General features: G+C 44.5%; 3 protein-coding genes across 8 annotated transcripts in view; all 3 read left to right on the forward strand.

The window, feature by feature from the left end:
* Positions 1 to 1,409: 1,409 nt before the first annotated feature.
* On the forward strand, positions 1,410 to 29,921 carry COPS3 (COP9 signalosome subunit 3). Its single transcript, XM_032431884.1, has 12 exons — positions 1,410 to 1,575; positions 4,996 to 5,125; positions 7,184 to 7,296; positions 7,390 to 7,439; positions 9,866 to 9,958; positions 11,292 to 11,471; positions 14,227 to 14,367; positions 16,291 to 16,464; positions 18,258 to 18,344; positions 27,391 to 27,504; positions 28,477 to 28,557; positions 28,858 to 29,921. The coding sequence occupies exons 1-12, from the start codon at positions 1,521 to 1,523 to the stop codon at positions 28,909 to 28,911; spliced, it is 1,272 nt and encodes a 423-aa protein (XP_032287775.1). The 5' UTR covers positions 1,410 to 1,520; the 3' UTR covers positions 28,912 to 29,921.
* Positions 29,922 to 36,186: 6,265 nt separating this feature from the next.
* Positions 36,187 to 56,396, forward strand: FLCN (folliculin). 6 transcript variants are annotated; one of them, XM_032431920.1, is made up of 13 exons: positions 36,201 to 36,221; positions 38,576 to 38,696; positions 40,824 to 41,096; positions 42,347 to 42,493; positions 43,955 to 44,176; positions 45,444 to 45,604; positions 47,139 to 47,230; positions 48,834 to 49,024; positions 51,127 to 51,240; positions 52,050 to 52,173; positions 53,209 to 53,340; positions 53,444 to 53,549; positions 54,436 to 56,396. In XM_032431920.1, the coding sequence occupies exons 3-13, from the start codon at positions 40,848 to 40,850 to the stop codon at positions 54,635 to 54,637; spliced, it is 1,740 nt and encodes a 579-aa protein (XP_032287811.1). In that variant the 5' UTR covers positions 36,201 to 36,221; positions 38,576 to 38,696; positions 40,824 to 40,847; the 3' UTR covers positions 54,638 to 56,396. The 6 variants fall into 6 exon arrangements, with proteins under 6 accessions (XP_032287813.1, XP_032287812.1, XP_032287811.1 ...); XM_032431917.1 differs by having other exon boundaries at positions 36,220 to 36,381; XM_032431919.1 differs by lacking the exon at positions 36,201 to 36,221 and adding an exon at positions 36,240 to 36,271.
* Positions 56,397 to 69,798: 13,402 nt separating this feature from the next.
* Positions 69,799 to 70,599, forward strand: part of PLD6 (phospholipase D family member 6) — a 3,175-nt gene continuing 2,374 nt past the window's right edge. The window contains exon 1 of the mRNA XM_032431720.1: positions 69,799 to 70,240. Coding sequence (XP_032287611.1) covers positions 69,799 to 70,240 — 442 coding nt within the window. The remainder of the gene's footprint in view (positions 70,241 to 70,599) is intronic.

Here is a 70,599-nt window from a genome sequence, read left to right on the forward strand (position 1 = left end):
TTTCGATCCATACTTCCAAGATACTATTATTATTAGTAGTATTAGTATTAGTATTAGTATTATATTTCATGTCAACTACTATGATTATCTTCCTAAGTGGCTCTCTAAAGTCATCCATGTGGAGCCAGACAAGCTTTTCTAAATACAAATCCAATGATGCTACTTGCTTATAGAAAACTCTCACTAGTTTCCCAATCTTCTCAAGGAAAAGTCCACCATCTTCAAGACAGCTGACTTGATGTGGTCACTGTCTACCTTGTAGCCTCATCTCATACCACTCCCCCTCAACCATCATCAGCTCCTTTCTGTTCCTCAATGTCAGAGAGCAAACTCCCTCCCACCACAAGGTCTGACCACATGTGGTTCTCTCAGGAAAATTCCATCTCCCTTACCTTACTAACTCCTACTCTTTCTTCAGAACTCAGCTTGTATCATTTCTTCAAGAAAGCCTTTCCTATTGTTCTCAGGCTAGGTCGGTTTCTTCTGTTGCATGATCGTACAGAACTTTGTTCCATTCCTTCAGAGCACTACCCCTTTTTTCAGGGTCTTTATATGTTATCTTCAGGGAAAAAGGATCATGACTGTTTTTACTCACCAGTGTATCCCTAGCGCCTAACACAGCATGTTACTAATGCTCAATAAATATTGGATGAAATTTAAAATGTATGCTTATTTGCTCGGTCCCTACTATGCACCAGATCCTATGGTAGGCCCTTAGAGGATACAGAGATGAGTAAGACAGATGCTTGAATTTAAGGAACTCCATGCCAGTTAAGAGCAATGGATATGGTATGGACTTTGGAGACAATTTTCTGCAACAGAGTGGAAGTGTCTATATGAGAGGAACAAAGTGCTTTGGGAGTCAATCAGATCAATTCCATATGGGGAAATCAATTCATTCAACATATACCTTGAATGAAAATGCAGTTCTCACTATGTGCTATGCACTGTTCTAAGTGTTTTACGTGGCTGAGGTCACTGTAAGAATCTTACAGATGGGGAAAACAGGCGGAGGACGGCCAAGTAACCTGTCCAAAGTTACACAGCTAGTAAGTAGTAGGAAAGGGGTTTTGAATCCAGGCTACCTGCTTGGCTCCAGTCTTCAAGACAGAGAAAGCCCCATGGAAGAAGTGGCAATTAAGCCAGGCTTGAAGGATTCGGCCAGGTGGAAAACGGGACGGCCATTCCAAGCAAAAACCGGGCAATATGCGCCTAATTACAAATTTAATTTCTTCCTTTGCCCACAGCCCCATTAGATAACAGGAGGAATTTCACAAGTGCACCGGATAAAGAGAAAAGGAAAAGAGAGCGAACTTCCGGCTATGGTGAGTAAAGGAACTGTTTCCATGGGAACAGTAACCGGTTCCCAGGTAGGTGAGATCTCGCGGTGCTTGAGCCGGCGGAAGTGACGTCAGGCCGCGGTTGAGGCCCTGTGGAGGATCGCCGCGGCCCCTCCTCCCAGAGCAGCCGCCTTTTCCCGCGTGAGCCGCCTCTGCTGCTCAGGCCGCCTGGGGGGAAACATGGCGTCTGCCCTGGAGCAATTCGTGAACAGTGTCCGACAGCTCTCGGCTCAAGGTGAGGCCCTGGGCCGCCAGGCTGGGCCTGGGCGGGCCCTCCGGGCCGCGGGGACGGGCATGCAACCCCAGCCGCCAGCGCGGACGGCTGGGACATCCCTGTTAGTCCCGAGCCTCGTCTCCGGGGCCGGACTCGGGATTGCGGCGCTCAGACCACGGAGGGGTCGGGCGCGGCTGAGTTCGAGCAGCCCCCTCGCCTTCTCGGTCTCCGTTGCTCTCGTCTGCGCCCGTGCGCTCGGCGACCTGGCCACCTTCCATCGCTGGGGCCGGCTGGACCCTTCTCCCCCCCCGGCCCGGGCCCCTTCCACCCGGGCGCTTCGCTTGACAGTTTTGGGGGCGGTGACTTCCGCTGGACGCCTTCCCGAGCGTCCGTTGGTCCCTTCGGCCTCCCCTCCTGCGGTGATTGGTGCACAGCCTCGTCTGTCACGGTGGCGCCTGGCCGCCTCTGGACTAGGCCGCGGGCAGCGGGCGCGAGACGAATCCTTTCTGGGTGCCCTGGCTCGGAGGCTTGCCTTGGCCGGCCTCTCAGATGCCGGCCGGCGCGCCCTCGGGAAGCCTCCGGGCCTATTTTAGTCCGGCAGAGTGCCGAGGGAACTCTCGCTCGTAAGGCTCCATTTCCAGGGGTGGGATGGTGACCATTATTACTTAAATTTTCATGCTCTTTGGTTCATTCATCTCATCACCTGAATATAGAGTGCTGGACTCAGAATTAAAGTAATCAGTTGCAGGCTGTGAAGGTCCCTTTAACCACCCTGTTTCTTCATCTCTAAAATAAAAATTAGTCCCTACTTCAGAGAGGTGTTGGGATTGAATGAGAGGAAGCATGTAAAAGCACTTGAAACGGTACCTATTGTATGAGGTGCAATAGATGCAGTTACAAATTACTGCTAGCAGCTATTAATTGTAAAGTTCTAGGAGCTGCATGACCTTGGACAAGCCACCTTTAATCTCTTGAGTCTCTATTTCCATTTGTAAAAATGGAGGAGTGCTATTTACCTCACTGTTACTGTGAGTTAACTGATCAGGTATGAAGCCTCAATTGAAATACTTCTGCTTTCCCTTATTATTCATAGAAACGGGGTTCACAGGGAAGGCATAGACTTGCAGTCTCTATAAATGAAGAAACCATTCATTCATTCATTTATGCCACAAACTATTTGGTTTCTACTTCCTGGGATGTAGTATGGGTATTTAGATTCGGATTGGAATCTTGTCAGTCACTTCATGTGTGAGCCACTTAATTTCTCTGGGCCAGTTTTCCCACTTACAAAATGGAACAGGGACTATTTAGCATCAAGTGAGATTTATCTGAAAGCTTTGGATGCTTGCTGTGCACGTCACTGCTTTAGGAACAGTCTGCCAGGCAGAGATAAACATGATACTTTCACTGCCGGTGGCTTCTGTGCCTCATGCTCACTGCGTAGTAAATGTTTATGAGGTTTCTGTTTTTTCTGCTCTTACTCAGAATTTTATAACGTGAACCTTAAGTGAAGGGAATTTCATAATTTCCATCTTTCTTTGGAGGAAATTTCATTGGCCACATCTCTGATTGGGCTCATGTCAGATGCACCCTGTGGCACTGCACTTACTGTTTACTCTCCCCTTGGCCCACACTAGTTAAACTATCTTATGATTTCATAGTGACCCAGCTTTTATTTTATATCTCAACTCTGCATTGGTTACTTAACTGGGGGAAAATTATGGACTGAAATGCTTATTTCTTTGTGTTTCATACCATTTTAAATGTATTTAGAGTAGTGAGTAAAAAAAGGGAGGCAAATTATTTAACTAGAAGAGGGTGTCTTTTCACATTTACCAGTGAGATTTGTAATAAAGTGATGATATTTCCCCATTCAACTTGTATTGTCTTGAAAGATGATACCTAATAAGATCACAGATTTTTTTAATTCTTATTTTGCAGTACACGTGATAATAGTATATTTCTTTATTTTTGGAAAAATTTAAAAGCATAGTATAGAAGCTCCAGAAACGAAATTACCAAAGTTCCTAGCTACAGTCACTTGGATTTTAAGTATTATATTATTTAAGTGGGTTTGTTTGTTTGTTTGTTTTGATAAGGAAAAAAATCCCTCGCCTACTAAATAAGAATAGTTGATATGTATAGCTTGAAGTTCAAAATGCAAAAGAGAACAATAAAGGAGGAGACAAGAGGTTGTTGCCCATGGACTTACATAAACCCCATACACACCACCACCACCCCCACAAGAAATACAGCTAGTAGCATTTGGAAGTATAGAGTGTGGCCATGGTGTCTGTTATCAGTATAATGCATCAAAATCAGTGAGTCTACTGCAGAGTACCAACTCAGGCCTAATTAGATTCTATACCTTAGTTGTTAAAACTAACACTGTGGTATGTGAGAAAAATCAGTGGATCAATTCGGAGATTAATTAACAGGCTGTTGATTGATTGGCTGGTAAGTAAGCACTGTGTTCTGAAACTGGAGCAATGACACGGCCTGTCCACCTGAGTTTATGCTGAATTACCTAACCACCACAACCCCAGGTGATGCAGAGAGGGCACAGAGAGAACACATTTTCAAGTTAGCCGGGGGAAGGGAGGTGAGAAGGGGGTCTGAAGAACACCCAGGCTGATTGTTGAATGAAGTGTATGAGTTGGTAGAGGAAGACCCAGAGGAACAGAGTGAAGGAGGGAAGACCAAGCATGGAGAACAGGATGTGTAGAGGCATAAAGGTGAGAGAACATGACATGTTGCGTGAATTTTCTGAGCTTGGTGTGACCAGAGTAGGTGTGTGTGTTGGAGGGGGGAGGGCAGCAGGAGGTAAGGCTGGGGAGGCTCAGGGCCCTGTTACCTGGCTGAGGCATTAGGCTTCTTAAAGCCATTGGAGTAATATGATTGAATTTTACATTTTGGAAAGATGCCACAGGTACCAATATGGAGAATGGGTTGGAGGAGAGAAAGAGTGAAGTAGGGGGACTGTTTCAAAGATTTATGATGCAGTCCAGGTAAGAAATGATAAGTGTCCGAATTAAGGCAGGGGAGAGAGAAAGGAATGGGAATTTCATAATTTCCATCTTTCCATTTGAGAGACTTAGGAAGTAAAATTAAAAGTAAAATTGTGTTTGGTGACGTTTTGGATACAGAGAAGGAGATGAGAGTAATGGTGATAGTAATGTGTGCATTTCTGACTTGGGGGATGGAAGAGAGAATGGAGGAAACGTACAAACTTTCAGGGGCCAGAGGGAAATGGGAAGTCTAGTTTTGAGGTCATAGTCAAGGCCATTTCACTTCTGGGCCTTCTGAGTCCTCATCTGAAATGAAGGAGATACAAGAAATCATCTTTAAGTCATTTCTTGATGAGGTATGAAGTCTGTGGTTAGAGTTTCTTTAGTTTGGTTAGTGCCGTAACTGAATGATAGTGTTATTCCTGTTTTCCAGGGCAAATGACTCAGCTTTGTGAACTGATCAACAAGAGTGGGGAACTCCTTGCAAAGAACTTATCCCATCTGGACACTGTGCTTGGGGCTCTGGATGTACAAGAGCACTCCTTAGGCGTCCTTGCTGTTTTGTAAGGGGCATCTTCTTTTATAGTTCTGTGCTTGCTAAACCTGAACGTTCTGCATTTTCTGGCTGTAGTTTTTTTGGTGTAGAAAAGTAAACCGTGTAAACAACATTGAGCTCTTTAGCACAATTATAAATTTAAGTCACAGTAGTTACATTTTCCTCATCCCAGCTAATCATGGCATGTTGTATTTTCAGCTTTATCGTTTTTTAACTGTTGTTTATGTTTATACACATTTTGAAATTTATTTTAAAAAATCAAATGGCTATCTCAGTTGTGGGTCCTATGGTTTGCATGTATCTGAATACTTCACGTAATCCATCAGATTGTCCACATTTTCTGCCTCGGAAAGCAAATAGGGGAGTAATGGCCCAGGGCATGGTGGGATGTGTTGAGTGAAATTACCAATGATCCAAAGCAACATTGCTTCCAGTTCCCTTCAAACAAGTTTAAGCTGTTCAAGACCAAATTAAATAGATGTCATTTCAGTTGGGGTTCCTTGGAGCTCTGTGTACTTGACAGAATTCTTTTTCTCTTGATGTTTTAGTATTGCAAATTGGGATGTTATGCTTGTCATGAAAATTGAAACAATGTAAATAAACCCAGAGGAAATGGACCTCCAGCAAGGGTCTGGCTTCACTGGCCCAGCCATTCCTGAGACAGAGATGTGCCAGGAATAGAGTAGAGAGAAGAAGCTTTGTCAGAATGAGGGTCTGGAGCTGCGCTAGGTAGGGGGTAGCCATTAACCGCATGTGGCTATTGAAATGTAAATTCAGGACCGGGTCTCTTCAGTTCCTCAGGTGCATTAGCCACTTGTCAAGTACCCAGTAGCCACATGTGGCTGCTGTGGACAGCATTGATAAAGAACCGTTCTACCATTGCAGAAGGTCTTTTGGGATGGTGCTGGCAGGTAAAGATCTCTACTGTGTGTGTTTGCTGGTTAAAAAAACCGGATAGCATGCATGTTTTATGCACACACAAACTTACATATAGATGTGTATCAAGTGAGGTAAAGTACATGAAAGCATTTGGAAGCTCGAAGGTATATCTGTAAAAGAAAACCTGGAGCGAACCCTGAACTTGTTTCTGAGTACCCTGGATTTGAATTATGTTCTTCCAGTTACAAGGCATGGGACCCTGAGCTCCATATTTGTACTTACAAAATGGAAATCACAGGGCCGTACTGACCTATTGTGAAGCCCAAATGAGATTGTTCAAGATACATTTTGATGAGATGTTCAATTACAGATGTGCGGTGACACTGTTAAGTTGAATAATGTATATATAGACGGAGGGACAGATGCAAAGATGTAGAAGCAGTTGTGTTCAGGCAGTAATATCCATTTTGTTTTTCTTGAAGTTAGTTTCAGCAGGTCATTTCCTTAGGAAAAAGAAGAGCTTGTAGTTTACTTGTAAGCTGTGCCTGAGCGGCAGTAGCGTATCTGATTTCCTCCACAAACCCATCCTTAGCCCCCTCTCAGAGTGTTTGTTGAAGGGCCGCATCTGCCTAGTGACTCAGGGTGGATCATCCGTGTCCCCCCCGCCCCCCTCCGCGGCCTGCCCGTCAGCTGGTTCTTTCTCCCAGATGGACCGCAGCACCCGTGACCCATGGCCGCAGCCTCCAGCCAGTCTGGAGCTCTCTCAGTCCTTGTCCCCCTTCAGTCTGCTGTCCCCAGAGCATGAAAAACAACAACTGCTTTTCAGATGACTAAATAGCCCTAAGCACACTGGAGCTCAAAAGAAAAATGGTTTTGAAAACTTTTGGTTAGAAGTTTATATTCAGTTCCTTCAGGAATATTAGTGTGATATTTGGCCTCATTTAAGGGAGTTTTCTTTTTTCAAAGGTCTTTTTTAAGCATATTTTTCTCAACCTTTATTTGTGTCTGTGTTCTGTGTCTTGATTGTGCCAAGAACCAGGTCAGTCCATTTCTTAGTTTTTAAAAATACCATGCCTCATTTACTTTCATAGAGCTCTGGAGATAGGATGGCCTTCTGGCCTCAGTTACTTCTTCATTTTCCCCCGTGAAATATCAGGGTGAATTGATTCTTTTCTCTTTATTCCAGATTTGTGAAGTTTTCCATGCCTAGTGTTCCTGACTTCGAAACGTTATTCTCCCAGGTTCAGCTTTTCATCAGCACTTGTAACGGGGAGCACATCCGATACGCAACAGACACTTGTAAGCTAAATACCACTTTGTTTATTTCCTACCAAATGCATTTCGCCTGTGTAGTCATTGACGTTGTCCACGTTTTGTCATTGCTGTCTCTAGTTGCTGGGCTTTGCCATCAGCTGACAAACGCACTTGTGGAAAGGAAACAGGTAAGCAATGTTATTCAAGTATTTATGGTTACATTTCAAGAAATAGCTAACGAACACAATGACCTGATTGCTTAAGGTTCCAGGTTAGTACTGAGCATCCTGACAGATGCATGTGGTAGCCAGGCGTCGGCTGTAGGGGCAGCTAGCTCCTACATCGATGAGGCCTCTGAGACACGGGGAGAAGCAGGGCCTCAGGGCAGTCAGCTACTGCTGGTGGATGTTTCTGGAACTACCATCCCAGCGCCCGTTATGTTGTAATATACTGGGTTTTTCTTTGTTTGCTAGAACTTTTAACTTTTGCTTATGACATTTTAGCTTTACAAACAGTGGCAAGAACAATATGAAGAATCCCCATGTACCTTTCACCCAGATTCTCCAGATGTTAACATTATTTTACCACACTTATTTACCTTTTCTCTTTTTCTTTTTTTTCTGAGCCATTGGAAAGAAAATTGTAGATACGTTGCCACTTACCCTAAATACTTCAATTAGTGTTTCCTAAAAATTAGGACATTCTCTTACATAACCACAATACAATGATCAATATCAGAATCCTTTAAACAAATCTACTGACCTTATTCAGATTTTACCACTGGTTTCCCTAATGTCCTTTGCAACAAAAGAAAATCTCAGATCATGAATTGCATTGGGTTGTCATGTCTCTTTCATTTCCTTTAATCTGAAACAGTTCTTTGGTCTTTTTTAACTTTTGCGATACTGGCACAAGTTATAATTTGGGGGTTTTTTAAATTATTATTTGAAATTGAACTTTAAGATAGTGCTTGGAAAGAGACAAGACAGAACCATTTGGTGTTTTGTTGGAATATTAAACAAATTGTGGTTTGAAAGAAATGGTTAAAAAAAAAAATCTTTATTGAAAAACCCATGTAAGTTATTTAGTGATTTTAGAGTCACATCTCCTGTCTAGCAACTGACTACCTCACTTGAAACTTGGTCTTGTTATTTATAATCAAGGCAGGAAACGGTCTGTTTATAAGTTATGGTATCAGTTTCAGTAGGAATTTATTATCAGGTAAGAGATGGTGGTGTTCAGTCAGAATGGCTAAAATTAACAAGTCAGGAAATGACAGATGTTGGCAGGGATGTGGAGAAAGGGGAACCCTCCTACACTGTTGGTGGGAATGCAAGCTGGTGCAGCCACTCTGGAAAACCTTATGGAGGTTCCTCAAAAAGTTGAAAATAGAGCTACCATATGATCCAGCAATTGCACTACTGGGTATTTACCCCAAAGATACAAAAGTAGGGACCCGAAAGGCTACGTGCACCCCGATGTTTATAGCAGCAATGTCCACAATAGCCAAACTGTGGAAAGAGCCAAGATGTCCATCAACAGATGAATGGATAAAGAAGATGTGGTATATATATACAATGGAATATTATGCAGCCATCAAAAGGAATAAGATGTTGCCATTTGCAACGACGTGGATGGAACTGGAGGGTATTATGCTGAGCGAAATAAGTCAAACAGAGAAAGACATGTATCATATGACCTCACTGATATGAGGAATTCTTAATCTCAGGAAACAAACTGAGGGTTGCTGGAGTGGGGGGGGGGGGGGGGGGGTCGGGGTGACTGGGTGATGGACACTGGGGAGGGTATGTGTTCTGGTAAGCGCTGTGAATTGTGCAAGACTGTTGAATCTCAGATCTGTACCTCTGAAACAAATAATGCAATATATGTTAAGAAAGAAAAAAAGAAGAAGAATGTAGCAGGAGGGGAAGAATGAAGGGGGGGAAATCGGAGGGGGAGAAGAACCATGAGAGACAATGGCTCTGAAAAACAAACTGAGGGTTCTAGAGGGGAGGGGGTTGGGAGGATGGGTTAGCCTGGTGATGGGTATTGAGGAGGGCACGTTCTGCATGGAGCACTGGGTGTTATGCACAAACAATGAATCATGGAACACTATATCTAAAACTAATGATGTAATGTATGGGGATTAACATAACAATAAAAAAAAAAAAGAGAGATGGTGGTGTTGGGGAGAATTTATGACTGATCCCTAGACTGCTCTGTGGGAAGATGCCAACATCTTTCTCCACAGCTAAGTTTACTAAGCATGGGCTCTTTATTGTAAATAATTTGGAAATTTTTTGTCTTGATAAAAATATAATGAACTGTTGAGAAGGTAATACTGCTTTTTTGATTATTGACCATCATTGAAAAAAAAAAGCTTTATGATTTAAAAATTGGTGCTTAATTACTCTAAAATAGCATAAGAAACAGCTTAAGAAAACACTTTCTGACTGAATAGGGACAGAAATTTCCTGAAAGAGTATGGAAACCTCATATTGTTATTTAAAGGAACCTATCAATTAGTGTTATTTTTTATTTGTAAGTGACAACATAAGATCCAATGTGCTGCCATCTTTGAGAACTTATCTGAAAGAGATGTCATTTCTGACAGCCCCTGCGAGGAATTGGCATCCTAAAGCAAGCCATAGACAAGATGCAGATGAATACAAACCAGCTGACCTCAATACACGCCGATCTCTGCCAGGTAAGCCACCGAGGAGTACTAGTCACGCTGAGTCAGAGGTGGAGGGTTGGTCATGGGTTTGCTCAATAAAGGAACGCAATTTGGTGGAGACTGTGATAGGCTCTAGAAGTTGAAAAATATACTAACTTTGTTAGTAAGGGAATTTTCAGCTGGCTGCTACTGAACGCAAACTGTAGAATGGGACTCAGCCAGTAGGTTTGTGATGTGAGTAAACTGAGTAAGTAATGCTTGTGGTGTTAAAAATGTCCCAAGTCATTTTCTTTTTAAGGAATTAGGGAGCCTGAGAATAAATACAGGTAACTTCTTACACTTTGAAGTGTTACTCGTTTATTTTATTTTACATGGTTACAAACCCAGGAGGCAAAAGGGAAGACGTGTAATGAAGTCTCCCTACCACCCTGCTCACTAGCCACCCATCTCTTCTCTCCAGAGGAAATCTGTGTTAGTTTTTTGTGTATCCTTCCAAAGATATTTTGTGCGCATATAAGCAAATGCGTGCATTTTTTTCTCTCTCTTTTTTTTAATACAAATAGCAGTGATCTGTATGAACTCTTGTGTACCTTGCTTTTTTCTACTTAGTGTATCTTGGAGAGGACTGCACATCAGTGCTTTGCAGCTAGAGTATTCCATAAGACTGGGGAGGGGGTTCAACCAGCCCCATGGGGTGTAGATTGTGTCTTTAATTAATAATATGGTACCTGGACTATTCCAAACAGATGTCCCTAGTATCACATCAAGGTGTTTCTTTTTTCTTTACTTTTTATCTTTTAAAAACCTTTGGTGATTGAGGTATAACACACATACAGTAAAGTGCATGGTCTTAAACGCCCAGCTCTGAGTTTGTACGTGGATCTACCCCTGTGCCAGCATCATCATGCAGTTACAGAACATTGCCATGTGCTTGCCTTCTTGAGTTTGAGTTGAGCAATTCCCTATACTGACATACAAGATTCAGCAATTGAAAAGAAATAATTGAAGAGAAACTTAGTTTTTATCATACTATACCGGTCCATTTCTGTTCTCTTCAAAGAGAAAAAGGACTCACTTGTCTGGGTATCTGTAAACGGAATGGGTGCTGGGTGGGCTAATTATAGCTGAGCTCTCATTCATCTGTGGAGTACTTTATCTCATGGCTGCTTAGTCTTTTTATAAAGAAATGCTGTTTTATTCTGAATGCTTAGGAAAACGGGGTACTGTGTCAACATTTAGAACATTTTTAATCAGTAAATGGTTTAAAATATTTTCTTGACCTTTCTGGAATCTATGAATTTGCTCCTTCTGCTAAAGCCTGCCAAGTACAATTAAAATGATGATGTAACAAAATTTTTCACAGCTTTGTTTGCTGGCAAAATGCTTTAAGCCTGCCCTTCCATACCTTGATGTGGACATGATGGATATCTGTAAAGAGAATGGAGCCTATGATGCAAAGCACTTTTTATGTTACTATTATTATGGAGGGATGATCTATACCGGGCTGAAGAACTTCGAAAGAGCACTGTACTTTTATGAACAGGTAATCATCTCTCTAGATGCCCCTGAGGTTGCGTTGAACTTGTGTGATCAAAGACGTGCACAGCTAGGGTGGACTGATCTTGGGCCTCTGAGTTTCAGGTGGAGGTCCTTTCAAACACTGTTTCTCTGTCATCACGTAAATGGTGGTAAACTGTTCCTTAAGTTGAAGAGAGTGGTAGTGGAGGGAGGAGCTCTACTGCGTGGGGTCCGATCGAGGCTTTGCCGCTCAAACCCGGTCTGATTCAGGTTAAGTTGTGTACATCCCTTGGCCTTTATAGCTTCCTTTGCAGAAAGGGAAGAGATTGAACTGAATGATCTTTGAAGTGTCTTTTTGTTCTAAAACCACGTGTTTTAGGTTTTATTTATTTTAATAAGTAAAACATTCTTACGTGGAAAACCCCTTCCTGCTTTGTGTCTGTGTAATGGCCACTGGTCTGTGTAATGAGATATATTACACAATTTGGTAGAATTTTTTAGAGTCTGAGAAAGAGATACAATATTGGCTAATACTAGTATTTTAAGAAATTTGTCAGATGTTTATATTTCTTATTACATCCATAGCACATATTAAGGTAATAAAGGATATTCTAAGCCTTGAAGGAGCTCACAATTTAGTTGAAGTGTTAACACATAGATAGACATGCATGGCACGCCTTTCTGACGGAGCATTGCCTCAGTGAGTGGGGGGTTGATAAACACTGTAAGGGGACTGAGGGAAGAATCACTAGAAGGTGCTGTTGGGCAGAGATGGTGTCATTAAAGGTATGTTTAGTCAGGGGCACCTGGCTGGCTTAGTCAGTAGAACATGCAATTCTTAATCTCGGGGTCTTGAATTCAAGCTCCATGTTCGGTGTAGAGCTTACTCAAAAAAATGATGTGTCTGGTCAAGTAAAATCTTCAAGGTGACTTCTCTTTAAGAATTTCAGAGAACATAGTTAAAAGTTTGAGTTCTTCACAAAATGATAAAGACACTTCACAGCCACTGAGCGAATGATCATTTTATAGCCCAATATGATAGCTGATAACATACTAATGAGCCAGAAATATCAAGATGACGAGGGCATTAAAAAGGCAGGAAAGTATGCAATGCACTTAGAAAAAATATTTCTATCACAAGTAGTTAAAATGTTAAAAACAAAACATCTTTGATACAGATAGGAGCCTTTTCACTGAAAGTGCGTTTATCCCCAGATTTTGCCCTAACGACAAACATTGTCTCATGTTCGTCTGTGTCCTGCAGCTGTGTTTGCATAGTACACAGGCCACTATAGATGGCATTAGTACCTTGATTTCAGAAGGTGATAGATTTTTTTTTACTGCTTAAAAAAATTCCAAGAGGAAGATGTACTTACTGGAAAAAAATCAGATCATACAGCATTATATGAGCAAAAAGTGAAAGCAGCTCTATCTCACATCACGCCACATGTCGGCCTACTTGATTTACTAGTCCTTGATTGGTGGGAATGTTCATTGATTGTGCTGTTTCACGATTAGAGCAGCGTTGTGGTAGGAATCATTGTACGTGTATCCACATGCACTGATGTGAGTGTTTCTGTAGATTCCAAGTACCTCACAGGCTCAGTGGTTTGGGTTTTGATTTGGAATATTTGAGCTGACTTGGGTATGATAGTTTTTACTTTTCCCTGACCTTCATAAATCCCAGTGAAAAAAAGTAGAAAGGCAGCCACAGAGTGGGAGAAGATATTTTCAGATCCTATTTCTGGTAAGAGGCTTGCAGCCAGAATGTACAAAGACCTTTTACAACCCAACAATAAAAAAACTAAAATTTAAGAAGGGTCAATGGATCTGAATAGACATTTCTCCAAAGAAGATACACGAATGGCCAATAAATGCATGAAAAGATACTCATCATCGTTAGTGGTCAAGGAAATGCAAATCATATCCACGATGTGATACCAACTCACACCCAGTAGGATGGCTAGAACTAAAAAGAGACAGCCAACAATAACCAGCATTGATGAGCAGGTGGAGAATTTGGGATCCTCATAACTGCCCATGGGAGTGTCAAATGGTGTAGCCACTGTGGAAGACAGTCTGGGGTTCCTCAAAATGTTAAACCTAGAGTTACCACCATGACCCAGCAATTCCACTCTTAGGAATATACCTGAGGGAAATGAAGACAAATGTCTCCCCCAGAATATGTACACTGATGTTCACAGCCACTTTATTCATGGTGGCCAGGAGGTGAGACAACCCAAATGCCCATCAACTGAGGATGAGTAAACAAAATGTGGTCTAGCCCTACTGTGGAATATTATTCAGCCATAAAGTGTAATGAGACACCAGTAACTGCTACAACATGCATGAGCCTTGAAAACAAGAAAGAAGCCAGTCCAGTCACAAAAGCCCACATGTTTATTATGATGCCATTTCTATGCAATGTCCAGAATAGGCAAGTCCGCAGAGACAAAGTAGCACGATGGGTTACCTGGGGCCTGAGGGAGGAGAGAGTGGGAGATGACTGCTAAGGGGTGGGGGGTTTCTTTTTGGAGGGATGGAAGTGTTCTGAAATTAGGTAATGGTCATCAATCGTTGGACAGTACGGTGAATATACCGAGAGCCACTGAGTAGTATACCTGGAAAGGGTCATTTTATAGCATGAGAATCGTGTCTCAATGAAGATGCTATTAAAAATACTAACAGGACATGTAATGTAAGAATTGTTATTTAATTAAAGTGATACGTGTAGCTGATTGCCCTTTCTGTTATGGTGAGCTCTCTCTCCTCTTGCTCAGGCTATAACTACTCCTGCCATGGCGGTCAGCCACATCATGTTGGAATCCTATAAAAAGTATATTCTAGTTTCTTTGATATTACTTGGAAAAGTACAACAGCTACCGAAATACACGTCTCAAATTGTGGGTAGATTCATTAAGGTGAGTTTTTTTAAATGGATGTCTTAGGTGACATGTTAAGTCCATAAGGAAATTGTAATGATGACTAATTCTGTAATTTTCTTTTCTAACGACTTAGCTCTCCCAGCAGCTTCAAGTTAGCAGACATTTAATAAATTTAATAACACACATTATGGTCTGGGAGCCATATACCCTCTGATCACCTGATTGGGGTGGAATGTTTCTTAGAAATTTGTTTACAAACTTTTGCTTTGAGTAATAATTGCCATAGATGTTTAGGCTCCTATAAAGGTTGTTTTGTTGTTGTCGTTGTCGTTGTTATTCTTCATTACAGTTTCGCAGAGATACTGAAAAGGCAGTGCTGATTTTATTGAACTCAATCTGCCCGAGCTTTGGGAAATCTTACCAGAGCCCCCATATGAAAACCACAAGTTCTGCTCACTGAACTTTTGTTTTCACTGAGGATCCAGCTTTGGGATTACATTTAAAAATAAATAATTTTTTTTTTTTAACATGTTACCCACAATTGAATTTATTCTATTTATTTATTTATTTATTTTAAGATTTTATTTATTTATTTGACAGAGAGAGACAGCGAAAGAGGGAACACAAGCAGGGGGAGTGGGAGAGGGAGAAGCAGGCTTCCTGCGGAGCAGGGAGCCCGATGTGGGGCTCGATCCCAGGACCCTGGGATCATGACCTGAGCCGAAGGCAGATGCTTAACGACTGAGCCACCCAGGTGCCCCAAAAATAAATAATTAAAAAAAAATTTTTTTTAAATACATGTTCATGGTTTAGAATAAAATTGGGCGGTTCAAAAGGTCATGAGGTCACAGTCATTTGGATAACAATTTTTTTTTAAAAGACTTTTATTTATTTATTTGACAGAGAGAGATCACAAGTAGGCAGGCAGGCAGAGGGATAGGGAAAAGCAGGCTCCCTGCTGAGCATGGAGCCTGATGCAGGCCTCAATCCCAGGATGCTGGGATCATGACCTGAGCCAAAGGCAGACGCTTAACCGACTGAGCCACCCAGGCGCCCCTGGATAACAATTTTAACCCTGTTCTTCGTTGTATAGAACTCAAAATTTCAGGATATCAATTTGAAAATCTTCCCTATGAGAAGATTTTTATGCTGTCTTATTGAAGATGGCCAAGTGTTCTTTGCCAAAGACCCTTATTGTGGTTCTTAGGGCTCTAGGCTGCCCAGTCACAGATTGGGGGGGGGGATGGTTAAGAGAGATTCCCTCTAATTGCGTGGAAGAGTGATGGGCAGGGTAGGTTTAGGGTAGCCACTCTCAGATCATTTTGGAGAACGGCATGGTCCCTTCAGGTGGCCCTTGAGCTGCCCTGTTTTAGTAAGGATGTTTTTATAAAGTGATATCTTCATGACTGCAGGGTGTCATTTACAAGCATTAGTAGTTTATTTATGAAGATATCATCCATGGTAAAGAACACAGACTTCAGAGTAGAGATAGAGGCTTGAACCCAATTTCTACCTGTGCCCCTGATGACCACCCCACATTCTTTCAGACCTCTGCCCCAATTTCTTAACATTTAACATAGAGGATAATGTATATAAAATCCCTAAAGCAGCTCAGGCTCTTAGTAGGCCCTCTCAACCACTGTTAGTTCTCTTGTTCTGTCTTCTTTTTTCTTATCAAAAAAGAGCAGATGATCCGGTTGCATCTGATGAGGTATGTGTATGTGTGTGAGAAAGTGCAAGAGAGTTGAGAATGATGGGAGATTTTGCCTTCTTTTTTCCCAGTGTAATTACCTGTAAAAACTAGGCATTCGCTTTGGGTAAATTATAAGTTGTTAGGTAACAGTAAAGGATATTGAATGTACTTGTTCAAAACATAGTAGCATGTCTTCTTTTGCTTCCTATACGAAGTGTATATCTCTACTGCTTTAATCTGATTTTTTCCCACCTTTAAACCTGTAGCCTCTTAGCAATGCGTACCACGAGTTAGCACAAGTCTATTCAACCAATAATCCCTCAGAACTCCGCAACCTGGTGAACAAGCACAGCGAGACTTTTACTCGTGATAACAACATGGGGCTGGTGAAGCAATGCCTGTCTTCTCTTTATAAGAAGAATATTCAAAGGCTAACCAAGGTGAGGCAAGTGACGCTCTCAGATAGCATCTCCTGATTCCCCTGGGGCCTCCCCCTCCCCTCTCCCCTTCTCAGTGCCGAGGAAGCAGAGACAGGGATAAAGTGTGGCAGGATGTCTCTACTACTTTCACAACTGATGACTTAGAAAGAGTTTGATTTATACCTTTTGGTCTTTTCAGGGCTAGAGCAGGGTATTTGAGAAGAGGAACAGGTGAAGAGGAAGACAGGTAGGAGACACGGCTCCATGGGGAGGCAGAGAAAGGTAGCCTGAGAGAGGTCAACAGAGCCACGGGCAGACGGGGTAGAACTAACGATGCACACATGAGTCCCCTGTGGCCAGCGCGGAACCTCCTGGGCTGTGCTGATCTCTGCTCGAACTTCTTACTTGAACACGGCACTACCCTGACATTGCCACTTAGGCCAGAGTTGAGTGAGCTATGTGCAGGAGGTAGGAGGTAAGCCAGTTACACGAATTTTATTTTCCAAAATGAAAGGAAGCTGATGGTTTTGGATGACAAGAAACATGCTGATTACCAAGTGTTCAAACAGTACAAAAAAGTATAGAAGAGACATGAAATCTCAGGTGACCTCCAAAGGCACGTGCTGCAGGTAACAGGAAGCGGAGAGCCGCTTAAACCTACAGGATTGCTTTTACTGGGTGGAGGATCTGACAGTGGGCGGACTTGGAGAAGCCAGAGAGTGGTGAGAAGCCAGAGTCGTGGAGGCAAGTAGGCCGAGCAAGCGTATAGGAAATGTAAGTCTTCACTTGTCTTAAACTGCTTATGGACTTCTTTAAAAGTTAACAATAATTTCATTTTCTTGGAAGCTACTCTCTGAACTAAAGTATATGTAGATTTTTTGGTCATTGGCTCATTACAGATTCTCAGCCTCAGGGTTTTAACACGCCCTGCTCTGAGAAGGCCCTCTGAGAAGGCCGTTGCTGTAAATATTACCAGCGTTCCTTAAGAAAAGAGCTCTTTTGGTGTGTTCCCGAAAGGGGGTGTTTTCCGGTCCCCTGCAGAGCAGTGCTAAACACTCAACTTCCTTCGAAGCCCCCATGTGGTTTACATACTTTCGCTTGAAATTTTGAAGAATGAATGCGATGTCGTCAACTATATTTAATTTATTTATTTACAATACAACATTCAAAAGATAGAGAAATCTCCATCCGGTTCCTGTACCCTAGCCACCTTTCTTTCTTCAGAGGCAACCCGGCGTTACCAGTTTTTCGGGTGGCCTTCTAGAGCGTGTCTGTGCACATACGCGTGCACGCACATCCTCTCTCTCACAGATACACACACGCTCTCTGTCCCATGCACACTATTCATTCTCCTTTTTTATATTTAATGGTACACGTTATCATTCTCGGATTCTCTTTCAGTCCATGAGAAGTATCCTTACGTCTTAATTTTTTTTTTTTTTTACAACTGCATGGGAGTCTGTTGATGCAATTGTACCAGACTGCACTAACCTGCCCTTTGCTGGCGGACGTTTAAGTGGTTCTAGTCCTTTGCTCTCACAGACAGTGCTGCAGTAAATAACCTAGTACATGTGTTTCTCAGACACATAGGAAAGTATGTGCAGGATACATTTCTAGAAGTCATTACTCCTCTAGGAGACTGATGGCTAAAGCCACAGGTTTCATCAACTTCAAGTCATCTTCACAACAAAAAATTATTTTGCACAGTAATAGAAAGCAGATTTTCAGTGATTCGTTAGAGCTCTGTACACAGTTAATAAAATGTATGTCCTCAGTTGTTTCTACCTGTGATTAATTCTACTTCTGGATTTCAGACCTTTTTAACATTATCATTACAAGATATGGCAAGTCGTGTGCAGTTATCTGGACCTCAGGAGGCAGAGAAATATGTCTTACACATGGTAAGTGAGTTTTCACTTTTAAAAAGTTAATTAGTGGATTTTTGTCCCTCTAAAAGTCATAGGTGTTCATTGTAGAAAATATTAAAAAAGAGAAAGAGAGAGGGATGCCTGGGTGGCTCAGTTGGTTAAGCGGCTGCCTGCAGCTTAGGTCATGATCCCTCAGCAGGGAGCCTGCTTCTCCCTCTGCCTGCTGCTCCCCTTGCTTGTGCTCTCTCTCTCTCTCTCTGGCAAATAAGGAAATAAAATCTTTAAAAAAAGAGCGAGAGAAAGAGAGGGACATCCAAAGTCAACCTCTGGACATTTTGGTTTACTTCTTTAAAATCTATGGGGTTGGGCGCCTGGGTGGCTCAGTTGGTTAAGCGACTGCCTTCGGCTCAGGTCATGATCCTGGAGTCCCTGGATCAAGTCCCTCATCGGGCTCCCTGCTCGGCGGGGAGCCTGCTTCTCCCTCTGACCCTCCCCCCTCTCATGTGCTCTCTCTCTCTCTCTCATTCTCTGTCTCAAATAAATAAATAAAATCTTAAAATAAAATAAAATAAAATCTATGGGGTTTTCCACTTTTATGTACTCATATGATATGCATGGTGTGTTCTGTTACATTTTTAAAATGCTTGTGAAATAGTTCAGATGTACCAGGAGTCATAAAGCACTGCTACTCAATGTGCTGGTCCATGATGATGTCATGAACTTGTGTCCATATGTAGGTCATGGCATTGCTGCCCACACCAAGGATGTCCTGTTCACCTAGAGCGTGAACAGTCGTTGACTGGGATCTGATTTGAGCCCCTTACCTCCTTGTGGGCCATCGTCAGTTCTTGACTGCACTTAGAGCAATGTCTATAATAAAGGGGGCTAAAGCAGGCACCATCTGAGTACCTGCCTTCAGAAATCAGATATTACCAATACCCCTGCTGGTAACGTCCCAGTTGCATCTCTCCACTCCCCAAATTTGGATAAGTGTCATTTAAATGAGTACATGGTAGGGGTGCCTGGGTGGTTCAGTTGGTTAAGCGTCTGCCTTCAGTTCAGGTCATGATCTTGGGGTCCTGGGATCGAGCCCCTGGTCAGGCTCCCTGTTCCATGGGGAGTCTGCTTTCTCTCTCCTTCTGCCCCCCCCCTCCCCCCTGCCCCTGCTCATGCTCCCTCTCTCTGTGTCTCTCAGATAAATAAATAAATAAGAATCTTTAAAAATAAATGAGTACATGGTGACCCACCAAGTTGATACATTGTAATCTACCTACCTATTCAGTTTTGTAAATACATGGTTCTGATCTGATCCATCAAACCAAACTTACATCCTCAGCCCAGGTCAGGCAAATCTTGAGTGTAACAAGTCAGCATTTTACATTTTTCTGCTAATGATCTCCCCCTCTGATTTCAGGAGCACTGCCATATCAGGATTAGGAGTAATAAAACTATTTTCCATTGTGATAATGGAGTACTTCCTTTCCATAAGGCAATTTACAAATGTTTTGAAGTTTTTTTCCTTTAGCCTAATTCTCAACACACACACACCTCCCAAACAAACAAAATCTGTCTGACTTGACCAACCATGGAGTGCCTGTCAAGAGCACCTTGCTAAGCCCCACAGGGGTTACACAGACTGAGTAAGTTACACAGTACTCCCAGGAAACTCACTATTTGGTGGGTGAGAAGAAATGCATGAGTGTTTATGACACCTGTGAGGACACACGAGCTGGGGAAGTGCTTTGAGGGATCAAAGGAGGGGGATGTGTTTTGAACCCTGTGTGACCAACCCGGACAGACCCTGACAGGCTCTGGATCAACCAGGGGTGTTTTGTCTACTAGGGACATCCAAAGTCAACCTCTGGACATTTTGGTTTACTTCTTTAAAATCTATGGGGTTGGGCGCCTGGGTGGCTCAGTTGGTTAAGCGACTGCCTTCGGCTCAGGTCATGATCCTGGAGTCCCTGACGCGAGTCCCTCATCGGGCTCCCTGCTCGGCGGGGAGCCTGCTTCTCCCTCTGACCCTCCCCCCTCTCATGTGCTCTCTCTCTCTCTCATTCTCTGTCTCAAATAAATAAATAAAATCTTAAAATAAAATAAAATAAAATCTATGGGGTTTTCCACTTTTATGTACTCATATGATATGCATGGTGTGTTCTGTTACATTTTTAAAATGTATGTCTGGAGACATTTGGCAATGTCTGGAGATACTTTTGGTTGTCACAGCTAGGGGTCCTCACATCTAGTGGATAGAGGCCAGAGATGCTGCTATCCATCCTGCAGTGCGGAGGCCTGCTCCCCCAGCAGACATGATCCGGCCCAGGATAAGCACACTGCCAAGCTTGGCTGTGAGCTCAGGACTCGCCCTAGATATAAGGTCTATGAGGGTGGGGATTGTTGTGGGGTGTTTTTTGTTTTTGTTTTTGTTTTTTTTAAATAAGACATCATTTTTTTTTAGAGCAGTTTGAGGTTCACAGCAAAATGGAGGGGAAGGTACAGAGATACCCCATATGCCCCCTGCCCCCGCCCATCACAGCTTTCTCTGTTAGCAGCAGCCCTCACCGGAGTGGCGTGAGTGTGACAGTTGCTGAACCTCTCCAGACACATGGTCATTCAGGGTCTCTAGTTTACGTGAGGGTTACTCTTGGTGGTGTACATCCTGTAGATTTGGACGAATGTGTAATGACATGTAGCCATCATTACGGTATCATACAGAGTTCTTTTTACTGCCCTAACAATCCTCTGTGCTCTGCCTTTTCCTCCCACCCCTGGCAACCACTGATCTTTTTTATTGTTGCCATAGTTTTGCTTTTTCCAGAATGTCATATAGTTCGAATCCTACAGTATGTAGTGTAGCTTTTCCACATTGGCTTAGTTCATTTAGTAATCAAAATTTAAGGTTCCTCAATGTTTTTTCATGGCTTGACAGCTCATTTCCCTTTAGTGCAGAGTAATATTCCATTGCCTGGATGTGGCACAGTTTATCCATTCACCTCCTGAAGGACATCTTGGTTGCTCTCAAAGTTTGGCAATTATGAGTAAAGCAGCTATAAACATCCATGTCAGGTTTTTGTGTGGATATGTTTTCAGCTCCTTTGGGTAAATGCCAAGGAGTGTGATTGCTGGATCATATGGTAAGACTATGTTTAGTTTTGTGAGAAGCTGCCAAACTGTCTTCCGGAGTGGCAGCACCATTTTGCATTCCCACCAGCAATGAAAGAGAGGTCCGATTGGCCCACATCCTCACCAGCATGTGATGTCAGCGTTCCAGATTTTAGCCACTGTAATAGGCGTATAGTGGTATCACAGTTTAATTTGCACTTCCCTGGTGATATATGATGTGAAGCATCTTTTCATATGTTTATTTGCCATCTGTATGTGGAGGTATCTGTTCAGGTCTTTGGCCCATTTTTTAATCTGTTTGTTTTCTTGTTGAGTTTTAAGAGTTCTGTGTGTGTGTGTGTGTGTGTGTGTGTATTTTTTTAGCTAATCTCTATGCTCAATGTGAGGCTTGAACTCACGGCCCTGAGATCAGGAGTCACATGCTCCACTGACTAAGCCAACTAGGCCAATTCTTTGTATATTTGTGTATAACAATTCTTTGTCAGATGTGTCTTTTGCAAATATTTTCTCCCAGTCTGTGGCCTGTCTTATCTTGACATTGTGTTTTGCAGAGAGAAGCTTTTAATTTTAATGGAGCCCAGCTTATCAATTAATTTTTTTCATGGATTGTGTCATTAGTGTTATATCTAAAAAGTTACCATCACACCCAAGATCATCTAGGTTTTCTCCTACATTATCTTCTGGGAGTTTTGTGTTTTTGTGTTTTACCTTTAGATCTGTGACCCATTTGAATTGATTTTTGTTAAGGATGTAAGGTCTGTGTCTAGATTCATTTTTTTGCATGTGGATGTCCAGTTGTTCAAGTACCATTTGTTGGAAAGACTGTCTGCTCCATTTTGTTGCCTTTGTGCTTTTGTCAAAGATCTGTTGACTATTTCTGTAGGCCTATTTCTGGGCTCTGTTCTGTTCCACTGATAATTTGTCTGTTTTTTCACCCAAAGCACATTGCCTTGATTACTGTAGCTTCATAGGAAGTGTTAAGGTCAGGTAGTACCAGTCCTCCAACTTTGTTCTTCTCCTTTAATATTCTGGGTCTTTTGTCCCTTCACATAAGCTTGAGAATCAGTTTGTTGATACCCATAAAATAATTTGCTGGGATTTTGACTGGGCTTGTGTTGAATCTATAAATCAAATTGAGAGGAACTGACATCTTGATAATAGGGAGTCTTCCTATTTGTGCACCTGGAATATCTCTCCATTTATTTAGTCCTTTTTGATTTCCTTTCTTATCCTTTGATTTTCCTTATAGATCTTGTACATATTTTGTTAGATTTATTCCTAAGTCCTTCATTTGGGGTTGGGGGTATGCTAATGTAAATTGTATTGTTCTGATTTATTTTTATTTTTTTTTTCAAAGTTTGAGTATTTATTAGAATTTTTAAATAAAGAGAACTATGACTTTAATTTCACATCTTGGTTTTGACAAAGGAGATGCCACCAAGAGCAGAGCAACAAACTCCTGTCCTAACCAGGATTGACCAGTGTCCCCCCTCCTAGACCCACCCCTCGATCTCAAGACCCTTTTCTGCTTACTTCCCAACTAAACAACATGACCGGCAAATGAAGCCTGTATTAAGAACCAGCGCGTCAGTGTGCAGGGAGCCGCTGCATGATGTTGCCATTTCTAGTCAAGGACTGAGCATTCTCCCATACCACTTCTCAGCAGAAGATGGACCTTTTGCATCCCAGCAGGAGACAAATTTACTATTTCTGAGCAGGCTCCATGGTGCAATTCCAAGTGCTGTCACGTTGCAAAGATAAGCAGACACCTGAATTTTCCTCCTGGGTACTTTTCGGGAGCTTAACATGGTTACCCGGGATGGGGACGGGACCGTACACCTGCACTTGGCCTAGTCCAGCCGATGCTTCCACACAAGGACACTGTCCAGTTCAGCGCGGTGTAAGGCACGGATGCACACGGAGAGAGGCCATTGTCAGTGATAAGTAGCATTATGGAAAAAATTCCAACCTGCAGGATAGAAACAGTGCTTGATGCTCCGGTTTTTTGTTTTTTTAAAGATTTTATTTATTTATTTGACAGAGAGAGACAGCTAGAGAGGGGACACAAGCAGGGGAGTGGGAGGGGAGAAGTAGGTTCCTGGCCGAGCAGGGAGCCCGATGCGGGGCTCGATCTCAGGACTCTGGGATCGTGATCTGAGCCGAAGGCAGACGCTTAACAACTGAGCCACCCAGGCGCCCCGATGATGCTCCAGTTTTTAAATTGTATTGTTTTTGATTTGAATTTCCACTCATTTGTTGCTGGTATACAGGAAAGTGACTTTTTTTTTTTTTATTAACATATAATGTATTATTTGTTTCAGGGCTACAGGTCTGTGATTCAGCAGTCTTACACAATTCACAGCGCTCACCATAGCACATACCCTCCCCAGTGTCCATCACCCAGCCACCCCATTCCTCCCCCTCCACTCCAGCAACCCTCAGTTTTCTTTCCTGAGATTAAGAGTCTCTTATTGTACGTCTCCCTCTCTGGTTTCATCTTGTTTCATTTTTCTCTCCCTTCCCCTATGATCCTCTGTCTTTTCCTCAAATTCCTCATATCAATGAGATCATATGATAATTGTCTTTCTCTGATTGACTTATTTCGCTTAGCATAATACCCTCTAGTTCCATCCACGTCGTAGCAAATGACAAGATTTCAATTTTTTGATGGCTGTGTAATATTCCATTGTGTGTATGTACCACATCTTTATCCATTCACCTGTTGATGGACATCTGGGCTCTTTCCATAGTTTGGCTATTGTGGACATTGCTGCTATAAACATTGGGGTGCAGGTGCCCCTTCAGATCACTACATTTGTATCTTTGGGGTAAATACCCAGTAGTGCAATTGCTGGGTCGTATAGTAGCTCTATTTTCAACTTTTTGAGGAACCTCCATACTGTTTTCCAGAGTGGCTGCACCAGCTTGCATTCCCACCAACAGTGTAGGAGGGTTCCCCTTTCTCTGCATCCTCGCCAACATCTGTCGTTTCCTGACTTGTTGATTTTAGCCATTCTGACTGGTGTGAGGTGGTGTCTCATTGAGGTTTTGATTTGTATTTCCCTAATGCCGACTGATGTTGAGCAGTTTTTCATGTGTCTTTTCTATATTAACCTTGTATCCTGCAACGTTGCTATAATTGCCTATTAGTTCCAGGAGGTTTTTTTGTTGATACTTTCAGATTTTCTACATAGGCAGCCTTATCGTCTGTAAACAAAGACAGTTTTATTTCTTCTTTCCCAGCTTTTTTATTTTCTTTTCTTACTAAACTTCCAGTATGATGCTGAGAAGGAGTGATATGAGGGGACATACTTGCCTGGTTCCTGTTCTTTGTGGGGAAGCTTTGAGTTTCTCTCCATTAAGTATGATGTTAGTTGTAGGGTTTTTGTAGATATTCTTTATGAAGTTGAAGAAGTTCCCCCTCTATTCTTAGTTTACTGAGTTTTTGTCATGAATGGTTATTGGATTTTGTGAAATATTTGTTCTGTGTCTGTTGATATGAACATGATCTCTTTAGTTTGCTCATGTGGTGAATTACATTAATTGATTCTGAATGTTCATCCAGCCTTGCATACCTGGGGGAGTATAATTTTTTAAGATTTATTTATTTTAGAGAGTGAGAGAGAGCGCGTGAGAGTGGGAGTAGGGGCAGAGGGAGAGGGAAAGAGAGAATCTCAAGCAGACTGCTGAGTGCCGAGCCCGATGCAGGGCTCAGTCTCACGACCTTGAGATCATGATTGAGCCAAAACCAAGAGTCAGATGCTCAACCAACTAAGCCATCCAGGTGCCCCCATGGTGTATAATTCTTTCTGATGCATTGTTGGATTTGCTTATATTTTGTTGAGGATTTTTGCATGTATGTTCTTGAGAGATATTGGTTTGTAGTTCTCTTTTCTTGTAATGTCTTTGTCTGGTTTTATATTAGGGTAATGCTGGCCTCATAGAATGAGTTGGGAAGTATTCCCTCCGCTTCTATCCTCTGAAAGAGATTGTAGAGATTGATATAATTTCTTCCTTAATTGTTTGGTAGAATTCACCAGTGAATCCTTCTGGACCTCGTGCTTTTTGTTTTAGAAGGTTATTAATTATTGATTCAATTTCTTTTTTTTTTTTTTAAGTTTTTATTTATTTGACACAGAGAGAGAGAGCGCGCGAGCGAGCACAAGCAGGGGAAGTGGCAGGCAGAGGGAGAGGGAGAAGCAGACTCCCTGCTGAGCAGGGAGCCCGACGCAGGACTCAGTCCCAGGACCCTGGGATCATGACCTGAGCCAAAGGCAGACGCTTAACTGACTGAGCCACCCAGGCACCCCAGATTCAATTTCTTTAATAGATATTGGCCTATTCAGATTGTATGTTAGGGATTTTTTAAGGAAACATTTTTTTGAAATATAACCTGCACAGAGAAAAGTGTACTTAAGTGTATAGCCAAATACATTTTCACAAAGAGAAGACACCTGTGAAAGGAACACCTAGATCAAAAATCAGAGTATTAGCAGCACCCCAGAGCCATCTCTCATGCCTGCTTCTAGCCCTACTCCTGGCTAGAAAGGTATTACCCTGACTTCTCACATTCTATTTTGTATTTTTTTTGAGCTTTTACAAAAGGACATGTACAGTATATACTTGTTTGGGTCTGGCTTTTTTTGCTCGAATATGAGCAAAATGTTGTATGTAGTTCCCTTCATTTTCAGGGCTACAGTATTTCACTGTGTGAGTATACCTTCCCATTAATTAGGTGGACACTTGGGTTGTTTCTAGTTCTGGTTACTACAAAAAGAGCTGTTGTGGTAAACCTAGGTTTGCATTTCATTTGGGTATATTCCACCCACGTTAAAGAGGCAGCTGTCTGTGAGCACATAAAGGATGACATACTCTATTTAATATGTGTTGGACCGATTGCTGTTTCAGTAGGTAGCATCGATCCCTTCCAAAGCTAGAATGTGGAGCAATGTGTTAAGAATAATAATACCTTCATGAGACTTATGGTTTCTCACTTTCTAACTTCCTGGACAGGATTTAGCTGTAAAAGCCAGTCAAATAAATCCCTAGTCATTGAAGCAAATAAAGAACATAGACCTTGAAACTACCTTAGAATCAGCAGTGGCAGGAAAGTTTTTCTGAAGGATCAGAAGAGAATTTGTAGTGGGGTGAAACAAAAATGTGTTAAGGTTTCACAGTTTAAGATGCAAGGCCCTTCAACAGCATTATGCTGGGTGATGCAGGAGACAAAAGAAGCATATACAATTCAAATGATAGGAAATGTCCAGAATAGGCAAATCCATAGAGCAGGAAGTAGATTGGTGGTTGCCAGGAGCTGAGAGGATGGGAAAAGGAGTCACTGCTCCAACGGGTATAGGGTTTCCTTTTGGGTGATGAAGATGTTTTGGAACTAGATAGAAGTGGTAGTTACACATTACAAATTACACTGAATTGTTCATTTTATTTTTTTAAAAGATTTTATGTATTTATTATTTTTAAAAGATTTTATTTATTAATTTATTTAACAGAGACACAGAGAGAGAGGGAACACAAGCAGGGGCAGAGGGAGAGGGAGAAGCAGGCCCCCTGCTGATCAGGGAGCCCGACACGGGGCTCTATCCCAGGACCCTGGGATCATGACATGAGCTGAAGGCAGACATTTAACCGACTGAGCCACCAGGTGCCCCTGAATTATTCACTTTAAAATGGTTAATTTACATTATGTGAAACTTACCTCAGTAAAAAATGGTAAGGGCAGGTGTGTATGTATGTGTGTGTGTTTTGCACTCCTTAGCATCTATAATGGTGCCTAGCACATAGTAGGTGTTCAGTAAATACTTGTTGAATAAACAGATGGTGCTTAAAAAATACGGAAACAAATTTATTGCTTTTTGTCCTTTCCCCAATTAGATTGAAACACTATAGCTCTGCATAGTGTCCAGGTCTAAACTACTTTCCTGATTTCCTTTTTTTACAGATAGAGGATGGTGAAATTTTTGCAAGTATTAATCAGAAGGACGGTATGGTCAGTTTCCATGATAACCCTGAAAAATATAATAATCCGGCCATGCTTCATAACATCGACCAGGAGGTAAATACGAATGCCAGGTTTTGATTTGTTTGTTTGTTTTGACTGATGTTTGAGATGCTATATTTGAAATACTGCCTCCATGATCCTGGACAATTTTAGTTTTAAAATACAGGTAGTTCCAAATAGTTTCTAGAAACATCATAGTTCCTAGAAAGTTATTTTGAAAACAGTCATTGCTTCAACCTCTCCCAGACTGTATGGTTATAACAAGTAAGTGGTGGGCTGGATTTCCCATCAGCTCACCAGAGCCTAGTTTAGCTACTAAAACACTTCAGGGTCTTACAGTTGGTACAGTTTTATTCACACCCAACCACCATTTATAACGTAGAGCCTCATTTCTGCAGGAGGAGTGGGAGGCAGCGGGGCGGCTGGGGGAGGAAGGCCGTCCCTCGGTTCCCTGTCGGGCAGTAGCCAGGGACCGGAGCGGGGTCCCCTTTGCAGCTTCTGAGGTCACGCTGCTCTGAGTACCCCTCTGGGTTCAAGACATGAGTTGGGATTGTGTGGGCAGTCTGTGTTCCTTACCTCAGACATTAAATCTCAGAAGCCTAAAAGCAATGCAGAGTAACATAGGATACTTTCACACTCCCTTTTTTGCAGTTTAAAATCCAGAAACCCATGAAAACTGGAGGTTTTTGGTAACTCAGTGTGATGGTGAATTTCACCCAAAATGATGTATGGTCTTTATCCCGCTTAGGGTGCTTATTTTTAGGTTTCACTGCAAAGGATATTAATGTGTTTGATTATGGGGAGCTGCCCTAGATCCTGCTGGGTTGTTAGTTAATTTACAGTACTTGTACTCTGTTAATTTTCTGCATTCAAAAAATTCTGATTCCAAAACCTGTGTAGCCCCAGGTGTTTCAGATCATGGGATTGTGAACCTATAGCACCCATATTAATACTCTAGGTTAAAAAGGAGGTAAATTGACCTAAACTCACTTTCTAATAACCCCCTTCAAACGTGTCTATCACCAGATGCTGAAGTGCATAGAGCTGGATGAACGACTGAAGGCCATGGACCAGGAGATCACAGTGAACCCCCAGTTTGTACAAAAGGTGATTAGGGTTCCCTTTATTAACTAGAAGTGGCCTGGATAGAAAAGGAGAGGTTATTTCCTCATCAGGAATGTGAGCTTGATTTGAGATTAAATGTTTAGTTGCCCCAGGTTCTTGAAAATCTTTGTCACTGAGTTCACATTTTCAAACTACAGTCTGGAAGTATGCAAACTACAGCCTCTCCACTTGTATACAGGGTGACTGTCCTTGGGAAGGGATGGGGTGTGCTTGCTTGGGGCTGGTGGGAAACCTTTGGCAACAGCAAACATAAATAGATGGTCTCACTTTTCTTCTTTACAGAGCATGGGATCACAAGAAGATGATTCTGGAAACAAACCATCTAGTTACTCTTGAAACTAACATCCATCCTGAGTTAGATGAGAGAAATTTATCACCTTGGCCAGTGGCAAGTGTTAGGAGGGCAGCAGGGAAGACCAAGCCTGTTTGACCTGGACATTAAGAGATTACATTTTGTTTTGACATCTTCAGTCCTATGTGCTTTAAGAAAACCATTCTCTGCCAAGAAAGGAAAAAAAAATTCAAACTTTAAAGTCTGTTGTGGATTTATTTATCCTCAGATTAATGTTGTTATTGCATTAAATCTACCTTTTTGTTTTAAATTACTTGAACATTGATGTGTCTTCTGTATCACTTTTTCCCCCCTCTGAAGAGTTTTTAAAGGATATATTCATTGTGAACAGAAATCGTTAAACTTCAGGAATTTTTGGAAGATTTCAGTCTAAAGTTTGATATTGGTTGCCTTTAAAGAGGAAAAAAAAAGTCTGGGAGAGTTCATAACGCAGAAGCTAAATCTTTATAAATAGAATTAACATGCATTTTAGTGACAGTATGAACTGTGAGTTCAAGAGATGCTGTTGCACTCTTTCTAACCTGTGGTGTGTGCTACACTCTTTTGTAGTCTTGGGAATGGGCTTTTTTTAGGAGACCAGTGCCAGACTTTCCCACATTTTCTTCCAGAAGCATTTTCAGTTAAGCTACATGGCTGCATTTTGATTATTATGTTCGGGGTCTCTCAACAGAAGTCTGAGATGTGTCTGATGAGGACTCACCGATTAAGCTGGGGAATGGTGCGGGGTCTTTGTAAAGTGTGATAAGATTAAATTAGATTTAGTCTTTGAAACTCTCTCTCTTGCTAGCAGCATTCACTTTTTAAAATGTGTCAACTTGTATAGCCAGTCACATTTTCATTATTTACAGAAAGAAACTGACACCTCATGAGTCATGTGAAAAGTTGCCCCTAATAGGCTTTGGGGGTCATATGGTCTGGGGCGTCACCTACTCTACTTTGCTGCTCAGAAGTAGTCACGGACGGTGAGCTCTAATAGAGCAGATACAAAAATAGGCGGAGGGCTGGATTTGCCCCTTCATCAAAACCCTCAAATTCCCTGGGCGCCTGGGTGGCTCAGTTGGTTAAGCGACTGCCTTCGGCTCAGGTCATGATCCTGGAGTCCCTGGATCGAGTCCCGCATCGGGCTCCCTGCTCGGCAGGGAGTCTGCTTCTCCCTCTGACCCTCCCCCCTCTCATGTGCTCTCTCTCATTCTCTCTCTCTCAAATAAATAAATAAAATCTTTAAAAAAAAAAAAAAAAAAAACCCTCAAATTCCCTAGCTCAAATTAGTGCTGCTTGTGGGCTGCGTCATTCCCACTTATGTTTACATGGACCTATACTTAGGAAAGAGAAAATATTTCATAGAAATTTTCCTTTTATCAGGATAGTGAATTACAGACTTTTTTTTTTTTAAACAAATTGGACAACTTTATGATTTACCGGGATCTAAATTAAAATCACCTAAAATGTGTTTGAGAATCCTAGTAGCTGCCAGTCATGGTGACTTTAAGAATAATTCTCTTGTGCACTTCTAATGCAGTGGTCACGATTCATTTTTCCTGCAATGACTTCATTAAAACCCCACCATTAGCGAACCACACATCCTTGCCCCTCCTGTCTCAGTGTGTCTCTCGGCTTCACACCCACCTTAACGTATTTTCTGATTCAGGGGCTAGAACTCTGCACACCGTATCTCTTTTGCCAACAAGAGGCAGACTGGAAGGCTAGGGAGGAAAAAACGACGGGCTCTCCGCTGTCCGCTTCCCGTTAAAGAGTAAAACCCCACTCTTTGCCCTTAACAAGGATGGTTCGGCTCAGCAGTGAGGCCCTGGTTGTGTTTCCCGTGCTCATAGAACTAGCCTCTTCATACCTGCTGAGAGATGCCGACCTCAGAAGGTGGGCCTCCCTCACCTGCCCACGTAGCTTGGGGACCCAGTTCTACTGGGTACTTCCCACCTCCTAAATTCTGTTAATGCTAACCTCTTCCCCTTGTCCCCCAAGTCCTCTACTTCCTGCGGTATCTACCTCGGTGAGACATGGTCCCCCTGCTTGTCTAACACCCGGTTAATGCATCTATTAAATTATTTCTGTTAAAGAAACTGGTGAGTGGTTTCTCTCTTTTTTTTTTTTTAAAGATTTTATTTATTTATTTGAGACAGAGAGAATGAGAGAGAGAGAGAGAGAGCACATGAGAGGGGGGAGGGTCAGAGGGAGAAGCAGGCTCCCAGCCAACCAGGGAGCCCGATGCGGGACTCGATCCAGGGACTCCAGGATCATGACCTGAGCCGAAGGCAGTCGCCGAACCAACTGAGCCACCCAGGCACCCCTGAGTGGTTTCTCTCCTGACAGGAGTTCTGAAAATCTTGGATCAAGGAGTTGAGAGAATAGAAGACCTCACACATGAGGCCTTTGGAAAATAGGTCATCTGCCTATGCCTGTGTCTTGTTTTTGAATAGTTATTAGAATCTGCTGAATAGTTAAGATACCCTTAGCTGTCCCTCTGAGTTAATTCACAGCAGCAAATTCCTTTGTGAACAAGTTTACTTAGGAATACTTGTTGTGTTTTTGATGGCACCAGAAAATGGTGAGTTTGTGCCCGGGGAATTAAGGCAGTTTCTGAGGTCCAGGGATGTAGCCTTCGGTTGGTGTTCATTGGTGGACCTACCAGTTTTCTGAGGACTTTACAAGTCCATCTTTTCATGGTAATATCAAATGTTAATAAATACTCTGGATTAATGAGAACAATTGCCCTCAGATGTCGGTACTTGCCTTATGTATTTATGTTTCTTTTTTTTTTTCTAAGACTTTATTTATCTGACAGAGAGAGACACAGCAAGAGAGGGAACACAAGCAGGGGAGTGGGAGAGGGAGAAGCAGACCTCCCGCCAAGCAGGGAGCCTGATGCGGGGCTCGATCCCAGGACCCTGGGATCCTGACCTGAGCTGAAGGCAGACACTTAACAACTGAGCCACCCAGGCACCCCTGTATTTATGTTTCTATTTCTACTGGTACCAAGTAAACCACCCAAAGGGACTAGGTTTAACTTTTTATATAGACTTTCTTAAATGTGTATGCTTGATCCGAATGATCTCTAATTTGGGATATATTAGTATAAGGTATTATTTAAAGAAATACCTGGTTGCATGTTTTTGAAATGGTAGGAGATGTTTTCTGAGCCCAAGAATGGTACCAATGGGCAATAAAGCAGTGGGATTTGTGGGATTTTTCTGCCTTGTATGGATGGCACCTCCTTTGTTTAGTAAATTAAAATCCTAAACAAAGCTAGGCGATAGAGCAGTACTCTAAAAGGTGCCTTAATAACAGAGTGATGCCTGGTAATCTAATCAGGGACAAATACTTTTCTAACAAACAATTTGGCAGAGGGGAAACCCAAGTCTTGGGTTTTTAGGTGCTGAACTGTTGGTGTTCATTGGTGGTCCTACTTTATTCAAGTTCCCTCCTCAAGTTATGCCAATGGTCAGTTGTATTCTAATTCTTTCCCCCCCCCCCCCCCGCTTGCTTTTCAAAGATGCAGTTTGGGCTTTCTAAGTGCTAAGTTTCTGGGGTGCAACTTGAAATGGTAACCAATTTGTAGAAGAAAACATTATTTGCACATAAGTCTGAGCAGTTGCAAAAGGCTCAGAGAAAATAAATGTCTGGGTAAATCAGATTATTGTGAAAAGGAAAAATCAGTGGTACCCTTTATAGGCAGTCGAATTAGTGATGGTAAACAAAGAAAAAAATCCTATCTGCATCCTTTCCTAAAATCAGAAGTTGAGACCAGAGAACTTCTGCTAATTGTAAAAGGCATTTGACAAGCCTGAATCCATATGATGTGGTAAAGTTTATTATTAGATGTGAAGAAAGCACTTGGTATTTAATATTTAACGTAAAAGGCATTTGACAAGCCTGAATCCATATGACGTGGTAAAGTTTATTATTAGATGTGAATAAAGCACTTGGTATTTAATATTTAACAAGCAACTAGTATTAAATTAAAACACCAAAAGCCTTTCAGTTGAATTCTAACTGGGAGGAGAGGGCTAATTTTTAAAAGCTTTCTGAACGTGCTATGATTAAAAAAAAAAAAAAAAAAAACTAACTAAAATAACACTAGAAGCTTTTCTTTTTTTTTTTTTTTTAAGTAGGCTCCACACCCAACATAGGGCTTGAATTCATGATCCCGAGATCAAGAGTCACATGCTCTACTAACTGAGCCAGCCAGGCACCCCACCAGAGGCTTTTCTTTAAGAGAAGATATTAAACTACTAATAGTCCTTGCAACTAGCTGGACACCTTATATGCAGAGTTAATTGTCTAATAACCTAAAACTTCACACCGACTTAGAGGTTGTGCATGAAATCCACCTCCTGAACCCACTATTTGCTATCTTTCAGCAGCCGGACAGACCCCCAAACTTAAACACATCAAAAAAACACATGTTATTTTGGATGATGGAAGAAAGGAAAGCTTAGATTATTATTTTTATAACCAGGAATCTACTGTAGTACCCTTAAAATAATGAGATGTGATTAAATATATTAGATCCAATTGCTCACAAATGAAACATACCTCTCCCTCCTGAAACTGAAAACTGATGCAGGGACATGGTGGTTTGACTCAGAGATAAAGCCCATCTGTATTCCTCAGCTATGTAAGACTGCACGTCTTACATAGATACATCTAAAAACCTCTCTGAGGAATTTTCCAAGGAGACTTGACTTGACTTGGCTCCATGGTCTTAGCAACTCGTGTCCCTGAAGCATTCCGTCCGTCTGAATGATGAGCTGTCAATACCTAGTCAATCAAACCTCTTGCTTAGTAGTAGGAAGTCAGAAAAGCATCAAGCAATCTTTAATTCTGATTGGGCCCATTTCACTGGTGGAAAAAACATGTTCTGGACTGTAAATGCCAGGCAGTGTGGTACATACAATACTTTTGGTAACTCATAAAATTCTTATTACAGCATACAAGCTTTGAGTTTAGCATGGTATTTCATTTGGTTGAAATTGCATTATTATAATACATTTATATATTAATAACTGGCGTTTTTGCTGGTTTTGCTTTCTCACTGATGATGTGGGCTACATTTTCTGACTTCTAAGATGTCTGTCATTGAATGTCCTTGAAGGTTTATACTGTGTGAGAACCCAGTGTAATTAACCTTTGGCACAATTCACTGATGCAAGGAATTGGCATGTAGTTGTTACTTTTAAACAGATTATTTATAGGTTTGAGAAAGCACCTCCAAAAGAGGAGGTGGCTGAAGCCAGTGGTGCTGGAAAGGGTATTTAATGTCATAGATGGAGTCCAGCTGTAGTTAAATGCACATTGAGTTGTACTGAAAATGGCAGTGGTTGAATAAACCATCTTTCACTTGGGACCTTCATTAGCCTATCATCATGGAAATAAGGTTGTGCCCTCCACTAAGAAACTGAGGACATTAATTCCTCAAATCAGTTACAAGACAGGAACAAATATTTTTTTTCTTGGCCTAAAACCTGTCTAACCAATGTTAGTTTCAAGAACAGCTACCAGTAAGAGAAAAATGGGAAAAAAGGCTTACCAAAAGAAAAAAGAAAAAAAGAAAAGAAAAGAAAAGAAAAGAAACAAAATGGGAAAAGAAAAAGGGAAACAAAACGAAACAAAAACATCTTCCTGGCCTCTTGATTGAAACAGTAGAATATGCAAGCAGATTTAAAAATATATATATTCATCTCCTTGTGAAGTGAAAATAGTCATGGTTATTGAAATTTTTGGAAAGTTTTGTGAATTACTTAGTGTGGAAGTCAATTAAGCAGATTTGTATTTAGCATTGCTGCTGTGGTCATTTTCAGGGTGAATCCTGTTCATTTGACAAATGTTGAAATGATGTTTTCTCTTAGAAATTGTAAAGGCACAGCCACACAAGGAGGCTTGCACCTTTCCATTAAGGCTTTCAAAGAATTTTGCAAACTCAGTAAAATTCCAATATCTGAATTGTTGACGGCAAAAATAAAAAACAGAATTCCAAATCAGTACATCGTCGCGGGTTTTCTGTTGTTTGCTTCAAAAATTATCTTGTGACTTACGAGCCAATATATTATGTTTGTGCTGTCCAATATCATGAGAATTGGATTAGAAAGACTAAGTAAACATACAAAGGCAATGCCTAAACTCATTAACTCCCACACTCCTTAATCTTTTATCACACCAGTAAAGAGAGAAAACAAATTGCAATTTCATTCTTTCCTCTCTTCAGTGTAATGCGGAAATTCAAAGAAAGAAGTGATCGCGGTGATTTTAAGAAAAAATACAACCAGCTACTTCTACTTCCTAATGGTTGAGGCTTTTCCCCCAACACTCGACGACAACCACCTTGTGGACACCCCCTGCGGGAGCCATAGGGACCAGGACTCCGAGGTGAAGCGCCCACAGCGGAGGTCAGCGGTCTTTGGTCCGACCCGACGTAAGGTGGCAGCACCGTCTCGCAGCTCAAACGAGTTTCCTGTGGTCCAGGGTGTGATTCAAGTCCCTCTAGTTCTTCCCCCTAAGGGCCCACATCACATCATGCACCGAGGGCTTTACAATTAATCTTTAAGTAGACCGACTAACAGGCGCCCAAGTGTTAAAAATATATATTATTTAACAATTGACTAATATTTTTTAAAAACCGTGGACGTACTATTGTTCGGAGAGACCAGTGTATCACGCACATGCGCACTCCGCCGCACCCCACCTCCAGTTGCCGACCTAGCCTCCCAACGGCGACGCGCGGTTGCTCCACATCACGTGACGGCCCCCTCCCGGCCCCCTGCCCGCACGTCCCACAGAAGACGGGTTCCATCGGCAATTTAATCAAAGCCAACGGTGAAACCATAAGCCACTGCCCTGCTCTTTATAACGTCGAGACGTTCTATTTCTTTCTCTCTTCGGTGTGGACCGGGAGTACTAGGTTGGCTATATTTTCCCTCAAATCTCTTTCTTAAATGTTTTTTTAATTTTAAGTATTCCCCCCCCTCCTTGAAATGGTTTTGTCCACTAGCCCTGCCGGTGAGGCTGGAACCATTCCGTACTTCTCGGCGGGGGGAGGCGCGGAAGTCGGGCGGCGGAAGAGGCAGGTGTCGGGCAGCCGCTTCAGGTTCCCCGCCAGAGTTCGGAGTTGCCGGGCTCGCGCGGTCTTCTCGGGTGTGCGGGCTGGGCAAGGCCCCGCTCGCTTCGCGGTGCACAGGTGCGCTCGGCCAGCCCGCGCGCCCCCCCGCGGGGTGGACGGATGGTACGTCCCGGCCGAGTCACGCGCCTCGGGCTCGGCGCCGCAGCAGCAGCCGCGGCCCCGGTGAGTGAGGCTCCCGGGACCCGAGCTGAGGTTCCCCGGCCGGACGGGAGGTGCGGGGGCTCGCGAGGCCAGGCGGGCGTCCCGGCGGGGCTGGGCGCCAGAGGGCCGACGGGCTCGAAGAGGGGGCGCAGGGCGGGTCCTGTGAGGAAGACGCTGTCAGGTGCGCCGCGGCCCGAGCGCCGGAGCCGGGCTCGGAGCTCTCCCGGCCGGTGGGAATTCGTCTCCGCCGCGCCCCCGGGGGTCGGTGCCCGTGCGGGAGCGCGTCCCGGAGCGGCCACCTGGCTTGTCCAGGTCGTTGGAACCCGGGCTGTCGGGCTGCTTCGTGGAGGTTGAGGGGAGCCTGGCTTCCGGGAGGAGGGCTTAGGAAGGGACGGGTGGTGGCGGCAGGCGGGAGCCGCTGGGGGCGCGTCTGGGGGCGAGGAAGGGGAATGGGTCGGGCCTGAGGGCCTTGGAGAAGCCTGACAGCCTTCGGGGTAGCTGTGCGGCCCCAGTGCGCTTCGAGTTGGTGTGCGGTATTGGTGATCGGGGAGGTTAGGGGCCAGCGTGGAGGGGGTGGCCGAGAGCCTGAGATGTGGCGGGGGTGGCGGGGTGGCAGATCCACGGACGGTAAAGGGAGGAGGACCGTGACATGGGTATTCATACCCCGTCAGCGTCGTTGATTCTTTCTCCTTGAATGTTGCCAGGACACTGCACTCTTGGCCTTCCCTCCCACCCAGGTTTTGCCTTACCTCTGGGTTAGGGAAGAGGGTGTGTGTCATGATTCCTTTTCTGAGGCGGGCACTGTGATGAAGTGATAGGCCCAGATCAGTGCTCTCCAGGGTGGGTAGAAGACCGCATTTCTCTCTTGTTTTCTGGGTATTGTTGGACGCAGCCTTATCACCTGGAAAAAATACTTACCCAAAGATTGGCGCATTGTGGATTGAGGTTCCAGGTGATCAGCAGCAGCCACTGGAGGCAGAGAACAAGGAAGAAGGAGTTTGCTGAAAGGAGGCGCTGCTTCTCCAGCCCTTGGACACCTGGCACCACCCACGGTGTCCAGCCAGGGTGACAGTAGGGGCTCCCTGTCACAGCAGAGAAAGTGCTGGAGCCATTGGATTATCAACGTTGTTATGAAGAGATTGAGAAATAGTGGCACGTGACCGTGTTTGCCCTTCTGGTGTCATCAGGGAGCTTTGTAAACAGAAATCCAGGTGAAGTTGGTAGAAATAATAGAGCCACCGCGGTGTGAATGGGTTTGAGTTGGAAGTCATCCCCTGTGGAACGTTTCACCTTGGACTTGCTGGGATCCAGCTGCTGACCTAATGAGACTCCCCTAAAGAAGACTAGGTAAAGAAGCTGCAGGGAATTCTGGTGCTTGTTAATGGTTAAGAGCCATTATGATACTCTATTTGCAAAGTGCTCTTTGAGCCTCATTAGGAAGTGAGAATGAAATAGACCCAGGGCCGGGCCAGCGCCTCGGAAAAGGGCCCTACCCCTTCGAGGTATTTGGATCTTGCTTTGGGTATAAAGTTGAAGCGATAGGGAGCAGATTTCGGCTTCTTCCTTGGATTCTGGAAAGCTTGTTGGAAGGAAGGAAAGAACTGTTAGGCATACTCAAGCCAGTTTATTTTCTTCGGGAAACGTCTGGTACAGATTGGAAGTGGGAGCGAATAGAGAACTGACCTCCTGCTACTCAGAATTCTGATTGCACAAGTTGTGGTTAACCTGAGAGGTGCGGGTTGGCCTCTGTTTCTCAGCTTAAGGGTAGTTCTAGTAAGATATTTGACATCACTTGGCAGGTAAAGGCTGGAGACAGGGTTTTTTCTGTGTGACTTTGGAGTTAAGTGGTACCTCCCTGTCTTCCACTAGCTGCCTGGGGCTGTGGTACTCCTGATGGGGACTGCTTTTCTTTAAAAAAAACAAAACAAAACAAAAAATTATTAATAATTAAGTCTCCCATGTTGACCATGGACGCTGGGAAGTAGCTTAGCAACATCACCTCTGGTCTATCCTTCCCATCTGCGGAGGAGAGAAACTTGAAGGCCTAAGATCTGAAGGGTTAAATTGGCATGGTGTGGGTGCTGCCAGGACAGTCCTCTTGTAACCAAGAGTAGGAAGGATGAGGACCTTATATTTGTAAGTGTTTTGTATTTTTAAAAGATGTAAATGTATTTATGTTTAAAGAAGTCCTTTATGAAATAACGCCGTAGGGGTGCGGAAGTTCAGCTCAAAGTTTGGCTGCAGCGCAGCTTGCCATCAGCTACTGCTCAGAAGGCAAGAGGCCTGCTAAGCCGTTCAGATGCTGCTTGATGGTTTTATGTGCGCCACCAAGTGCGTTGCTCTTAGAATCCGCTCTTTTTTTTCCCCTCACCTAGAAAACGTCAGGCCTTAGACCTGCAGTATGGCCGCCGTTGCCCTGCCCGACTCACTTGGAAATGGCCTTGTGTGCTCTTGTCTAGGCGGGATGGTGCACGTGTGATTTTGCTGAGTTTAAAGGTTCGTGTGGATGCTCTACAGTAAACGGGGTGAACCTTAGCCAAGTGCTGCTTTCATGCGGATGTTTTGCTGGAAGGAACCTTATTTCTCTTTTATGCCTCTCAAAGGAAGATGTGGCCTTTCTCCAGGGTTAAAACCTCTGCCTTTGGGTCTCAGTGCTTCTTCCTCTGGGATTCTTACTCCATTGTCAGTCACCTCACTCCTCTTCCACAACAGATTGCTTAAACCATCATTTTCCTTGATCTCACCAGAGTGAGCCTGGTGGAACCTCTATTTAAATTTGGCTTATTTGATAAAATCTTTAAAAATAAAGTGAATTTGGCTTACTTGGGTCTCATGACACTAGGCTCTCAGACTCCGGTGTTCCCCATGCTTGTGCTCTAACCTTTCCTGCCCATAGATATCCTTGATGAGCTCTCTGCTTTCTGTGGCACCAGCTGTCCTCTCTCTATGGGCAGCTCCTCAATCCACTCATCTATCCAGAACTTTAATGTGGCACCTGCAGTGTGTGTCAGGAACTGTTGTAGCTAAGACCCCCACCCCCACCTTAGGGGACATTCATACAGGGAAACACAAACAGTGCAGTTTCCAGGAGAACTAAAATAAAGTGAGGACGGGAGAGAGTGATGCGATGGAAGTGAGCAGCTGCTCTGGGGGGCTGGTTTGGGAGACCTGTCAACAGGGACATGCAAGGAAGAAGTGAATGGTGAGGATGGTGAGTCAAGCAAAGGCCTTTGGAGTGTCCTGGACCTTCATCCTCCTCTCTGCTTCTGCGGTCCAGAATCTCCATGGAACTCAGAGTTTTCCAGCTAAATGCTCTGTCTCTTCAACTCTTTCTCCGCTGCCCACTTCCCTCTAAGGAATATCTTGTGCCCCAGCTCTCCTTATCTGCCGGGCACCCACAAGTCCCCATCTGATCCCCATGCCTGACTCACATCAGCCCAGCTCACTTTGTCTTGAGTTGTCTGTTTTGTGTTGGCCTCTGCCATTCCCACTGTCACTCGAGCGCCAACCCCTCCCTCAGGTACAAGGACAGGAGCAGTGGTAGTCGTGTCAGCTGAGAGGTTGTCTGCAAGATGCCGGGTGGGTGGCAGAGTTAGCGAGCAGGCTGGAGAAGGGAGGCTGCTGGGAGGACGCAGTGACGGACAGACCACTCAGGGTTTTGAGGATGCCGTCACCCGGGACTCGCTCCCCGGCCCCCACGCATGTTCACACTGGGTTCGGCTTCCTGGGCAGGTGCCTCTGACTGGTCAAGCCTTGGTCACACCCATATGGGGGGATGAGGACAGAGGATATCTTACCTTCTTTGGCTCCATAATGGGGGAGAGGGTCCCCAAAAGAGAAGGGTTGAATCCTGGCCACTGTCCACTGCTCAGATTTACCATATTTTTCATCAGAACCTATCAGAGACTCTCCAGCCTGAAGAAAATCAGCCTTCACTGTGGCCTAGAAGGGTCCCTAAAATCCACCTCCTTCTGGTCTTCTGCCCTCGTCCCCCAACTCTGTAGACCCCTTGTCATGCCCCTTCCTTGGCCCCATGGCTCCCTTCCTCCCTTCACCTCTCACTCAGAGAGCCCCTGTGCCCAAAATCACATCCCAGCTCCTCCAGTGAGTCTCGGCCCCACACCTGCCATACTTTTCTTCCCAAAGCTGTCACCATAGGAGAGCAGTCAGTTTGTCTGTCCCCTCCTAGAAGGTAAGCTCCATGAGGGCAACAGCATATTCCCCAGCACAGCAGCTGCTGATAGAATAAATGAGTCTCTCCTCCAGACCCCTGTGGCCTTGATCTCTGTCGTGTTTGCCACATTGTCCCTCGCGCTTGTGTTCTTCTCTGGGCTGACCACCTCCTAGCCCTGTCACAGCTATAACTGAAGGGTTTTTCGTGTGATCCTTGAATTACACTCTCCCTCCTCCATTGCAACTCCTGGTAGGCAGGGACCATGTTCTGTCTGCCGAGTTTTCCCCGCACCTGATGCCGGGCCCGCTGGCTGGTTGGCCGGCTGGCTGCCTGGGTGACCTTCCTTGCTGGCTGGGAAGCCTGCTGATGCGCCCCAGAGCAGCGGGTGGGCTCTGTGGTGCGGGCAGAGGCTGGCCGGCTGATGGTGTTTCCTCTCCTCCCCCACGCAGGCCTCCTGCTGTCTCCAGGACACCATGAATGCCATTGTCGCTCTCTGTCACTTCTGTGAGCTCCACGGCCCCCGCACTCTCTTTTGCACAGAAGTTCTGCACGCCCCGCTTCCTCAAGGGGCTGGGAATGGGGACAGCCCCAGCCAGGGCGAACAGGCCGAGGAGGAGGAGGGTGGCATTCAGATGAGCAGTCGGATCCGCGCTCACAGTCCAGCGGAAGGGGCCAGCGCAGAGTCCAGCAGCCCGGGGCCCAAAAAGTCGGACATGTGCGAGGCAAGTGTCTCTCAGGGTGTTGGAGGCGTTTCTTTTTGGACTGGGTGGGCGGGAGACCCTGTGGGACTAAGCAGTGGACGGGAAGGTGTGCAGACCATTCTTTGTGGGCCCTGTGGAATGTGATCGCTTCTTTCTGTGTCCCTTTAGTTCTTTCCCTTGATCCCAGCTTTAGTTTTTTCCACCCACCCCGTGCCAACATTGACAGTTGACGCAGTTGACATTTGCTTTTCAGCCCTTCCCTTTGCATGCTTGCATCTGCATCCTGGCCCATCCTTGGCTCCACTTCCCTCAGTCCAGTGTCGTGCAAGGTTTCCTCTTCCCGGGGGCCTGGCTCTTACTTTTGGTGTCGTTGTGTGAGCTCTAGGGAATGAAGTTTAAGTTCCCTCAACCGGCTGCTGCTTTGTGTGACAGACCCGAGTCGGGACCTGAAATCAGCAGTGGTGTGAGCCCTGCCACTGCAGGGTGAGCAGGAACCCAGCCACAGTAGTTTGGGTGCGCTGAGAAGCAGACGGCAGGCACAAGACTGATCTCTTTCTTGCTGGAAGCCCCTGTGGGGAGAGCCTTGCTGCTGGGAACAAGTCTGACGGCTGTGCAGGAGAGGAGGGAAGGAAAGGGTGCCGGACAGAGAGAGTCCTTGAGCTGGCATTGCCATGGGGACCGGCTGGCCACAGTACCGTCCTGGGCGGCCTCCGGGCGGGATAGCCTCTGGGATGCGAGGCCTCGGTGCTCGTGTGGCGGTGGCTCCCGAGGGGCAGCAGCCGGCACCAGCCAGGTCCACTCCCGAGCACGGGCTCTGAGCTTGTGTTCCCAGGGTGCCGCACCAGCCGCCTGAGGTCCCTGCGAGGTGGTTGTGTCAGGACCAAGGACAGAGGCTAGTCACACTCACTTGTGTGAGCCACTTTGCAACCCTGGGCCTCCGCCTTGCCTCCTGCAGAATGAGGCTTCTCGCTGTAATTATCTCATAAAGTTGCACTGTGGGCTAAATGAGACCGTGCATGCAGAGCTCTTTGTAATACCTGCTACATAAGTGCTCAGCAGATTAGATCTCGTATTCATACTCTTTGACGATTTTTGTGATCTGAGATCTTCAGAGATCTATTCGGGAAACATTGAGATCTTCAGAGAAGTGTAACTCTAGAAGCCTGTTATTTTTATAGGAAAATAGATTGGGTTTTCTCGTTCAGATGTGCATAAGAAAGTTTGTTGCCTGCTTCCTGACTAATTGGTTTTCTTCTCCTTCTTGGTGGCAGGGCTGCCGGTCCCTTGCTGCCGGACATCCCGGGTATATCAGCCATGATAAAGAGACCTCGATTAAATATGTCAGTCACCAGCACCCCAACCACCCCCAGCTCTTCAGCATCGTCCGCCAGGCCTGTGTACGGAGCCTAAGCTGTGAGGTGAGCACCGTGACCCTGGAGGGGACTCTGGGAATATCACACACACTCCCAGATGCCCCGAACAAGTTCACTCCCGGTTACGGAAAGGAAGACAGAGGTCAGTCCTTCCATGAAGAGGACGGGGGATCAGTGAGCAGGGAGCACGGAGCAGCCCCAGTTCTCTCGAACTCCAGAATAAGTTGGGTTGGACTCCAGTGTTCTGAACGGTTGCTAGCTTATCATTTCAGGCACCAAACTTTTGTTATGTGTCCATTCTTGATGAACATATTTCTAAGAAATTAACTATTTCTAGGTTACGTGGTTCACCATACCAGACATCACCTTTTTTATTGTCTCAATCATTGCTGTAAGCCTTAGTGGTTACCATGTACTCTCACTTCCCAAAAGGTGAATCAGTTTGTTCCTAAACTTCCTGGCTCCTGTTGTTGAATTCAAGTCTTAGCTCTTACGTTTTTTGGTTTTCTGGTTTTTGAGATTTATTTATTTATTTTAGAGAGAGAGAAAGTACACATGTGCACACATGAGTGGGTGGGGAGAGGGAGAGAGAATCTCAAGCAGACTCCATGCTGAGCACCAAGCCTGATGTGGGGCTTGATCTCACAACCCTGAGATCATGACCTGAGCTGAAACCAAGAGTCGCATGCCCAACCGACTGTGCCACACAGGTGTCCTTAGTTCTTATGTCTTTACCTGTCATGAAGAATTCATAAATCAGTTATAAAACTTCCCTTCTCCGTACCCACTTGATGAGATACAGTGAAGCCCCCTCTCAGTTTTAACTTACAGTTGCAGTGTGCCTACCTTCAGCTGGTTCCCTCTGTTTGATTTCCTACTACTAATTTTGATTCCTGCTGCTAATCTTTTTTTTTTCTTTTTAAGATTTTTTTTATTTATTTCCTGCTGCTGATCAGCTAGAAGCAGATGATTGTGCCTGATAGAATTGTGTATAAAGTAAGAGTGAATGTGTCATGAGGGAGACCTAACATCTGTCCTGTAAACAAAGTATGCAAATTTTATTGTATGGACTCTATAGTAACTGCTTTGACCTTCTTCAGTGTATTCCAAATGAGTGATGTTGGCCAATTTGAGTCTGGAATAGATACAATATTTTTTTCTTTTTTAATCATGTGTCAGTAGCTTGTTCATTTTTATTGCTGAGTAATATGTCATTCTATGACTATATGCCACAGCGTATGGAACAGGTACAATATTTGAACAGGAGTGATTTATGGCTCGGCGTAGAAAAAAGGTCATGAACCTACTTGACAGGCCCTTGCAATCCACGGTAATAAATGTTATCTTTAGAAAGTTTGATCCCAGAAGCAGATGAAAGCAGTTTTCCTCTCTTGTCCCCAGCTTTCCCTCTCTTCCCGTAATGAATGCTAGTGAATTAGTACAGAAAGATAAGTTGGAGGAGGAGGATTTGACCGTCACGACAGCAGGCAGTGTTGATTTTCGCAGGTCTGCCCTGGCCGGGAAGGCCCTATCTTCTTTGGGGACGAGCAGCATGGTTTCGTGTTCAGCCACACTTTCTTCATCAAAGACAGCCTGGCCAGGGGCTTCCAGCGCTGGTACAGCATCATCGCCATCATGATGGACCGGATTTACCTCATCAACTCCTGGCCCTTCCTGCTTGGGAAGATCCGAGGGATCATTGACGAACTGCAGGGCAAGGCACTCAAGGTGACCCCATGTACAGGGAGAGTGGGTGGCAGTCGGGGAGGAGCTTGGCACTGACGGGGGTCAGAGCGCAGGTGGCTTTATTATCTCTAGGTCTTGTGGCCGTTGCTCTGTCCGAATTGTGGTCTTCGACTTCAGAGTCAGGGCTGTGGCCATCAGTCCTGCTTGCTTCACTGGCCTCTCTTGAGTCCACTGTTGTCCCAGTTCCCATTCAGCTCTGGCTTCTTTACTGCGCTCACATGCCCTGGTGTCTTTGCTCCCTCTGGCCTTCATTTGGAAGCCTGTTCATGAAGCGTGTCGTAGACCATCACCAGCGTAGACCCCTAGCTGTGGCATCGCGTCTCTCAGAGTAGGCCCGGTTGTGCTGTGGTGACAAACAGCCCTCAAACCTCAGTGGCCTAAAACCACACTATTTGGGGGGTTTTTGTTCTGTTTTGTTTGGGTTTTTTGTTTGTTTTTTATGTTTTGTTTTGGGTTTTGGTGGAGTTTTTTGTTTTTGCTTTGTTTTTTGTTTGGAGAGAGAGAGAGAGCGGGGTGGGAGCAGAGGGACAGGGAGAGAGAGAATCCCAAGCAGCCTTCACGCCCAGCATGGAGCCTGACACAGGGCTTGATTCCATGACCCTGAGATCATGACCTGAGCCAAAAACCGAGAGCCCGATGCTCAACCGACTGAGCCACCCGGCGTCCCACAGTGTTTTGTTGTTGGTCGTGTTCTGTGTCCATTGCCGGGATGGGAGGACCTACTCGTTGTAGCCAGCCCAGCAGCTAGAGCAACATCCGTATCGGAACGTTGCTGATTTCCCTGCGAGAGGCCGTAGATGGTGCCGGAGGGCCTCGTTCCTCTCTCACCTCCGTGCCAGAACAGGGCACATGTCCCACCCGCACCAGGTCTCTCACTGAAAGCCTCCATGTGCTGGGACGGGGGGCAGGGGACTGGAAGGACGTGAAGAACAGCAGTGATGAGCACGCAAGCACGTGTACCACCTGAGTGCCCATCGGGTGCCTAATGAGTTGGTTGTGGGAGAGGATACAGGAGAAGTTCTTACCCGATTCCTCTTCCTCAGGTAGCTTCTCATTAAGCTGTGAGGCAGAAACCGTTCTGTTTGGGATGAGGAGACCAGAGGCACTTTCTGTGGCCTGCACCAGGACAGCAGAATGGGACAGCATCTTCCGGAGGAGGATCCAGGAAGTTGGCTGTGAACGAGCTGGCTCTGGGCTGCTCGGCTGCTTCTGTTTTGCTCAAAGGCCGCCCGTTCCCTTTGCATTTCAGGTATTTGAGGCAGAGCAGTTCGGCTGCCCGCAGCGCGCCCAGAGGATGAACACGGCCTTCACACCCTTCCTGCATCAGCGCAACGGCAACGCGGCTCGTTCGTTGACATCCTTGACGAGCGACGACAACTTGTGGGCATGCCTTCACACCTCCTTTGCTTGGTAACCACGTTTGCAGGGTCTCAGCGCCTGTTAGAGTGAGAGCAGTCACGGTGTACTGGGTGGGTGCCGCGTGAATCTGGGGAAACCGTCGTTGGCTGAGTTTCCCGAGTGCCTCTGTGCCGGGTACTTGTTGGCAGGCGCTGACCTGCGTCCTGCTTTTGCTCTAGGCGTCTTCCCTCGGGCATATAGAAAACAGACTGAGGGGGCCCTCGCTTCCCCATGTGTTTAAGATGATGCTCGCACGCCAAGAGCATGATCTCCCTTTTTTGTCTCCAACAACAGAGCTTTATGTCACACAGCCCTGTGGGTCAGGAATTTGGGAGTGGCTGGCCTGGATGGTTCTGGCTGGGCTGCTCAGGGGTTCATCAGTCAGGGCTGCAGCGGTCCAAGGTTTGCACTCCTCTTGCAGCTCGGTGCGGGCTGCTGGGGGCCCTTCCAGCACAGGCCGTCTGTTAGGAGTGTGCTGGGGCACTCAGACCTGCCTGATCAGGAGGAAAGGATTGCCTCCGTCTTCTGAATATCACCACAGTCTGTCCTCTGGCCTCAGATTGTTTCTCTTCCTTACATTGCAAGATGTACCTCTCCCAAAGACAGCCCCCAAATCCTCATCCTTGTGCAGCCGTGGCTACGAGTCTGGGGCCTCGACGCCTAAATCAGGTCCGGGTGCAGAGGAGGTGCGTACCTGGAACGAAGATCTTCGAGGGTAGTTCCTGAGGACCTACGAACAAAAGAGAAAGTCTCTGTCTCCCATGCCCTACAGAAAATCATCTAGGAGAGATTTTCAGACAGACCCACAGTAGAATAAACAGTACAGTGAACTGCATACTCTTATCATCCAGCTGTAGCAGTTGCCAACATTTTACTGCTTTTTCTGTCCCCTCCCTTTTTCTTGAAATACTTTTTTATTTTTATTTTATTTATTTATTTATTTATTTATTTGACAGAGACAGACACAGCGAGAGAGGGAACACAAGCAGGGGGTGTGGGAGAGGGAGAAGCGGGCTTCCTGCAGAGCAGGGAGCCCGATGCGGGGCTTGATCCCAGGACCCTGGGACCATGACCTGAACCGAAGGCAGACACTTAACCAACTGAGCCACCCAGGCGCCCCCTGAAATATCTTTTTTAAAGCAGATCTTCGTTGTATCATTTCAAATATAAAACCATATCCAACAAAATTGACAAATTCCTTAGCATCATCCAGCCCAATCCGTGTTCAGTTTTCCTGTTTTCTTGTTCAGGATTGATTTTTGAAATGGGATCAGATCACAGCGGCACAGCATGCACCTTGTTCTGTTCTTAGTCTAGAGCAGTTTCTCCGATGCCTCTGCCACAGATGCTCTTGTTGGGGGACCTGGGTCATTTGTCCTATAGAATGCTCCCTTTGGATTTGGCTGATTGTGACTTTGTGGGTCTGTGCAACATGATCTTCTCTACCCATATTTTCCGTGAACTAGTAGATCAAAAGGCTTGATAGGCTTCAGGTTCCATTTTCACTGTGGCCAGAAGACCTCATAGGTGGTGCTTTGCTCTCCAGGCTCCTGAAGGCGTGTGGCAGCCGGCTGACTGAGAAGCTCCTGGAGGGCGCGCCCACCGAGGACACCTTGGTCCAGATGGAGAAGCTTGCAGGTGAGCTGGGAGCGCTTGTGCTGGACACCTCTGCGTGCAGCGGCTGTCGGGGCCCATCTCACAGCCCCCCGGCCCTCCATCCTGTTGAAGGGGACCCTAGGATCAGTAACCTAGGAGGAACATCTGCAAGAGCTCGCCCTTTAGCCTTAGTGTTTTTACTGTGGTTTCCTGTCTCCTTTTTCTTGACAGTCACATGAAGGCATCTACCACCCTGGGCAGCCTGGGAAAGTCTGCTATTGAGGGCTGTTAGGCGGTGGGGAAGATGGATTGATGGAAGGCTTTCTTGTCCCTGTTGTATGATCCTCAGGTGCTTGCCCTCTCTAGACACTTGAACAGTAAAATGTTATGCTTCAGGTGGACCCAGGGTTTCCATCAACGGTGGTTCCCAAGCCTTACCAATGTCTGGGTAGTCCTCCCCAGGTTTTTGATTGGAGCTGCACATCTGGGGCTCAGGATCCTGTGTTTTAAGTAACTTCCCAGGGCATTCTGCTGTGGCGTGTACCAGCCCAGGAACCTCTGCTCTCAATCCTGGCTGAGCTGCTCCTTCGGAGATGATTTGATTTTTGGTGACCTAGGTCAGCACCCTCAGCTTTGGGCTTGGGTAAACCAGACTTGCGATGTATGTTGTGTGTAGTGTGTTACGAATAACACTTGACGTGCTTCAGGGTGCAGATAATTGGCCTTAATAAATTGGAACTGTTTCAAGGTTATTCCTGTAGTCAGGTGACTTTGCACGCACTTGGATTCCAGCATGCTTTCCTGAGTGGAAGAAAGGGAGTAGAGTTTCAGCGAGGGCAGAGTATGCTCCGAAAGACAAAACCTTTGTGGTCCACCTTCACGCCCTCGCGGATCAGCGGACCCTAGAACCATTTATTATTGTGATTTCAAATTTCTAGGGTAGTGAAGATGGCAAGGGTAGTCTGTTGGTGAGAGTATTTAGAGAGAGCCAAGTACATCAGAGCTTTTAGGAAAGAGACATGCAGGCATGCAGGGCTGTCATGTGTTAGACTGTATTTTAGTCCGGAGCACACACTTTGGATTTGGACAGACCTGGCTTCAGATCCTGGCTCTGCTCCTCTCGCACGTTCTGTGACCAGACAAGACCTCTTCCCTGTGGATCTCACTTGGATTATGGAGTGAAGATGTCCTTAGTTGTGATGGTTGTCACAGAGATTAATGGAAATAACAAGTATTTCTTTTTCTGTAAAATGGGGAGAGTACTGACCTCAGGACAGTTGAAAGGAGGAAGTGAAATAATGTGTGGAAGCCTTTAGAATAGTGCCTGAGTGGGAAGTGGGAAGTGAACGAGCTATCCTCCTTCTCGTTGTTGCTTTGAATCATCCCACGACCACGAGCAGCTCACAGTCTCGCGGGTGCCTGCCTCGTAATGCAGCGTGAGGCTTTGAGCTGAGTAAGTAAGTAAACAGACTTGGCCCTCCCTGCTCCCCGCAGGGCTGCGAGGACAAATGGTATAGATACTGGCCCAAACCAGAAATCAGGAATGCCTTGGGCTAAAGTGGACACCACAGCGCTGTTGCATCTGGGGAGTGAAGGCATCCAGGGACAGCATGTTTCATAAATGTCTTTGTTGTCCGTCTTGCAGACTTGGAAGAGGAATCCGAAAGCTGGGACAACTCCGAGGCTGAAGAGGAGGAGAAAGCTCCTGTCTTGCCAGAGGGTGCAGAGGGGCGGGAGCTGACCAAGTGCCCAACAGATTCTTCCTTGCTCTCAGACTGTGGAAACTGGCAGCCCCGAAAGTTGTCTGTCTTTAAGTCCCTTCGGCACATGAGGCAGGTAGGCGGCAGAGGGGTAGACCCCCATTCAGAAACTGTGGAGAAGAGCCCAGTCCCCTCCTTCTCATCCAGCACACTTTGTCCTTTAGGCCCAGGATGTTCAGACCCAGTGGGGATTGATTGGTTAGGAGTAACCAAAAACCCTCGATGGCTGGCCAAAGACAGCTGGGGCTGTGTGGGGTATCTCGGCCACAGGCACAGTGCTCCCCTTTTAGTGCTGACGTAGGTGTCTTTTATACAGAAAGCCCTGCATGGTTGGCTTCTCATGGTCCTCTGACCTTGTCATGCTGGAACCTTTTAAAGGAAATGCTGTTCATGGCACTGTTGGTTTGCGTGCGGCCTTAGACGCTTTGCAAAGTGCAAATTATGGCCTTCTTGCAGAAAATTGGAAGGAATCTGGATGTCCATCCATAGGAATTGCACCCAAACAATGGAATGTCCTTAAATACAGAGAGGAAACCATCCAACATATCATACAGGGTGGTGTGCGTGTTTATATACATGCGTGCTGGAGACAGGCCTCACACAACAGTGTCGGCCATGGTTATGTTCGGTTGGACGGGAAGAAGAGATGACAAGATTACAAGGGCAGTCCCTTTTTATGTTTTTCTGTGATTACTTTTACAATGAGCATGAGTTTTAACAAAAGATAGTTATTTCTGTTTTGAAAAATGGAGTAAAGACTGATTTAATGGCAGATGCTCTGTGGGGCTTCTGAATGAGGAACATTCACCCACCAAAACCGTGTATTTGGCTAAAATCATCCTTGTCGATTGCTTACGTGGATTAAAGTTAGAAGGAATCTTCAATCCCAGGGGAGGTGGGGGTATTTTGAAGCTATAGGAGTTTTGGAAAATGTAGTATTTCTAGCCTCCCCCTTTTTTTTAAAAAGCCATCTTATAAGTTACAGGATAACAGACTGAACTTCCCCAAAACTCCAGTGTCAGAGAAGTTACAAAGAGTCAGGTGGACAGAGGGACTGTTCTGGCATAAAACGGGGTAGACAGCAGAATAAATGAAACAGTCTTTGATCCTTAAGGGACTCCTGGATTGAAAGAAAACAGCTGTCAAGGACATTGTTAGAGATGTGGGGCTGCGGATACTGGGTTGATGGCACATCTGTGTGGTGTTTCTGGGGGTGGTGTGTCCTGGGGTTCTGTAGGAGAGCCCTTGTCCTTCCTGGGTCCTGAAGCGTCATGCTGCCTGTCCCTTACTTTGACGTGATTCGGCAAAATGGTGTAGAGAGAGAGAGAAAGTGAATGTTGCAAATAGCTAACACATTTTCTTTTTTTTTTTTTTTTAATTTTTATTGTTATGTTAATCCCCATACATTACATCATTAGTTTTAGATATAGTGTTCCATGATTCATTGTGTGTGCATAACACCCAGTGCTCCATGCAGAACGTGCCCTCCTCAATACCCATCACCAGGCTAACCCATCCTCCCACCCCCCTCCCCTCCAGAACCCTCAGTTTGTTTTTCAGAGTCCATCGTCTCTCATGGTTCTTCTCCCCCTCCGATTTCCCCCCCTTCATTCTTCCCCTCCTGCTACATTCTTCTTCTTCTTTTTTTCTTTCTTAACATATATTGCATTATTTGTTTCAGAGGTACAGATCTGAGATTCAACAGTCTTAGCTAACACATTTTCTGTTTCAAGGTTTTTGTTTGTTTTAAGATTTTTATTTATTTGACAGAGAGAGGGAGAGATGGCTAGAGAGGGAACACAAGCAGGGGGAGTGGGAGAGGGAGAAGCAGGTTCCTGGCCGAGCAGGGAGCCCAATGCGGGGCTCAATCCCAGGACCCAGGGATCGTGACCCGAGCTGAAGGCAAACGCTTAACAACTGAGCCACCCAGGCGCCCCTTCTGCTTCAAGTTTTTAAAAATAAAATTGGGGAAAAGATCCTACAGTGTGCCAGGGCTTTGGGATCGGGCTTCCAGGTGCTCATTCAGAGGCCTCCACCTGCCTCCTCCTGACTGCGGGCAAGTCAGCCTGCCCTTCTCTCTCTTCAACCCATCTTCCTTCACTCTACAGAGAACACACAGATAATTTTGGTTGCACAAAAGAAAATTCAGGGCAGAAAGCACTGAACTGTATTTTTCAGGTCCTGGGTGCCCCGTCCTTTCGCATGTTGGCCTGGCATGTTCTCATGGGGAACCAAGTGATCTGGAAAAGTAGAGACGCAGACCTTGTCCAGTCAGCTTTTGAAGTTCTTCGGGTAAGAGTAGCTTTTCTTGTAAGTGTTTTATAGCGGGACGGTGTTTGCCTAGGTTTTTTTTTTTTTTAAATCCTGACCGTGGGTGTTAATGTTAGGATTCAGGGATGGCTCGGTCCAAAGGTTCATGCCTGAATCTGAGATCTGTGCTTTTTCTCCACTGTTGAAAATGGCAGTCCTCAATGGTTGTTATTTCCAGTGGAAGGAGTCTGTGCTATCTTGATAGAGTGATAACTAACTACCCTACCCCCAACCCCCGGATCCCTCTAAGAAGCCATTGGCATGGTTCACAGCTGCCTTAGAAGCAGGTTTGGGTCATCACATGTCCCTGTGCACAGAACATTCCTGATGAGTCAGGTGAGATGCGGGTCTACCATGCTGTCTGCACCTCAGAGATGTAGTGGGTGCCAAGGCCCAGGTCTGGCTGATGATATTTAAGTCCCCAGAAACCTTGTTCATGCCTAATATCTGCCTAGGCCTGTGAGGGCACAAAATGAGTATGACAGAATCTCTCAAAAAGCTTATAATCTCTTTGTGGAGTGAGGGAAGAGAGACAGACATCTGAGAAGTCAAAGAATAATAGAAAGATTAATACCACAAAACAAGAGGTAGCACAAATCCTGTATGACTGATTGCTGGATTAGGAGTTGGGGCCATGGAGGAGACACCCCAGTGGGGCCAAGTGACCAGGAACACCTTCTGGGAGGAGAGAGGCTTTAGACCGACTGCGGAGGGCACACGGGGGTGGGTGATGGTGACGGGCGGGGCATGTTCCAGCTGGCATCAGATCCGAGTCACTGTGTCCTCTCTAGACGATGCTGCCAGTGGGCTGTGTCCGCATCATCCCTTACAGCAACCAGTATGAGGAGGCCTACCGCTGCAACTTCCTGGGGCTCAGCCCACACGTGCAGATCCCCTCCCACGTGCTGGCCTCAGGTACATCCCTCTCCTGTCTGAGCCAAGGTCCTGAACCTGCGGGCTCAGAAGTGGAACTGCGTCTTAGCTGTGGATCTGAGGATGCTGCCTGTGGGAATGCTGGCTGCTCAGAAGCAGGAGGACCAGCTTTCCCAGTGGCTTTGGCCTCTGTTTTCTGTCTTTAAAATGGGCGAGGGTTGGACAGGACAGCCTCAGAGTGAGGGTGGCTTGCTGGGCGTGGTTCTTGGTGGAGGGCAGGTTACAGTCATGGGAATGGAAACAACACAGACGGATGTCAGAGGTTTGTCGTGCTGTTCTGCCAGCAAGATTCGGGAGGCAGCTCTTTTCTTGTCTGTGCCTTAAATCCAGCCTTGACATTCACTAGTACAGCAGGGCCTGGCTCTGCCCTCAGCACAGACAGGCTTACTCCTCTGGGCTGAGAGCCAGGAATCTAATCAGCATCCTTGTCTTTGGTTTGAGGAGCTCAGGAGTCTGCTTGGGTAGAAATCCCAGGCTCCCCGGGCAAGCCAGTGGCCTCCCCGAGCACTCTGAGAGACGGCCGGAAGCCCGATCGGCGGGGCGTTTGGTGCCCAGCAGTCCTGAGCTGCCACTGCGTTCAGCATCCCAGGCTGGGTCCTGAGTCCCTGAGAGGCAGCACCTTTTTTGGAACACAGGCTCCTGTTTTCAAAGATGAGCTTGAAATTCTTAACCACTCCTGGCAGTATGACCTTGAGCCAAACCACTTAGCTTCTTTGACTCTCTTTCCCTGTCATAAAATGGGACTAACGTTGGGACCGCCGTCACAGGGCTGTTTGGCATTAAGTGAATTCAGATACATAATTAGTAGTTACTGGAATATAACACAGTAACTGAGGCAAGAGGCAGCCCTTAACTCTGCTAACAGATACACTGCAGAAGGTTTTCAGTGGCCAGGCGTTAGGGAGGCGGCTTTCCGCTCTTAGATCCGAGACGGACTTGGGAGCGTTGGTGGCGGGAAGCAGGCTGCCTGGGGGCAGAGGCTTGCCTTCCAGCGCGGTGCGTTTTGTGCTGCTGCAGAATTTGCTGTCGTCGTGGAGGCCCATTCAGCCCCTCGCTCCAGCCTCCACCCAGCCGGGTGCGAGGATGACCAGTCCCTCAGCAAGTACGAGTTTGTTGTGACCAGTGGAAGTCCTGTAGCTGCGGACCGAGGTGGGTGCTGCCGAGCCGCCTCCCTTTCACCACGGTGAGTGGGGAGAAGAACGCTGAGGCTGCCTCTCGCTCGCCCATGCTGACAACCCACCCTTGTTCCCAGTTGGCCCCACCATCCTGAATAAGATGGAAGCAGCTTTGACCAACCAGAATCTGTCTGTGGGTGTGGTGGACCAGTGCCTCGTCTGCCTTAAGGAAGAGTGGATGAAGTAAGCACACCCCGCGTTGGCCCCGGGAGTCTGCTTTCTCATGGGGGTGCTGGGCAGCAGGAGCGGTTACGTTCTGCTGGCAAGAACCGGGAGCTATTTTCAGAAAAAGTTGTGACCTCCCTGAGAAGTGGGGTAGAATAGAGATTCAGAGCAGGAGTTCGAATAGCATCTTTGCCATTTAGTCTCTTAGCTGGGTGACCTTGAGCAAGGTCGGCACTCCTGGTCCTCACGATGCTCCTCTGTGAGATGGCGGTGACACCTGCCTCCAAGAGAAGCAGTGAATTTTGCTGCTTAATTAACTTTAAAAATCTGAAAGCCACGGGCATCTGGGTGGCTCAGCCGGTAAACATCTGCCTTCGGCTCAGGTCATAATCTCAGGGTCCTGGGATTGAGTCCCGAGTCGGGCTCCCTGCTCAGCAGGGAGCTGATTCTCCCTCTCCCTCTTCCCCTCCTCCCCACTCGTGCTCCGTCTCTCTTTCTCAAGTAAATAAAACCTTTAAAAAAAAAAAAAAAATCTGAAAGCCAGATGACAGATGTTTCTTTTCTGTAAAAGCTAGACTAGTTATTTATTTTCTTAATAAGTTTCCTTTAGTAATTTTTTTGTGAAATTCAGTTAGACATTGTCCTGATTTCCAATAATACAATGAAGCTAAGGAGCCACAAATTCCTTTAATGAATTTAAAAGAAAATGGGCTTTTCCCCCCATTTTGAGGCAGCGGCCTCATTACGCAGGGTTAGAACTGCCAGGCCGGGGAGAGGTGCTGGAGCGTGCTGGGTCCTGAGCCGCCACTCTGTGTGCTGGCCTTGAAGCCATTAGGCCTCGGGCCCTGAACCGTGGTGTGATTTTGCTGTGGTATCTGAGCATTGTGTTTTTGGTTTTCTTCAGCAAAGTGAAGGTCCTTTTCAAATTCACCAAGGTGGACAGTCGGCCCAAAGAGGACACGCAGAAGCTCCTGAGTATCCTCGGAGCATCTGAAGAGGACAATGTCAAGCTGCTCAAGTTCTGGATGACGGGCCTGAGCAAAACCTACAAGTCCCACCTCATGTCCACGGTCCGCAGCCCCACAGCCTCAGAGCCTCGTAATTGACCCCACTGTGGGAACATGAGCCCGTGCTCACCTTCGCAGAAGTGATTACCATCCCCGCCACTGAACTCAAGGATGGGTCTCTGACGGCAGTCACACACTGCTTTTGTTTCTGAACTGCCGGCATGGAGTTCTTTCCTAGCAAGCAGTGGAAACCCTCGGGGCTGAACCTTGCCTTCCGTGTGGGATTTGGACCTGGTATAGTTTTCGGCACCATTCCACAAGCTGTTTGAATTGCTCTACCCTAAAGAGGGCCGTGGGAGACTTGGGACAGTAGGTCCCCTGTGTTTGAGCACTCTATGAGAGAAGACTAAGGAGGACATGCATCTTATGTCTCTCAAGGATTTAGACTCAAAATTTATAGGAAAAACATGTCAGGCTAGTCCCAACTTGGGTATTTTGGCTGCAGTAACAAACCTCTCAAGGTTCATGTTTGAACCTTTCTATTCTGATATTCAAGACTTCCAGGTTTTATATATGTTTGTATATGTTGTATGTTTTGCTACGGTTGTGAATTTTCAGGACATGTGCCGATCCTTAGTCATCGTTAGTAATCTGGTTTTGAGCTCTGGGAATGGCTTTTGGGGTGGAATAGATGTTTCCTCATTTTTGGGCCCTTTGGGATTCATGTTCTGGAACCATGTGACTACGAAGTCTTCTGGCCATGCTCCCCTATGATTGCTTTGACATTTCCCTGTAGCTTGAGGACAGGCCCCTGATCTTTTTTTTTTTTACACAAAGGTGATACTTTGCTGAAATGTCAGATGGAGCCATTTGACTTGCCTAACTCACTGGATGTGGAGTTGAGAAACCCACCATGGTTTTATTCCATGTCACTTTGCCCTTTATTGCTTCTTTAAACATTTAGATTTGGCTACAGGTAACAATTTTCAGAGTATGGTGATTTAAGATAGTTTCATCATCCCAGCATGCACTTTTAATAAGGATTCATGGCTTGGAGGGATTTTTCCAGCAGATTTGCTGATTTGTTTATAGTTTTTTTGGTGTGTTTGCTTAATTTATATTTAACATGGAAACTAAGTTTATATGACTAGGTATCTATCATGCAGGAACATTGAAACACAATAAAGATGTATTTTTATAAACTGTTGACTACAAGGTTTTGTTGGTTTGATAACCTAGAATTTCCATGGGATCAGTCACAGAAAATACTATGGCTAAAATAACACCTATGATGGAACTATTTTGAAACTCTGGGGTCTGTTAAAGGCTTGCAAATTCTAGAAGACTTGGACTGTACATTGTGGTTACTTTTGATCAATTTCAGCTCGGAGCACAGTAGCACTGCCCATCCCCTGCCCCCAGCCACAGAGCAGGTGTGCGGGTGTTCCCGGACGGGGCTGCATATACCATATGGGAGCTATGGTGGGTGAAAAGGAGCCTAGACTACAACTATGGGGGAATCTGCGCTCTGATTACTGGTTGTTGCTTCTGATCACAGTGGTGCAAAGAGCCTGGCAGTCACTGTTGCAAGCCCTTACCCTCTGGCTGCCAGGAGACTTAATGGTCCAGTGCCCTTTCCCCTCCTTCAGCGTGTGTGTGTGTGTTTCCCCTTTCAGGAAATTCAGGACAAAAAACAAGGCATTCAAAAACAAGTGCATATACAGGGGATATAAGAAACTGTGCATGCCCAAGGAAGGGCTCAGAAAAGACCTGAGAAAAATGTAGGTTTATACTTCAGTCTGATCCTTGGCAAAGAGAAAGCCTACAACCATAAAAATAAAAGACAAAAAAACAGAACCTCGGGGAAGGGGGAGTATCTGATTTTCAGTTATCACATTATTAGATTTAAAGGTCCAGTGTTAACAGAAAATCACAAGGCATACAAAGAAAAAGGAAAGTATGTCCCATTCAAAGGAAAAAAAAATCAACAGAATCTGTCCCTGAAAAAGACTTAATGGTAGATACACTAAACAAAGACTTTAAAACAACATCTTAAAGATGCTCACAGAACTAAAGGAAGATGTGAAGAAAGCCAAGAAAATGTGTAAACAAAATGGAAATATAAAGAAACAAAACCTAAAAGAAAAACAATTCCAGAGCTGAAAACTACAACTGTAATGAAGAATTCATGAGAGTGACTCAAAGGCTGATTTGAGCAGGTAGAAGAATCAGTGAACTTGAAGATAAAACAGTGGACATCATTGAGGCCTAACAGAAAAATTGAAGAGAGTGGACAGAACCTAAGAGAACGATGGGACACCATCAAAAGGATCAACATACACATTGCAGGAGTCCCAGGAGAGAAAGGGGCAGAGAACATTCGAAGAAAGGATGGCTGAAAACTAACCAAATTTGATGAAAGATAGGAACATAAATATACAAGAAGCTCAAAAACTCCCAAGTGGAATGAACTCAGAAAGAGCCACACTGAAAACATTCTAATCAAACTTCCAAAAGATGAAGAGCAAATCTTGAAAGCAACAAGAGAGAAGCAAATCATCACTCACAGGAGATCTTCAGTAAGAATACATACAGATTTCTCATCAGAAACATGGGAGGCCAGAGGACAGCATGGCAATATATGTAAAGCGCTAAAGCAAAAAAATAAAAAAAAATAAAAAGAAAACCAAAAAAACCCCAAACCCTGTCAACCAAGAATCCTGTATCCAGCAAAACTGTTCAAAAGTTGGGGGAAATCAAGACATTCCCAGATAAGAGAGGGGGCAGTTTGTGACCACTACACCTGTCCTGCCAGAAATGCTCCCAGGGGTCCTGCAAGGTGAAATGACAGGACACCATCTGGACCTCAAAGCCATGTGGAGAAATAAAGATCTCAGGAAATGTAGATCCTGGGCAATTACAAAAGCTAGTATTATAGCAATTGTTTGTAACTACTCTTTGTTTCCACATGATTTAGGAAGCACATTTAAAGAAAAAAATAGTGTAAAAGTTAGTATTATTTTAACTTTAGTTTGTAATTCCAGATCTTGTTTTCAACATAATGTAGGAGACTAATGTACTTAGAAGAATTATTAGTTTATGTTTTGGGGCACACAATGTATAAAGATGTAATTTTGTGACATCAACAACAGAAGAGTGGGAAAGGAGTCGAGTTTTTGTATGTTATTGAAGTTAATCTGCTATAAATTCAGATTAGAGCATTCTAACTTTAGGATGTTAAATGTAGTCCTCAGGGTAACCACAGAGAAAATAGCTATAGTCTATACACAAATGGAAATTAAAAAGGAATTTAAACATTTCACTACAAAAAATCAACACTGAAAGAAGACAGGAGTGTAGGAAATGAGCAAAAAAGGTATAGCATACATAGAAAACAGCACAATGACAGAAGTTAGCCCCTCCTTGTTAGTAATCAAGGTAAATGGATTAAACCAATCAAAAGACAGAGGTTGATAGAATAGATAAAAACACATGATCTAATTAAATGCCCTTTACAAGAGACTCATTTGAGATCCAAAAAAAATAATAATAGCAAAAACACAGTTGAAAGTGAAAGGGTGGAAAAGATACTCAATGCAAATAAGAGAGCAGGAGTGGTTATACTAATATCAAGTAAAATCAATTTTTTAAAAAAGATTTTATTTATTTGACAGCGAGAGAGGGAACACAAGCAGGGAGAATGGAAGAGGGAGAAGCAGGCTTCCCGCTAAGCAGAGAGCCCAATGCGGGGCTCGATCCCAGGCCCCTGGGATCATGACCTGAGCCGAAGGCAGACACTTAATGACTGAGCCACCCAGTCGCCCCAAGTAAAATCAATTTTGAATCACAAAAGGTTGCAAGAGAAAAAGAAGGATGGTATATATTAATAAAAGTCTCAATACGGCAAGTAGATATGACAGTGATAAACATTTGCACACCTAATGACAGACCATCAAAATATATGAAGCAAAAAAAGGAATTGAAGGGATGAATAGACCTTTCTATAATAATAGATTTCAATACCCTACTCAATAATGAATAGAACCAGACAAAAGATAAAGAAATAGAGGGCCAAACACAATAAACCAGCCGGATCTAACAGATAGGCACAGAGCACTCTGCCCAACAACAGTGGCACATAATGCTCTTCTCAAGGGCACTTGGGTCATTTGCCAGGATAGGCCATATGTGAGGCCACAAATTAAATCTCAGTAGATTTTAAAAGATACACAAAGTATTTTCTCTGACCACAATGGGATGAAGTTAGAAACCAATAACATAAAACCAGAAAATTCACAAAATTGTGGAAGTTAAACAGCATGCTTTGCATTTTTTAAAAGATTTATTTATTTTAGAGAGCATGCAAGTGGGGGGAGGTGCAGAGGGAGAGAATCTTCAAGCAGACTCCCCACTGAGCATGGAGCCTGATGTGGGGCTTGAACTTACGACCCTGAAATCAAGACCTGAGCTAAGATCAAGACTCAGAAGCTTAACTGACTGAGCCACCCAGGTGCCCCTAAACAGCATGCTTTTAAATAACCAGTGGATCAAAGAAGGAATCACAAGGGAAATTAGAAAATACTTAGAGGTGAATGAAAATGAAGACACAATATACCAAAACATATGATGCAGCAAAAGCAGTACTGGGGAAAGTTGTAGATAAAAATGCTTACATTAAAAAAATACCCAAAAAGCAAAAAGATCTAAAAACAAAAAGAGTGTCTTTTTTCTTCCCCTTTTCAGTTGAAATAGCAGTATGTGTAAAATGCAATTGATGTTCTGACTTTCAATCTAACAAGCTTTTGCAATATGTAGAATACATAGTAAGCATAGTTCTTTCAAAACATTCTTTTTTAACTGTTGGGTAGGTAACAATTTCTGGAGCAGCTGAGGGTTTGGCACCTTGAGTGACATCTGAGTCAGTGGTTTATTCTCTATTCCTGTCCTTTTTTATATGGGCCACTATTTACTCCCTCCTCCTTCTTTTCATTTCCTTTTTGTTGTTGATTTAATTCCTTCATTCACCAATATTTTTGAGTGCCTAAGATATAGCACACATTATTCTGGGGACTAGATATACAGCTCCCTGCTGTTTTGAAACTTACCATCTTGTGAGAAAGTTGAACAATAACTTACACAAGTGAGACTATTCACTATGACTAGAACAAGAGAGAGTAGTGAGAGAGAACAATGTGATATTGAATTGGAGGGTGCAGGAAGGCCCCTTCACAGGGAAGCTGAAACCTGAACAAGAAAGATCAAGCTGTTTCTTCCTCTTTGGGTCGCTCTTTTTCCTTCACTCTAGCCCATGGATTAAAAAAAAAAAAAAAAGATCTATGAAATAGAGCATAGAAAGACAATAGAGAAAATCAATGAAACCAAAAATTGTTTCTTCAAAAAGATTAACAAAAATTGACCAACCTTTAGCTAGATGGACTATAAAGAAGAGAGAAGACTCAAATTACTAAAATCAGAAATGAAAGTGACATTACTACCTATTCTAATAAATAATAATATATACTATATATCTAAAAAAATAAATAATAAAGTGATATTGCTCCTTCTAATAAATAGTATGTATAATATATCTAAAAATAAATAATAAAATAAAAAGGATTATAATTATGAATAATTGTGTGCCAACAAATTGGATAACCTAGATGAAATGGACAAATTCCTAGAAACACAAACCTACCAAGACAAAATCATGAAGAATAGAAAATCTGAATAGACCTATAACTAGTAAGGAGATTGAATCAGTAATAAAAAAGAATCTCCCAAAAAGAAAACTCCCGGAGCTGATGGTTTTCCTGGTGACTTCTACCAAACATTGAGAGAACTAATACCACATCTTTTCAAACTTTCCAAAAACTTGAAGAGGAAAGAATACTTCCTAATGCATTCTATGAGCCACCATAACCCTAACACCAAAGCCAGAAAAGACACTACAAGAAAACTACAGATGAATATCCCTTATACACATTGATGCAAAAATCTTCAACAAAATACTAACGAATAGCATATTAAAAGGACTATACATCATGGCCAAGTAGGCTTTATTCTTGGGATGCAAGGATGGTTCAACATAAGACAATCGGTATAATATGCCATGTCCATAAAATGAAGGGGAAAAACTACATAGTCATCTCAAACGATGCAGAAAAAGCATTTGACAAAATTTAACACTCTTTCATGATAAAAACACTCAACAAAATAGGAATAAAATATAATTATGTAATATAAAATTATGTATAATATATATTATAAATAATATGTATAATAAAACGTATATATGAAAAACCTGCAGCAAACATAATACTCAGTTGTGAAAGATTGAAATCTTTTCCTCTAAGATTAGGAACAAGGCAAGGATGCCCACTTTTACCACTTCTATTCAACACAGTACTGGAAGGTTTAGCCAGAGCAGTTAAGCAAGAAAAAGAAAAGGCATCCAAATTGGAAAGGAAGTAGTAAAATTATTTCTGTTTGCAAATGAAATGCTCTTATATATAGAAAACCCTAAAGACTCCACTAAAAAGTTGTTAGATCTAATAAGAGAATTCAGCAAAGTTGTAGAATACAAAATCAATACACAAAAAAGAGTTGCATTTCTATACACAATGAACAATCTGAAAATGGAATTATAAAAATAATTCCACTTATAATAACATCAATAAGAATAAAATATTTAAGAATTAACCAAGGAAATGACAACCTGTATAATGAAAACTACAAAACATTGCTGAAAGAAATTAAAGAAGACATAAATAGGTGGAAACACATTTCATGTTCATGGGTTGGAAGATTTAATATTGTTAAAATGTCAATTTTACCCAAATCGATCTACAGATCCAATGCAATCCATATCAAAATCCCATAAAAATGTGGGGTTTTTTTTTGCAGAAATAGGAAAACCCGTCAAAAAATTCATACGGAATCTCAAGGGACCCCAAATAGCCAAAACAATCCTGAAAAAGAACACAGCTAGAGGACTCACACTTCCTGATTTCAAAACTTACTACAAAGATACATAATCAAAACTATGGTATTGGCATGAAGATAAACATATAGACCAGTTGGTATATATAGAGAGCCCAGAAAAAAATCCTCACAAATATGGTTTGACAAGTGTGCCAAGACCATTCAGTGGGGGAAAGCACGGTGTATTCAACAAATGGTTCTGGGGAAACTGGATATCCACATGCAGAAGAACAAAATTGGACCCTTACTTAACACCACATACAAAAATTAACTCAAAAAATTAACTCAAAATGAATTAAGGACCTAAATGTAAAAGCTAAGACAGCGAAACTCTTAGAAGAAAACACAGGGCAAAAGCTTCTTGATTTTGAATTTGGCGATGATTTCTTGGATATGACACCAAAGGTGCAGGTAACAGTAGAAAAAATAGACAAATTGGACTTCATGAAAATTTTTCTAAAATTTTCTGCATCAAAGGATGCAGAGTAAAAAGGCACACAGAGTAAAAAGGCAAGCCACAGAATGGGAAAAAATATTTGCAAATCATATATCTGATAAGGGATTAATATCCAGAATATATAGAGAACTCATAAAACTCAACAACAATGAAAGAACCCAATTCAAAAATGGGCAAAGGCTTTGGATAGACATTCCTCCAGAGAAGATATATGAATAACTTCAGGTTGGATGATTTCTCTCAATCTGTCTCTAAGGTCACTGATTCTTTCTTCTGCCATCTGAAAACTGCTGTAGAGTCCCTCTAGTAAATTTACTTCTGTAATTGTTCTTTTTAACTCCAGAACTTCCATTTAGACTTCCTTTTTCAAATTTTCTTTTATTGTGTAATAACACAGCATGAGATTTGCCCTGTTAGCCAATTTTTAAGTGTATCATACAGTAGCGTTAATTATAGGGACAGTGTTGTATAGCGGACCTCTAGAACTTATTCATCTTGCACAATTGAGACTTTATGCTCATTGATTAGCAACACCATTTCCCCTCTCCCCAATCCCCTGGCAATCACCATTGTACACTTTGATTCTATGAGTTTGACTGTTTTAGACACCTCATGTAACTGGAATCATGCAGTATTTGTCCTTCTATAACTGGCTTGTTTCACTAAGCACAATATCCTCAAGTTTCGTTCATGTCATTGCATATTGCAGGATTTCCTCCTTTTTTAAGGCCGAACAATATTTTATTGTATGTATATACCAACACATTTTCTTTATCCATTCATCTATTGATGGATATTTAGGTTGTTTCATCCACGTTGTGGCTACCGTGAATAGTGGAGCACTGAATGTTGGAGTGCTAATATCTCTTTGAGGTCCTGATTTCAGTTCTTTTGGATAAATACTCAGAAGTGAGATCGCTGGGTTATATATACATATGTATATCGTTCTATTTTAATTTTCAGAGGAACCTCCATATTGTTTTCCGTAGCAGCTGCGCTATTTGGATTCCCACCAACAGTGTACAGAGGTTCCAATTTCTCTACATCCTTGTCAATGTCTTTTGTTATTTTGGTAATAGCCATCCTAACACATGTGAGGTGATATCTCATTGTGGTCTTGATTTGCATTTCCTTGATGATTAGTGACATTAAGCATCTTTTCATGTGCCCATTGGCCAATTAATTGTATGTTTCCTTTGGAGAAGTGTCTATTCAAGTCTTTAGCCCATTTTTAAAATGAGTTATTTATCTTCAGCTATTGCATTCTAGGGGTTCCTTGTATCTTTTGGAAACTAACCTCTTATCTGATACATGGTTTGCATAGACTTTCTAAAAAGATTTAATTTTAAAAATTATTTTGTTGGGGCATCTGGGTGGCTCAGTTGGTAGAGTGTCTGCCTTCGGCTCAGGTCATGATCTCAGGGTCCTGGGATCGAGCCCTGCATCAGGCTCCCTGCTCAGTGGGGAGCCTGCTTCTCCCTCTCCCTCTGCGATCTCTCTCGCTCTCATTCTCCCTCACATAAATAAATAAAAATCTTTAAAAAAATAAAAAGTTATTTTATTGAAGTATAGTTGACACACACTGTTACATTAGTTTCAGGTGTACAACATAGTGACTTGACAACTCTATACATTATGCTCTGCTCACCGGAAGTGTAGCTACCATCTGTCACTGTGGGACCCTATTACAATACCATTAGCTGTATTGTCTATGCTGTGACTTTCATCCCTGTGACTTACTCACTGAAACTGGAATCCTTTTTTTCCCCACTCTCTTTCACTCATTTTGCCTCTCCACCCTCTTCCCCTCCGGCAACCAATGGTTTGTTCTCTGTATTTATGGGCCTATTTCTGCCTTTATTTTTTTGTTTAGATTCCACACGTAAGTGAAATCATATGGTATTTGTCTTTTCGCTTGACTTATTTCACTTAGCATAATACCCTCCAGGTCCACCCATGTTGTTGCGAATGGCAAGATCTCATCCCTTTTTATGGTCGAGTAATATTCCATTGTATATACATGCCATGTCTTCTTTATCCATTCAGCTATTGATGGACACCTGGGCTGCTTGCATACCTTGGCTATTATAAATACTGCCTCAATGAACATAGGGGTGTATATATCTTTTTGAATTAGTGTTTTCATTTTCTTTGGGTGAATACCCAGTAGTGGAATTACTGGATCATATAGTATGTCTATTTTTAATTTTTTGAGGAAATTCCAGACAGTTTTCCACAGTGGCTGCACCAACTTGCATTTGTACCAACAGTGCACAAGGGTTCCTTTTCCCCTGCATCCTCACCAACACTTGTTATTTCTTGTCTTTTTTGTTTTCCCCATTCTGATAGATGTAAGGTGATATCTCATTGTGGATTTGCATTTCCCTGATGATGAGTCATGTTGAGTATCCTTTCACGTGTCTGTTGGCCATCTGGATGTCTCCTTTGGAAAATGTCTATTCAGGTCCTCTGCCCATTTTTTTAAAAACAGATTGGTTTGTGTGTGTGTGTGTGTGTGTGTGTGTGTGTGTGTGTTGAGTTTCACAAGTTCTTTATATATTTTAGATATTAACCCCTTATTGGATATATCATTTACAAATATCTTCTCTCATTCAATAAGTTGCCTTTTCATTTTGTTCATGGCTTCATTTGCTGTGCAAACCCTTTTTATTTTAGTGTAGTTCCAATAGTTTATTTTTGCTTTTGTTTCCCTTGCCTGAGGAGACATATCTAGAAAAACGATGTCAGAGAGATTACTGCCTATGTTCTCTTCTAGGAGTTTTATCATTTCAGGTCTCACCTTTAGGTCTTTAATACATTTTGAGTTTATTTTTGTGCATGGTGTAAAAGACGTAATTTCTTTATTTTTTTAAGATTTTATTGTGTTGATTTAAGAGAGAGAGAGAGAGAGCATGAGTGGGGAAAGGGGAAGAGGGAGAGGGACAGGCAGACTCTCTGCTGAGCATGGGGCCTGATGTGGGGCTCAATTCCAGGACCCCAAGATCAGGACCTGAGCCGAAGTCAGACACTTAACCGAATGAGCCACCCAGGTGCCATAAGACTTAATTTCTTAAGAACAGTTTTAGGTTTGCAGCAAAATTGAGGGGAAGGTACAGATTTCCTATATACCCTCTGTCCCCACACATGCACAGCCTCCCCCGTTATCTCTCTCTCGCTCTATTTTTAGAGAAGTGTCCATTCAAGTCTTTAGCCCATTTTTAAAATGAGTTATTTTTCTTCTGCTATTGCATTCTAGGGGGTTCTCCTTTTTTAGAGAGAGAGAGAACGAGCATGCATGTATGAGTGGAGGGGGAGAGGGAGAGAGAGAATCTTAAGCAGACTCCACACCCAGTGTGGAACCTGATGTTGGGTTCGATCCCATGACTGTGAGCTCACCACCTGAGCTGAAATCAAGAGTTGGACGCTTAACCAGGTGCCCCAGCCTCCCCATTATTAACATTTCCCACCAGAGTGGTTGCTTACAATTGATGAAACTAATTGACAGTTTGCATAGACTTTAAAAAATAATTTCTATTCTCTAATGAGTATCTGTTGATTCATTATCATTATATTTTCCTTTAATTCTCTGAACGTATTTATAAGACTTGCTTCAAAGTGTTTTTCTACCATTTCCAACATCTGGGTCCACTCAAAGTCAATTTGCATTGGCTGCTGTGTTCCCTGCATATTGGTCACACTTTCCTATTTCTTTGCATGTCTATTAAGTTTTGGTTGAAAACTGGACATTTTAGATAATATAGTAGTTCTGGATTCTATTTTATTTTTCTAAGGTTGTTTTTCTTTGAAAATTTGCCTGGACTTAAAGTGTAGAGTTTCTCCCTCTGTAGGGTGGCACTGGTGTGTCTGCTTAGTTTTTGTTTTTGTTTTTTTTTTTAAGTCTTATTTTTATTCATTCCTAGCGGTCACCACTGGGTCTTCCTAATGCAGTAGTCAGCCATTGATTTAGGCAGAGGTTGAACCCAAATACTTTAAGCCTGTAAGACACCCATCCTCTGCTGAGCAATCTGTCTGTGGGCTGGGAATCCTTTCAAACCTCCATTGGCTTTCACTTTTCCTTGGCCTCTCCCATTCCTGCACAGCTCCCCAGTTAGCCAGGGAGGTGTGGAGTGTGTAGTTCAGCTTTTCTATGGTTTTCTCACTTTCTGGATCTTGCTGTCACATTTCTGCCTGGTCTGCTGCTTATCCCACGTCGGACCGGAAGGTCGGGCTGGTAAGGCTGCAGGTTTTCCTCATTCATTCCCAACTGTGCCACCACTTTTAGCTAGCAAAACTAAAGACCTAAAAGGTTTTTGGAGCCAGCCCCACATTGATAAGACTACCATTTTTGCCAGCCAGACTGGGAGGGTGAAGGGATGCGAGCAGCCTGTCAACAAGGCCACGGAATCCTGCTGCTCCCATCCTAACCCGCAGCAGGTTTTAAAAAATGATGCTTCTCATTTGGTTGTCTGCCTTTGGTGGATTTCTAGTGCCCTGAAGCGGTCGTGTGTGTGTGTGTGTGTGTGTGTGTGTGTGTGTGTGTGTGTAGTGGGGTTTTTTGTTTTTGTTTTGCCCAGAGGAAATGACAACCTCTTTATGCTGCCATAACTGGAAGTCCCTCTTCTCATTTTTGTCATCATTCCACATGAAGAAAGTGAGGCTCAAAGAGACAAAGCAATTTGCCCTTGGAAGTAGGGGAGCCAGAATTAAACTCAGGAGCTCTATTTAAAAAAAAAAAACAAACAGCTTTATTGAAGTATAATTGACATACAATAATTTCTACTCATTGAAACCATCCAATTTGACAAGTTTTGACATGCAGATGCGCATCACCACCAAGATAATGAATATATCACTGTATGTTTCTTTGTAATCCCTCTTCCCTTCCCACTGTCTCTAGGCAACTGCTGATTTACTTACTTTCACTCTATTGGTATTTCCTAGAATTGCATGTCAGTGGAACCACACAGTACATACTTTGTCTTTTTTCACTCAGCCTTACTGAAATTCATCCATGTTGTAGTTTATATCAGTAGTTTATTTCTTTTTACTGCTAAATAGTATTCCATTGTATAGATAGGTGAAGGTTTGGTTACTTATCTGGTGACGGACATTGGTGTTGTGTCTAGGTTTGGGTTATACTCATAAACCTGCTGGGACTATCTGTGTACAAGTCTTTGTGTAGATGCATAGACATATGCTTTCATTTCTCTTGGGTGATATTTAAGAGTCAGATAGCTGGATCAGATGGCAGGTGTTAAGTGTGATATTTTTAATAAACTTTTAATTTGGAATAATTTTAGATTTACTGAAAAGTTTCAAAGGTAGCACAGAAAGTCCCTGTCTACTCCTCATCCAGTTTCCCTCACTGTTAGTCTTACATTGCTGTCATGCATTTGTCAAAGTGAAGAAACAGAAAATGGTGTATTACTATTAATTAAACTCTAGACTTTATTTGCATTTCACCACTTTTCCCAGTAACCTTAACTTTCTGTTTCAGGATCCAGTCCAGGGCACCCCAGTCTCTGCTGGTCTGTTACAGTTTCTAAGTTGTTGCTTTTTTTCATGTCCTTTGCCAGATATCCTGTGGAATGTGATAGCATGTCCTTAAATCTGGATTTCTGATGTTTTTTCCTCATGATTGAACTGGGTCTATGAGCATCGGGAAACACCACCACAGAGGTGACGTGTCCTTCTCATCAATCATATCAGGAGGGGGTGCCTGGGTGGCTCAGTCGGTTGAGCGATTGACTCTTGATTTCAGCTCAGGTCGTGATCCTGGGGGCATGAGATCAAGCCCCGCATCAGGCTCCACACTCAGCGGGGTGTCTGCTTGAGAGTCTCCTCTCCCTCTGCCCTTCCCCCGATCTCTCTCTCCCTTAAAAAAATAAAATAAATAAATCCTTTAAAAATATCATATCAGGGATACGTAACATTCACACATCTCTGGTGATGTTAACCATCACTTGGTTAAGGTGGTGTTTACCAGTTTCTCCATGTAAACTTGATTTTTCTCCTTTCCCTACTGTAGTCACTAAGTCCAGCCCACCTTCAAAGGGGCAGGGAGATTTAGTTCTCCCTCCCGTGGCAGGGAATATGTACATACAGTATTTGGAATTCTTCTGTAAAAAAGACTTGTATCTTCTCTCGTTTCTTTATTCGGTCATTTTTTCATATCACTATGGAGTCATGTATATTTATGTTGTACTTGGGTTATAATCCAATACTGCATTATTTACTTTGTTTCTCAAACTGCTCCAGTTCTGGCCACTGAGGGTTCTTTTAGGTTTACCCCTGTGTCCTTCGGTCATGCTGCCATGTACACATCCTTACTTTCTGGTAACACAAGATGCCTGAAACACGTCTTTTGATTTCCCTGCCCAACCCTGCCCAACCCTAGAATCAGCTATTTCTGCAAGGAGTCTGGGTTCCTTTTATTGGAGAATGGTGTTTAGAAACTAAGATCTGGGAGCTAGGGATGCTCACTGCTCCTGGGGTCTCATTGCTTCTGGGCCTCTGGGGGGACTGAGGTATGTGATATACCTATGTTAAAACGGACATATGATGTACAGTAATATACATCCTAGGCTAAATATGACTTCACTGTGGTACCTCTCACTCCAGTACAGAACCACAGGGATCTTATCTCTTACCCCATCCAACAGAGAGAACCCCAGTTCCTAATACCGGCCAAGGATTTACCGATCTGTTCAACCCCAGGGGGCATGTAGGCAGCTCCCCCCTTGGGAAAGAAATGTACCAACTAGAGTACAGTGTTTATGTGCAGTTCCTTTTGTGTTTAGCTTTCTAGTCCCCAGTCAAAACATGATTTTCCAGTTACTCAGATCAGCTCCTTCTTTGCCCCCCATGTGGGGGTCTGTATTTAACAGGGAAGTCATGGAGCCCGGTTACAAGGACGAGACGGTGGAGGAGTTACCATTTCCTTTCAAAGACCACAGAGAGTCTTCAAACGAACCATGGAAATTCCTGACCAAGATTCAGGAAAGAAAAAATAGGAAAAAAATCTTACGCTTTCTTCTCTCTTTTCTCTCCCTGTGAAAAGGAAGAGCCCCTCTCAAGTGAGACACGGAGGGTCTGGGGCTTGCCAAGACAGGACCAAGGACTTCCCAGTTTTTACTATGTTTACGCCTAAAGCAGAATAGGCATCTTCAAATAACAAGCCGATACTGGGAGAGGTGGTCGAAATACAAGGGGCCTAATGCTGGACTCACGCCGCGGTCTCTGACACTGTGGGGTCAAACCCTGCCACCGGCCAGTGTTCCTTACCTGACATTCTCAGTGTGTTTCCAGGCCTTTCTCCCGGCCCTGCCTGGCCGTACCCAAAGCAAAAAGGAAGGTGTGAAACGGTCAGCTCTGCTCTACCATCCCTCCAAAGGAGGAGGCCCTGGACCGTCGCGGGCTGCGCGGCTGGCGGGCGCCATCGCGGCGGTGGCGGGGTGCACGTGGCCAGCGGGCACGCAGACGCAGTGGGGCGCTGGTCGTGGGGCGCGTGGGCGCAGAGCGGCGGTGAGCATCCCGGAAGCGCGCGCAGGCGCGGTGGGCGGTGTACGAGGAGGGGGGTGGGGGAAGGGCGGGCGCACGTCGCTGGCGGGTGCGCAGGCGCGGTGGGCGGGGGGGGCGGCTCTACAGGGCTCGGGGCGCGCAGGCGTGGTGAGCGGTGTGTGGAGGGGGTCGAACGCACGTGGCCGGCCGGGGCGCAGGCGCGTTGGGCAGCGGTTGGTGGGGGGCGGCGGGTGTACGTGGCCGCGGGAGCGCAGGTGCGGTGGGCGGCGAGGCCGCGGGTCGTCGGCGGGGCCGAGGCGGCATGGAGTGGTTACGGTGGCAGGTGGCGGCCGTGGCAACCTTGGGTCTCGCGCTGGCCCTGGAGGCGCTGCCCTCCGTGCTGCACTGGCTGCGGGCCGGGCGCTGGCAACAGCGGCGGAGGCCGCCGCGGCGCGAGGTGCTCTTCTTCCCGTCGCAGGTGACCTGCACCGAGGCCCTACTGCAGGCCCCGGGTGAGGGGCCGTCGGGACCCCCAGCGGGCTGCCCGTGCAGCCTCCCCCACGGCGAGAGCTCGCTCAGCCGCCTGCTGAGCGCCCTGTTGGCCGCCCGCGCCAGCCTCGAGCTCTGCCTCTTTGCCTTCTCCAGCCCGCAGCTGGGCCGTGCGGTGCAGCTCCTGCACCAGCGCGGGGTGCGCATCCGGGTCATCACCGACTGCGACTACATGGCTCTCAACGGCTCGCAGATCGGCCTGCTCCGAAAGGCAGGTAGGCCAGGCCGCAGAGGCCGGGAGCCCAGGCTTGGAGCTCAGGTCCGCGGAGCGCCCTGGGGCTCACACCCCACCTGGCGCGTGATCTCACCCAGGGGGGAATGTCAAAGGCGGATCCTACAGGGGTCTGAGGATGGGCGTGACCCCATGTATGTCCCGCGGTGGCCTTGTGAGGGCAGGATAGTTTTACCCTGCAGAGACTCCAGGGCCATCTGTAGAGAGCACCTGCCCTCCCCCGGTGGGTGCGCTTCTGTGCTGTGGGTGTGTGAGTGTGAGCCCCGGGGCGTGAGCAGCCTGTGTGTCCCCCAGCCAGTGGAGGAAGATCTGGGGGAATTCTCGGAGGCTGGGGGCCTGCCC

The sequence above is a fragment of the Phoca vitulina genome, unplaced genomic scaffold (assembly GCF_004348235.1).
Source record: "Phoca vitulina isolate PV1807 unplaced genomic scaffold, GSC_HSeal_1.0 scaffold47, whole genome shotgun sequence".
Classification (NCBI taxonomy): domain Eukaryota; kingdom Metazoa; phylum Chordata; class Mammalia; order Carnivora; family Phocidae; genus Phoca; species Phoca vitulina.

What these genes read in the sequence shown, in the direction of transcription:
- COPS3 (XM_032431884.1), top strand. Translation starts at nt 1,521, where the DNA reads ATGGCGTCTGCCCTGGAGCAATTCGTGAACAGTGTCCGACAGCTCTCG. An exon ending in TTCATAACATCGACCAGGAG is followed by an intron (nt 27,505 to 28,476) that starts GTAAATACGAAT and finishes GTCTATCACCAG; the next exon opens with ATGCTGAAGTGCATAGAGCT. An exon ending in ACCCCCAGTTTGTACAAAAG is followed by an intron (nt 28,558 to 28,857) that starts GTGATTAGGGTT and finishes TCTTCTTTACAG; the next exon opens with AGCATGGGATCACAAGAAGA.
- FLCN (XM_032431922.1), top strand. Translation starts at nt 40,848, where the DNA reads ATGAATGCCATTGTCGCTCTCTGTCACTTCTGTGAGCTCCACGGCCCC. An exon ending in CCCTTCGGCACATGAGGCAG is followed by an intron (nt 49,025 to 51,126) that starts GTAGGCGGCAGA and finishes TGTATTTTTCAG; the next exon opens with GTCCTGGGTGCCCCGTCCTT. An exon ending in CTTAAGGAAGAGTGGATGAA is followed by an intron (nt 53,550 to 54,435) that starts GTAAGCACACCC and finishes GGTTTTCTTCAG; the next exon opens with CAAAGTGAAGGTCCTTTTCA.